The sequence below is a fragment of the Rhamphochromis sp. 'chilingali' genome (assembly GCF_963969265.1).
Source record: "Rhamphochromis sp. 'chilingali' genome assembly, chromosome: 7".
Classification (NCBI taxonomy): domain Eukaryota; kingdom Metazoa; phylum Chordata; class Actinopteri; order Cichliformes; family Cichlidae; genus Rhamphochromis; species Rhamphochromis sp. 'chilingali'.
Genome location: NC_137934.1, coordinates 11,144,033 through 11,213,702, shown reverse-complemented (window position 1 = coordinate 11,213,702; position 69,670 = coordinate 11,144,033). Strand labels below are relative to the sequence as shown.

The following is a 69,670-nucleotide window of genomic DNA, read 5'->3' as shown; positions in this document are numbered from 1 at the left end:
AAAGGTACCCTGGATAACCCCTTAATTATTTTAGAACATGTTACTGAATAAGGTCTCAGCAGCAATATTCAAAATGTCTGTGGAATGAGAAAAAAACAAAACAAAAAAACTGAAAGAAGAAAATCTTACTTCCTTGTGGTCCAAAAAACTTCACTACAAATTCATTGAGTCCACTGAGGATGGTGACTTCATGCTTGCTCTCGATGCTGTAGGACAGTTAAGGAGGATTGCTTCACGAAAAGCATACACATAAACAAACAAAGAACTGCAGGACTGATTCTATCGTTTGGCTTCTGTAGAAACAGTCAGTGAGCTGTGGTTGCTTCCTGTATCATCACATATTTTCCTGCATGGTAGACAAATGCACAAGAATAACCTGCCCGGTTTCCTCTCTCCTACCTGACATGATTGTCTGTATCACTGTGAATTATGAAGACTAAACAGAGGAATGACAGCTTTTGACAAATAATAATAACTTAATTGTTTTAATCCATAATCCTGGAGAGGCGTTATCTATTGCAACTAATAGCTCAATGCCATGCCCCTCGGGACACTGAATTAACATCAGGATGCTGACTGAAGTGTTCACCCATCCTTCATCTGCTAACTATTCCAAGTCTCTTTTCCATGTGTCACTCTCCATGAGCACCTTGGCTTTCTAGAACTTGATATTACCACACATACTTCTGACAAAACAGTACTCACTGTACGCATGTCTACAAACTGAAATGCTAATTTTAGTCACTTCTCATAGTTGTAACTAATGGAGCCGACAGCCTAAGAGTCCAAAATATACAGTTAATACTGTACTGGTAATATCAGAAAAGGAGGTTTCTATAGTATCATATATAGCTGAAAAAACTATATATATTGTTGAGCATTATTGGTGCCTTCATAGATGTGAAAGCTACCCATGTGAGCTGCACTAATGCTCCCAGGGAGTCTTTCATACAGTGGTGAAAACCTCCATGGGATGCTTTTTATACCAAGTCATGTCACTAATGAGCCCAATTAGCTATGAGATGTTTGAGATAAGATGTATTTTTAGCATCCCAGCTCAATGTTTTCAGCCTAAACTTGTTTCTGGGATCAAACTAAAACAATATGTATACATTTGATGTGTTGTCTGAAGTTTCATTTACAAATATTTGCAAAAACAATGATTTCCTGTTTTTACCATGAGCCAGGTTTGTTTGTTTTTGTTTTTTAAAAGAAAGGTGTTAGTAAAGAAAAACAGCCTGTGTTTTCATTTGCTACTCCAGTCATAGCTATAATTATAACATAAATAAAGTTTAAAAAAAAAAGAAAAAAAAAGAAGTCATTATCACACTAAGCATTCTGAATCACCGCTGTTTTTACAAAACCAAAAAGAAATCACTTTGCCTAAATGTGACCAAAGGAGATCATAATAAAAACATGAATCACCGTTTTCCACAGCGAACAGAAGCAGCTGTCTTGTTGATCCTGATTTAGTGTGGATCTAATTAGCAGCATCACTGACCCCAAAGGGTTAAATCAAACTGAAGGTTATTTTAAGTTCTGGTAGAGACTGCTAGGAGCAGATTGAATCCCTGGCTTCAACAAGGAAATGTGTCTATTTCAGACAGAAGAGGAACCTCTCTGTTCTGACTCGCACTGGAGTCAAGTAAGCATTATGAGGGTCTCCGATGCAAAATCCAAGGCGAACTAAATACTCATCTAAAGGTCACTAGGAAAACATAAACAAGCCCAGTGCCTAAAGAAACAACTCCTGCATCATATTTCAGTGCTCACACTCGCATAATTCCTCATTTTATTCTAGTTCTGCTCTTTATCTAAAAAGGGCATTTACACATCTAAAAGCTATATAAGACAAGGCAGCAGTGACAAGGAACAGGACGATACAGACTGTGTGTGTTGTGGTATGAAACAGAAACCGTGAGGTGTGGTGGGTGATAAGCGAATTATGGGGCTAAAACAACAGTAACTACACTGCACACTGACTGAAACTGGCCAGTCTAACTAGGAAGGCAGCGAAAAATCGACCCTGCTATATGATGTCACACTTACCTAAATTACAAAATAGAAATGCAAATGTAAGGGTCCTGATGGCCTATAAATATTAAACTGTTGAGTACGTTTAATATCTCATAGAGTAAGATAATGCTAACAGACACCACTGACATGTAACTTGCTTTCATCCAACTAAAATCTATCAGTTTTCATCTAATAAGGAAACAGCAGTCACATGTAGCCACAGATTCACCCAGTTTCAGCATCTGTCAGCAGCAGCTTCACCCAGACCAAGCTCGATTTGAATTTCAATCACTGCGGTTATACTTTCTATTCGAAAATTAAAAGAAAAAAAAAATATGGTTCACATGAATGCAATATGAATTCCAGCTTTTTAATTTAGGCTAAAAAGGCTAACGTGTAGAGTACACTTGACCCACTGATTGATTCAGTTAACCTAAAGATGAAGGAAAGAAGAATTTCAAAGAAGAATCTCTCTCAGACACAAGCTCAAAACTAATATCACTTCGATGTGATTCTTTCCATCTGTCTGGTCTAACCCAATAGCCTTTTCTACCCAATAAATAACTATAGGTCTCTGTTGACAATGTTCTCACACTACAGAAAAGGAGTTTGGCATGTCTGTAAGAACAGAGGGAAGTTGTAAATTCCCCAACTGTTTGATGGATTGAGATGGAATGTGAAAAACACAGCCAACCAACTTACTAGCTTAACTGAGCTCAACTCTAGATTTGTTTTTGGTTTGTTGAAGTCGACTGTGTTCAGATTTGGCAAATAAGTCGAATAAACAATGTCAACAAGCACAGAAACACTGAGAAAATAGAACCTCTGCAACATTTACATGTGTATCCCTTTAAGAACATGTGACTGATTTGGGTGCATTTAGTTGTAACATGAGATACTTTGTATCTTTAACATCTTGAAAACATGGTAAAACACACTTGGATCACAAAAGGCTCTAAAGGTATAAGCATGCAGTGTAAAAGTGCAACACACTTAAATGTTGCACCTCATCTTAAAAGGTTATAATATGAAGTGCTAAAATAAATAAGCTGATAAAAGGGGAACTAAAATATAACTAAATAATTTGTCACCCAGCATGGGTAATCCCAAATACCCAAACAGAATTAATGGAAAAAGGACAATTAACTACAGAGTTATATCATTACTTATCTCACCCCCACGCAAAGATCGCCTGTCCAACCCTTGACCTTGGATTTATATAGTTAAAATCACATAAAAAGGTAAGTCAATAAATATAATCCAACACACGGAGCCCAATCAAGCTAGGAGAACATACATAAATCCACACAGATAACAGAAAGCCTTGAACTGTAACCTAAATTCCTTCACTACCAGACTTTATTATAAGGATATACTGACTTCAACATGCCAGCTCACTCTTTAATAACACAGTGTTAGACATGAAAAAAGTAATAAAATAAATAAATTAAAAAAAAGGTACAAAAGAGCTCCTCTCAGACTAACAATTACCTTGTTACTCCAGGACTAAGGTCAATGTTGTCCTGATATTTCTTCTGTAGCCTATAAAACACATTTTAAATACCTAGATGTAAAAATATGCAGTAAATAGCATTTACAGTTGTGGTCTAGACATGTCTTGTTTTCTTTCTGGTCCATTCAGGCCTCTATCCCTGCCTGACCCAGGATCAAAATATCCCCTCGCAACCAGCCTCGTTCCAAGTACAGAAAACAAACACGACGGAGAATCATAAACAGCATACTGTCAAACAATGTGGCGTCAAATATGCTCAAACATTTCGCTCTTGGAGACAGCAGTTGTTGATCTAGTGATGGGAGGCACTGGCTATTTTCAAAGCATGTTCCTGTCTCTTGCCGTTTTTGAACAGCAGGGGTCGAGGAAAAGCCAATTCCATTCATCTGATCCAATTCATGTATTGCATCAAAGGACAATGACGTGCAATCAAATCAAACGATCAAACTGACTGCACAGGTCAGTTATTTACAGTTTTGCCTGAAACTACCAAGATTTCAGCCTTAATTACATAAACTGTGACTTGAGCTTCATCCAAGTCAGAATTATAAATCACATGCAATCTGACTAAGCTAATAACATGCACACTGTTTTACCTTCCACGTCATCAACATGCCAGGCTAGAAAAAGTATGCGATCCTCTGCAACAACAACTCGACCACAAGCACAAACGAGAGTCGGAGAGTTTGGAAGTTTAGATGTGCCCTTACCTGTAAACGAATGGCATATAAAACCTGCTATTGGAGATCGAAAGACTAAAGCAGCAGCAAGTCTAAAGACTTGGGTGTTAATCAATCTATAATAACATTTTCTAGAACAATCCCCCTCCCCCATAAGACTGAAAAATATTTTGTACCTGGGATGTTGCTTTAAGTCCTAATTTTCCACCATGCAATCACACTAATGATTTCCATCCACCATTTGTTCTGCCTGTCATATGGACAGCTAGCCATTGTAGCTGCTAGCAATGCTCTGTTGAGTCATTTTATTATTGCGCCACAGATGAACAGGTGCACGTATCTCTACCTTTGTAGCCTGGTGTGTGTTTTTGTCTCAAGAGCAGAAACATGTAGCAGACGCAGTTTTCTTGCATATTTGGTAAAGCGCTGTGCTTTGTTGGAGGATGTTGAAGGTGGTCTCTTTTAGATGTTAAATCTTTGATGGAGGCTAACACATACAGTGGTGTGAAAAAGTGTTTGCCTCCTTCCTTATTTCTTAGTGTTTTGCATATTTGTCACACTTACATGTTTCAGATCATCAAACTAATTTTAACATTAGACAAAGCTAAACAGTAAATACAAAATGCAGTTTTTAAATTATGGTTTCATTGATAAAGGTGAAAAGCAACACATCATGCAATGATCTAAAGAAGCACCTGAGAAACAAGGTCACTGACACCTATCAGTCTGGAAAGGGTTACAAAGCCATATCTAAGGCTTTGGGACTCCAGTGAACCACGGTGAGAGCCATTATACCAGGGGTGGGCAACTCTAGGCCTCGAGGGTCAGTATTAGATGCGTCCTTGATCCAACATAGCTGATTCAAATGATTAAATTACCTCCTCAACATGTCTTGACGTTTTCCAGAGGCCTGGTAATGAACTAACCATTTGATTCAAATGTGTTGACCCAGGGTGAGATCTAAAACCTGCCTCGAGACCTGGAGTTGCCCACCACTGCATTATACACAAATGCAGAAGACTTGGAACAGTGGTGAAGCTTCCCTGGAGTCAACATCTCATTCAGGAGGTCACAAAAGACCCCAGAACAACATCCAAAGAACCGCGGGCTTCTCTTGCTTCAGTTAAGATCAGTGTTCAGGACTCCACCATAAGAAAGAGACTGGGCAAAAATGGCTGCATGGCAGAGGTCCAAGACAAAAAGCACTGACCAAAAAGAACATAAAGGCTCATCTCAGTTTTGCCAGACAACGTCTTGATGATCCTCAAGACTTTTGAGAAAATAGTCTCTCGACTGACAAGAAAAAAGTTGAACTTTTTGGAAGGTGCATGTCCCCTTACATCTGGCATAAAAGTAACACAGCATTTCAGAAAATCATCATCATCATCATACCAACAGCAAAATACAGTGGTGGTAGTGTGATGGTCTGGTGTGATGTTTTGCCGCCTCAGGACCCGGAAGACCTGCTGTGGTAAATGGAACCTGAATTCTGCTGTATACCAAAACATCTTGAAGGAAAATGTCCGACTATCTGTTTCTGACCTCAAGCTGAAGTGGACTTTGGGTTCTGCAGCAGGAAAATGATCCAAAACACACCAGCAATTCCACCTCTGAATAGCTTAAGAAAAACAAAAAACAAATTTTGGAGTGGCCCAGACAACGTTTTGACTTGAAGCCGATTGAGATGCCGTGGCATGACCTTAAAAAGGCAGTTCGGGCTCGAAAACCCTACAATGTGGCTGAATTACAACAATTCTGCACAGACAAGTAGGATAAAATTCCTTCATAGCGCTGAAAAAGATAGCAGCTATAGTGGCCCAACCAGTCATTAGATTTAGGGGTCATTTTTTCCCCACACAGGGCCATGTAGGGCTTTCACCCCCCCCTTAATACTAAGAAATTGCATTTTGTGCCATCTTGTGTTATCTTTGTCTATTATTTGAATGTGTTTGATGCTCTGAAACGTTTAAATGTGACAAACAGTTAAAACAGAAAATCAGGAAGGGGCAAACACCTTTTCACACCACTGTAGCCCTTGCTCTCAGACATGTCCAGGCTCATCCAGCTGTTGTGCATACAAGGAAACCTAACATGGCAATGCTATAGCGATATTACACCTTTATATAACTTCAAAATTTAGACTGGTATTACCACGAAGGATATGACACAGCACTAGAAGAAATGAATGATTGTCCTAAAATTCCTCCTTATCATTAGGTAAGAATCTGACTTCGGAATGTGGTAAAAAATTATAGAAAATTGTTGAAGCGAAAGGTTCAGAGGCAAGATATAAAGTAGTAAAGTGAAAGATATCAAGCTACAAATTCCCTTTTCAATGAAAAACTTACAACTTAGAAAGAGAGTACCATATTTATATTTCTGTGTTTGGAGATGAGGAACTCTAAGAAAGTCATCTCTATTTTACTTTCACTCCCTCACACACAGACTGTAGCAAAAAATATACAATCAAAGGCCTTGGAGATGAAAGGCAGGAAATATAGCAGCTGCCCTCAGGGTGTATGCAATAGGTAGGCTTCCTACACCGAGAGACAAATATAAACGACCAAAAGAAACACACATTCACACCCATTAACCATTGATGTAGAAAACTATTATTTCTATGAATACAAGCTGCAATTTGCAGAAAAACAGACAAAAACAGACAACAAAGTCAATGTGACCAACAAGACTGTTCCTCCTGTTTAAAAATGGATTGAGAGACATGAATTATGCATGTGAGCACGTGAGACCATGAGTGTTTACTTCTTTGAAAATCTCTGCCAGCATACAACTTTATCTGTACATGTGGATTGTTCCTGCTAAAGTCCAATCCTGTGTTTAAATCTGGATGTGTTTGTGCATTCAACATTGTATGTATTACTGCACCGCGCCGAGCCGAGCAAGATTACTGTGTGACCTCCACTACACTCTGCCTGAAAACAGAGGCAGCTACTGTAGCACAGCAACCATCCTGCCACTGCAGGCAGAGCGAGTGATAGGCAGGGTGTTTCTGAGAGAGAGTGATTTAATCAACTCCACACCAAACAAACACTGTTCTCCCCTTGCAGTCATCATCACAAAACCTCACTGACCTACAGTCTCCCTCTTACCCTGAAGTAAACACTTTCCCCAAGTAGGGCATTTTCCGATATTGCTAATTAAGAAAAGACAAATTAAAAAAACAAAAAAAACACAAAAACAAAAAAAACAAATGTAGCTTGGTGTTAATGGGGATTTGCAGCCTGAAAAAACAAAACTAAAATACAAACAACAACAAAAAAAAACAAAAAAAAACAAAAAAAAACTAAACCCCAGCTCATCGACTCTGTAGACAGATAATCCTGTGAATACATGGTCAGCTAAAGAGGAATGAAAATGAGAACAGAATCAAGCCTGCAGCTGCAATTCAACTAGTCTACAGATGGCTCAAACCCACCCTTGTATTTACAAGAGTGATACGACAGTGGTTCTGTTTATATCTAACAAGATGTAAATAATTAATCTATATAATATGTAAACTTGCCAGTTGCTTTACTGGCTCATAAAATGACATGAACTCTCCATTAAATCTAATCCAATGCAGAGGACTTTAAGTAAGAGTTCTTCAGAGTGTCTGCAAAGTAAAACAAGCCAAACAAAAAAAGTCAAATCAAATCAAATTATTATTATTATCATCATCATCATCATCATCATCCACTACTTAAACAATCCTGTAGTGATATACACCAGAAATGCCAGCAAATATGCTTCCACGCTTGTGCACTGAGGCAGACTCTGCTCACCACGTTACAAAGATTGCAAGGTACACAACGGGGAACTGAAGTACACAGTGAATCAGAACAACAGCAACATAAATTAAAGAGTAAACAAAGGATTTTACTAATATGAGAATTTGATTTACACCAAATTCATTTTGATTCAAATTGTTCCTGAAACTGTGAATGCTGTAGGTAAAAACCTCTGGTGCTACAATGTTACTGATAATTTGTTTCAAACTACATCAGTAATGTGGAAGCAGATAGGTTAGCCTTCTGCTTATTTCATGTCTTTCCAACATCTCACTAAGAATAGAAGGAATCTCTGTGTCCCTCACCTTCTCTCAGTGCCATTTTTATTTTTTTTTTGCATAGTTTCTCCACTTTATTATTGGGCATTTTTAACCCCCTTTCTAGACAAATGCAGAAAGCCAGAATATACCACAACAGCATTATGGCTCACTCCACCAGAGCACTTGGAAAAAAAAAAAAAAAAAAAGCTATGTTAGCTTACCTATCTCTCTGCTTAAATAACAATCAAAATAAGCTGGCTCTTTGGGAGCAAAGACGATGATTGATAATTATGGTAAATGAAGATGGTTGTTACTAATACCAGATGTCAAAACGTTTAGTGAACTGCATTCCTGCTATGGATAAAATATGTCACTATTTCTTAAGCTGCACACTATACTTTACTACTCTATAGTTATTTTCACATGCTAATATGTGCTTCTTGCAAGTACAGCACCTTTGGGTGGCAGCAAACATCTACATGCTTCTGAATTTAATATTTTATATTCAAAAGTTAATTTTTTACATGATATAATCAGACTAAATATTCCGTCTGTGTTACTAACTGAAAAAAGACAACCATTTAACTCATGAAAAAAGACAACCATTTAACTCATGAAAAAAGACAACCATTTAACTCATGGCCATATGGTGATCTATTTTACACTGTAAAATTTTATAGATAACACAGCTACAAAAAAAATAATTAAAAGACAGGGGGAAATGGTTAATTCACATTTAAAAGGCTAAACAATGCAAAAGGTACATCTGCTCAATGGTAACAGGTTGTACCTTGGACAGGCGCAGGTCTAGTTGTGCTTTAGAAAAACAAAGAAGCATTCTTTTACACCCACCACAAAATGAGCATGTTGGAAATGCTGAATGGAAATGGCTATCCTTTGCTTTTTTTTTTGTTGTTTAAATCTCAAGTGTGGTGTTATTCAGCAAAGCTGGGCTTAAGCTGTCTGTTTTAGAATCAGCTCCGGCTCCTTCTGAGACATAAAGAGTCTGAATGCTGATGGAGGACCGGTGTGTGGGGCCTGTGCAAAAGAAAATCTTGCAGCAGGCTTTACATATCAATGGACATATGCCCCCAAAGGCCTGACTCAACTGAAATCCGATTGTAAATGTCTGGTACTGTTAAGCGGCGCACTCACTGGAAGGTGGATGGGAAATAAATTAAAAATAAATATGTCTGTTTTATTTCTGCTTCAAAGATCCACAGTCTATAATTTTACACATTTAATAGGACTGCTTTCTCAAATATGCACAATCATTGCTCCTGAGAATAATAAACCTTGGGCAAACCTTTTAAACATAATACAGATTTCAAATTTCACCAGATGTAAAAGCCATCTGCACAAGACAACAACTTGCACTTGCAGCAAAATTGAAAAGCTCTTTTTTTTTTTTACCCTTACTCATTTAGTAATAAACCGTAAATAGCCAGCTCAACATGCAAGAGTTAGCCAAATGTATTATTCACTTTGCAATGCAGATTTAGTTTTCATCAGATGCAAGTCTCAATATACCAATGGCTACCTCCCAGTGTGAGAGCCGGAGGAGCTCAGAATTGAGCAGACTAAGTTCTTTGTCTTCACTGGTGAGAGATGAGAGCCCACCCACTGCAATCAAATGTGAATCCTTCAGCTGCTCCTCCTCTCAGCCCTTCACTAAATCAACAGTCAATTTACAGCAGTAGTGACAGAGTCTGTGTGTGCGCACGTGCATTTGAGCTACGTGCATGCACATACAAATGAGTTGATCATTAACACAAAACTGAGCCAGTGCAAGAAAAACAATGGCCTGGATCTGAAGCAGCAGTCTAATGAGAAAATCTAATAAACAAGATGTGCTGCTTATTGTACAGAGAAAAACACAAAAAAACTCAAGAGACATTTTCAGGAAATGGCTATGGTGAAATTCGCTTTAATTAGAGAAACACGCGGGGTTAATTTTATCAACTTGACACAGATGAGAAATGAACAGCAGCAGATTAGCACAGTGAGGCAAGTATAGGGTGTGTAAGTATAGGTTGCATTTTTTTGATAAGGGCCTTTTACTTTATATGCAGGTTAATTTCAAGCAAATAAAAGCTGCAGTGGTTTTACTGCAACATTTAAATAGGCAGATCCAGCGGCTCTGGCCTACATGACCAAACTTAGTTACCCCATTGTCACTCCTTTGATTTTCCACACTAAAGCACCTCTGCATGTGAGTGACAGAGCCAGGCTGAACTCCCAAATGCTAGGGGAGGGAAAAAAAAAAAAAAAAAAAATCATGCGAAACAAAGAGAGGAACTTCAGTCCATCTGTTTTTCCAAGGGAACGCAGCCATGCGTGCAGGAAGCTTCGCTGTATGCACTATGGGATTAACAGTGAGGGCCTCAAACACCCTACTGTCAGCGATGCCTTGCTCCTGGACCCCCAAAACAGGACTGTCAATCAGTGTGGCACCTCCTGAATAGTAGGGGCCTCATACACAATTGACTTTGTTACCTTGCATTCATTCACAAAGTCCTAAAAACGATAAAAAGCAGGAGCTCGGTTGGATGATATGTTTTAAACACGCCTGCAGTGACACAAGCAAAGTTATGCACCAAATGTAAATAAAGATAATAAAAACTGTGTCAACTGACAGCATCATGCATGCGGTTCAACACCCACAAAATCTTGACAAGACTTATATTTAACCGAATTTTAAATTCAATTCGATTTTTTTGTATGCTTTCAGATATTTTGCCTGTGGGAGTAATAGTATGGTGAGTAACTGAGGCAAAGGACAACTGTGCTTTACACTTTTTATACCTACAGCACGTCACATTATCTTGCAACCACAATGAAAATAAAATTGAAGTTAGCAAGTTTTCTATGAACTTCTTTGTGTCAACTACTGTGTAGTTATTCCAGCCCAGTAACAAAGCATGCTGGTAGCTTATGCAACTTCCTCATCAGACCAGGGCATTCCACATTTTGCTCATGGGTTCATTGTGCCTTCCATTTAATCAGTCAGGAAAGAGCATACAACTGCTGGCTCCTTCCCTACAATAAACTGCATCTAGTTAGTTCAGTCCAGCAATAATAGCACTGAGTGCAGTTTAGCTGCCCGTGACTGTGCGACATGGCCTGACGCAGCAGCAGGAGGTAGAGAGGGAGGGGTGGGTCACAGGGGCTTCTCTAAATGGGAAACACAAAAGAACCTACCGCTGATGCTGTCCGGATGTCATTCTACATGGGCACAATGGGCCAAAAAAAACTAAGCAGAGAGGAGATAAAGCTCAGGATTGGTATTACACTTAGCAAGGGAGGAGGGATGCTTTGGAGAGGACAATCAAAAATGTCCCATGAATCTGGACAAGTGAATAAATCAGATTGCGAAAGGTTGACTGCTGCGTAAAATGTTACTTTTAAAAAATAATTTAAAAAAGTCTAAAAATGTGAACTCTCCTTGAAAACTGCAAGTTGAGAGGTGTGATGTGCAACACCTTTATCAATATAAAAGGAGGTATATGCTAATGTTGACATGAGGTATTATGATGAATACTGGAGCAGATTAAAGCCTCTGACACCCCTCTGCGCAACTCTTAGCAGACTTGAATAAAAATTGCTGGTGGCCATGCTCCAGAGAGCCCTTTCAGCAGGAACTCAAAGGTTGAAAAGTACAGCTGGGATGTCATTTTGAGGACATCAGATGTCCAAACATCCCCTCTGATAGAGCGAAATTTTATTTACAGCAGAATATACACCTCAAGTCTTTACATCTCATATTAATTACATTTTTAGCACCTAGAGAAGAGACATTTTAAAACTCTTCTCTGTTGGTTTTCCCATTTTTAATTAAATAAACAATTTTGCAGTGTGTTAACTGAAAGACCAATTTTGTAACAATTACATTAGATAAATTAGAATTGTCACACATAAAGATGTCCAAGTCTTATTGTTGGTCAATTATATGCCAAGCAAAAGCGAGAGAAGTCAATAATAAGAGCCTTGTTAAAATGACCTGTTTTAGCACGCACAATAGGCTTAGTGCTATGTAATTCACCTGTTCTCAAATTCCAGGAGCTTTCCACCTGAAAGTCTTTGTAAAACAACAAGACCAATAAAAAATTATATGCAAATAACAGCACAACTTCCTACACAATATGTGCAGTCAATCCCACACAACAGGCTGAATGTAAAGCTCTTAGAAGTGACACACTGTGCTAAGCTCCTTCAAGAACATTGTGTTCGACATCAAAATCAGCCCAACCGAGACCAAGACAGAATACCAAATGTCAAGAGGTTATGCAGATGATAGGAAATTAATGTTAATTTAATGTTTAAGAAATCCAGTCTGTCAAGAAGCGGTCAATAAATATTGTCTCATATTGTATAGGAGGGAACGAACTAGCAGGAAGACGTATTACAGTGGAAAGTCACTGTACACTAACGCTTAATGTCTTCTCTATCAATATTTCACAGAATTGTACAAAGAGTAGTGAGTACTAGCATATAAAAGCAGGCTGCAGAGTATTGGCTGGCTTGGGACAAAGCTTAACTGAGTGGTGCTACATGTTAAGGTCATTCTGACATTCATTTTCACGAATTCCCGCACGGCCTCCGTTCTAGATTCACAGCTCTCCGGTGGCCAAAGCAAATTAATGCACAAGGCCTCTCAGAACCTGCGTCTGTCTAAAAGCCAGTGTGAGTTTCAGGTTTTGGTTACACTAGGGGGAGATGCATTGATAGCAAGCACAGAAACAGGTTCTTATTGATAGTTTAGAAGAAGGGCCTACTAGAATCTGGAGACCTGCCCGCTCAAGATCAAATCCAACTCTTTAAGATCTACATTTAAAACACACATAGCTGTCATTCTTAACACTTGCTGACCACTAGTCTTGGATGGTATGTTTAAACACTCAGGCCACTGTACAAAACTGAGCAGGCGGTATTTAGCAAACCTGCTCTTGCCTGTCAGTGAAGTAGCTCAAGAAGGAGAGGGGTTTTACTACACTCCAATGCTTTGTGTGTGGGTGTCCACACTACAACCTTTACAACTCTTGTTCTGTCCGTTTCAGCACCCTGTCACAGTTGCTACACCTTACACATAAATGGTGTCGAGCGGGGGAAGAATAAACTTTACATACTCATCACCAATCTCTTACTGCAGTAAAAAAGAAAAAAAGAAAAATATAATGCTATATTCAAAGAGTCATATATTATTGGTCAGAAATAATTAAATTAAGCCCAAGCTTGAAAACAAAAACAAAACAAACAACACACTGTCAATATTTTAATTTTAAAACTATTAGTTTGAAGCTGTTGGGGTAACTTCTACTTGTTTTTGGTTTAATTCTGACCAGCCCACTTCTAACCCCATATTTGCAAAGCTTTTACTGCGATCCCATCAGCTGTTCTAAGTCCCTCCCTCATGTGGTTTCCGGCTAGTAACAGGCTACCCAATCATTAAGCTGGCTTCCACTGTTCTGGGACAAAAACAAAACTACTTGTTCATACTGTTCCTTCTGGAACATTGCATGGACTGGAAATCTGACGTTATGATTCACTTTTATAACTGCTTCTGTCATCCCTGAGTGAAGCTAAACAAATAAAGCAGCGGTGCAAGAGTAAACATGGTGACGACGACTTGAAAAGCAGAACACACTAGATGCTGCCAAAAAGTTCAAACATTCCACAGTGAAAATGACTGTAGGGGACTTGACACCTGCTGTACCACGTAACAGCTGCCACACTCAGTTCCAGATCCAGTATGTCCAAAACTACACGTTAACACCCATCGAAAATGAGACAAGTTAGTACTGCATGCATTTGCCTGTTGACACTGAAGTACAGTGAGAGACACTGATCAGGTGGCCATTTTGATGCTGAAATTAACCAACTGACTAGCACGCCAGTTCAACAACGCTCGTTGCAGGTCTTCTTGTCAAGTGGTAGATCCAATAACACACATACCAAACCCTTAGTGGGGTTACAAAGCAAAGCTAGGTAAACCCAGATCGCTATACACGCAGCAATAACGCCAACGTCTTGCGACTAGAACAAAAGCAGCAGCGTTTTCAGTTGGGCTTACGTTATGTAAACAAGGTTCTGTGTAAGCGTGTGAAAGGGGCAGTTTGAGTTTGATTCCCGTCATAAAACAGAGGAGTGAACAAAGAAACCAAATTGCCACAAGGTGTTTTAGGTAGTCTACCTCTGCTACATCTGTTGGTGGTGTAGCAAAACATTTCTGTATAAGGAGAAAAACGTCGGCGTCTGTGCGGACATTGCAGTAATTTTCAGAGCTGGAGAGCAAGCTCTAGACAGCTAATGTTAGTTACAAAGAAATAATATTGCGATGGAAAAAAAATGCCGGAAGGACCTGTGACCGATCTGATTAGCTAATACAGCTGTCCCGATAAGCGACTGAAGGTTCGCAGGACAGAATTAGCTAACACTTGGCTTTGCTAGCAAAATGTTGTTTACACAAAACACCAGTCATTCACTGTGAAAGCATTTTCTGCTTGAGGGGGGTTTCAAGAAAAACAAGCAGCACCAATAGAGTTCACTCATATAACGTTGACAAACTGTTCAGCACATAGCTGACCAGATAGCGATTGAGAGACTGTTGTTTATGTTCAGAAAGGATACAGTTTCACCACATCGGTATCCATTCGCCTTTTACCCGGACTTGGAGACGACATTTTTGCTTCTTCCACCGCAGAACACCCGTGAGAAAGCTGAAAGCTAGCCACCCGGAACGCTAGATAGTCTAGCAAACGGTACTATCCGAAAGTTAACATTTGCCTCCAGAAATGCTCGCAGCGAGACGTCTTCCCACTTCAACGTATCTCTGCCCTAATGAGTAGCTGAGCTGTCTCTAGACCTCTGCCGTTCACTGCCTCTCAACGATATGACCATGGTTCCGACACAGGGATCCCTCCGCGAATGACGTCATATTATGTGCGACCCAAACGTCACCATAAATGGCCATGTTTGTAGTTTTATCCAAAATATCATTGTTTTTAATATTTAAGTTTCATTTGGAAACACGTACATGCCTGTTTTTACAGTTAAAAACTGATATATTGGAAAAAATATTTCAAGATGTTCAGGATATCATAATTGCGAGCAGTGGCTCAGCTCCTCCAGATTGTCACCCCTACATGTTGGCTGTCAGGACTTGCACCCCAAAATGTCTGGCAAGACCGACAGTCCATTTCAAGAACAGTGAATGTTTTTGGGGGGGAGGGGGGCATCAGTCTTGTGATTTATCTCTGTTAACTGACTAAGTTCCCCCAGAGTTATGCGAAGCTGAAATATACCTCATATCTTATTTATAGAATACAAACAAGACTTAATCTAGGGAAAGAATAAATAAAATGGTCATGGCTAAAAATACCACTTCTACAAGACCACAATACCTATCCATCTATCTATACATAAATACACTCATGCACATAAACACACTTCAGCAAATAAAATTAAAATAAACTTAAAAAAACACATTCCAAAAAAAATCTTTGTGAAGCAGAGCCATCTGACACATTTGTACTGTGTGCATTTTTCTTGGATTTACAATATAATTTCATAAATTTTTTGACTGGCCTTATCTTACAAATCTCAGAAGAACGACATGCAAAGTAAAACAAACATTCAGAAGAGCAATTTATTAAACCCTTTTAGGAGCGTCTACAAAGACAAAGGTACATGCAAGATAGTGAGAACTGCATCGGTAACGAAATATCACAGAAAATCAAGAATTTCAAACCGGGTAGCACGGATGAGAAAAAACAAAACATCACTACTCCAAAAAGATTCTGCTCTCTTCGAGGACAGCTATTGTATCCATCTGGTGTTTAAGCAAAACAATACACACATAAGTACTTCCTCACAGTCTTTTTTTTTTTTTGCTAATCTGAGGTTAATGTTTACTGCTCTTGCAAAGAACTCAAAATACGATAAAGGTAAACATCATCTTTCCAGTGTAGAGCCATGTGGCCCTTTCTCATGATCTTCTATATTCCACAAAAATCCAGACCATCACGTTGTCATCAAGGACTACCAAAGCAGACTTTGTGGTCATGTGGATGGCGGTACACATCCCAAATCTTTTGTAGCCGAACTGAAATGTTTTTTAAAAAGCCACAGCATTCATTCATTCACATTTTTTACTGTTTACTGGGAACACATTCATTTGTCTAATGACACAATGAACCTTATTTGTCCTTGACAAACACTGAACAGAAACAAGACCTCAATTGATGGCTTACATTTAATAACACTTGACACTCCTGTCATTCATAATATGGATTCTGTACCACAAACAAGAGTGGAGGTCAGTTCATCACTTCAGTGTTGCAATGCTGTTTTTGTTTGCAAAGAGTCTACTGAGATGGCGAAGAGGAAACCTGCCACTGTCGGAATATAGCAAACACCCTTTTAGATTTGTCACGGGGGCCCTGGAAGAAAAAACAAACAAACAAAGCAAAAATCTGTAAATCTATCATATTCATGTCTGATGACTCTTTTTTATGAAATATAAATATTTGAACTTTTTGTCTTGCCTGTGCTGGACTGCCTTCGTCTATACTGGAGTTCTTCTTCATGGGCATGAGGAGGTCCAGAGCAGCTTTCCAGCCCTGCTGATAAAGTCCTGAACCTTTTTCTGAAAAAGGGATAGCCCCAGGATCCACATTCTCCTTTCCTACGGAGATCCAGGGACACCATTCCCTGTGCTGAGCTAAGGGGTCAAATACATTCTTGGGCAAGGGCCCATCCTGAAATAAGAGATAGTAAGTCAACATTTGTATTATACACCTCTGCCTTAAAAAAGGGAATGTTTGTCTTTCATGTTTTAATTTAACAAAATTTCTAACTGAAATGTAAACCAAACAAAATACTCAAATTACTCTTGAAACACTGGCTGAATAACCAGGCAGGACTGTACGGATTCCCTCAGATAAAGTCTGATGCCATCATTTAAAAAAAAAAACCACAACAAAAACAAACAAAAAACCTCAGTAATGTTAGTTCTTACTAGACCACCAGCTGATGAGAGGCACAGGCGCTTTGGAGGCAGGCTAGTAGTGCCGTCAGTCCCTGAGCCATCTCCCTGTCCTCTACTGCGAGTTGCGGGCCTCTTGCCCCTCGTCAAAGGGCTTGGCAGTTCTTCGCTGGGGCTAGGTGAGTCTCTGCTCCGGGCACGCAAGGCCACTGGGGAGGAGGTACCCTCTCCCTGTAACATACACCAAGACAGCATAGAAGCAGCTTAGTATATTCTGAAGTTTACATTCACTTGTTCTAATTGAACGGATTAATAAGCGTGCATCATAGCTTGTGCACAGCGTGGTTCAGTGTTTTTCCAGCTAATGGCACAGCTCGGGAAATACGCCTGGTCCTCCTCCTTACCTGGTCAGAGCGGGTGGAGTCCTGGCTCCGCAGCTTCATGCGACAAGGAGTTGTAGCAGGGCTCGGTGAGGTGGAAGTCGAATGCTCTCCCTGACCATCATTTGGGGTTGCTGAAGCAGGACTGGTTGCCTGAACAGGGGTGCCCAGTGTATTTGTTGAATTGTCTGCTTCACCTCCCATTCCCTCCATCTGATGGAAATTCCACAAGCCCACCTTGCGCATACAGTAGGAGCAGGTGAGGATCGGCAGGCTCATGGCGTGCAGAGCAGGACTAAGATGGAGAAAAACACTTTTTTGTCCCATGTTTCTAAATTTTTCACGCAACTTTTAATGTCAGCATATGACAACACTGATTTCTATGAAAGGAGTTTCGAGTTACATCTCACCTTGCTGCCCAACCGCAGAGAGAAACAATACATGCTGCCATCTGGATAGCTAAAGGCTCAGAGCAAGGAGTCTCTCCCATTCTTTTTTGTTCTTCCTCAATCACCTGCAGCATACTGCTGATAACGTCCTCTGTCAAAGACTGCAAGGAAAGAGTGGCCAATAAGTATAGGTGAAGGAGTGACTCAGACAACTGTTTCTATAATCTCGATAATGCATTCTTTTAAGTGTATTCTCTAATGTAAATAATATGTATAATGCTTTAAACAGCACTGAAGTCAGTATCCTAAAAAGGCTGAAGCCCTTCTGCAGCTTCACCATAGACTTCAGCTGCTCCGGTTTCATTGCTGGCAGCTGCTGTGCAAGGAGACAGGCGCTCTGGAAGCGCTCCAAAAAGGCAGCAAGAAGTGTCGATGGTTCACAGGCTGGAACAAGCCAGAAACGCTCTGAAATAAAAGCAACATTTACCATGATCATTACATGGACAAAAAAGAAAATCAAAGTTTATTCAAGGCAAATTACTTTTGCTGATATATACGTTTTATGCAAAATGCTTGCTCCCACCTGGACATGGGAAGTCAGGCCAAGGACAAAACTTTTCATGCTGTGTCTGAAGCTGCCTTGATATCTCTGCAATGCGGCTTTCATCTGTTTAAAAGAGGAGATGTGCTTCAATTTTAAAAAAAAAAATTTTGGCAGCCCAACAATATCAACCTAACCTTGCCAAAAAAACCCAAAACAACCTGTTTGTCCTCTAGTGTTATTGTGCAGTTGCTTTAAGTTTCACTCACATTTTTCAAAGTCTAAAGTTGGCTGCAAGGATGCACATAGGAAAGCCTGGCAGCTGCAGCACTTGAGCATATCACAGCCAACACTGATCCAGCCATATCTGGCACACATCAAAGGGGAAAGTATGCGTGGTTTGCCTGCCCATTTCAAACAGTGCGGCGCTAAGGGAAACTTCAACTTACATACAGCAAGGACATGTAATAATAACAACATAACATAAAAACAAGAACTAAGATGGCTCATACTGATTCAAAATGAGGGAAAAAAGGATATTGAATAGGATTCCACTCTTGAGAAAAAGGCTTCTTTGTTCGTTGCTTCGCAAGGTGCTTGAGAGTTGCTTTTCACTTCCAGCACATTCAAATCCCCTTGTACACTGAAATCATCAAAAAGGGGAAAACACATCTTCAGTATGCAGTTTTATTTACATGATTGATAAAACAAATATAACTGGTTAAAGCTATGCGTACTTCACGTTATATGTTTCCTATTTTCATTTTTTAATCGCACACTACTGAATAGAATCGATTCGTTTAACCTAATGATGGAAGCAAAACCGCAAACTTGCAAAGTAAGGAGTTACTACCAAACTTAAGGTCCCCACCCCCTCTTATCTCTAACTGTACACAGTGGCGACAATTCAGATGCTACCATAACAAACTTGCCCGATGAATACAACAATGAAAGCACAAAGGCGTGCCAGTTCCTAGCTTAGATGCATCCAAACCTGCGGAATCTCATCCGTCTTCTCGTTATGCTGACTGAATGAAGCTAAAAGTACAGCTAGCTAAGTGGCTAGGCAAACTAGCTAGCGCCAACTTGTTCTCCGTCTTTTTAAATTGAACCATGAGCGCTCTCTGATTAAAAAAAAAGAATCGCACCTGTTGGAACCCACGCCTGTTGACGACACCCCCTCATTGAGAATTTCACGAACTTTTTCCGGGGAAACAATAGCAGACTTGTTGTGATTAGAATTGCCGAGACGATCCCCACGACTGCCGCCGAGAGTCGCCATGATCGGCTCTGCGGTCCCACGGAAAATACACCCTGAAACCGACAGTTCCGCTTCGTGATGCTGCAAGACCACAGCGCTGCAACAACATCACTTCTTCACCGTGAACATAGCTTAAATTTCAGAAGCGTAATTCCGTAAGGCTAAATTCATAGATTGACTGTTATTAATGTTTAAATGTAAAGAATTATTTATTTGGTATTTAATATAAAAAAAAATTTGGGATTTAAAATGTACTTTTTTGTGTGTTTTTAACATTATTATTTTTACTTTTTAAATTTAATTTAAATTTAATTTTACTTTTTAAATTTAATTTAATTTCTTAAATTTTTTAAAATTTGTTTAGGGTTAGGGTTAAAATTTTACTTTTTAAATTTGTATTTTATTATGGATCTTTTGTTAAATGTTGTTATACAGATGCAATAAACTGCAATAAATATGCATACAAAATTCCCCCTTCTGAATTTATTTTTTTGGGCAATATTACACTGTAAGATTAGTAATCCATTAATATCTTCTGCTGTAGTTTGAAGTGGAGGCTTCTTAAGACACCATATGATGCTGTGTAGTTTGTTGTAGAATAAAGAGCTACATAAATTAAATTTCAAATAAGTAATAGCTCTAACACAAATGTAATGAAAACATGAATATTTTCAACTATAAGGTATGCTATATAGACAAAAACAAAGTCGCTTTGAAGAAATTCTTATTTGGTGGAGATTTGTTTTGCAACACATCCCACTAGATACTGTTATTAGCTCAATTTTTAGAATATTGCATCACCAGATAGTAGGAAAATGTGTCTCTGTTCAAGCCAGCACAGTTCTACTTTATGATCTGGAGGCATTTGAGTAAGAATGATGCGTTCTGAGGGCCCAGCATTGTCCCAATATATTTTCATCGAGGACTTTTGGATAAAAGCAGAAACATTTTTGTCCCATCTTGCTTATCTGACCATATTTTTAACATTAGGGAAGAAAATACTAAAGATATTAGTGATTGAAATTATTGACTAAAAGTATTAAATTAAATTTTACATACATGCCATCGCCTACATCACCTGCTCACTGATTTTCAACTCTCCTCCTAATCTAGTTTCCACATCTCTCACTCTGTCTTTATGGTCTGGGTCATCAACTTTCTAAACTCTGTTTTTACTACAGCTCTGCACATCACCTTTGTTCTTGAAAATCATTACCACTCGACTTATTCTCCATTCCTTAGGCATGTTCTCCAAGACTGTGTTAAACAATCTGGTCAAAAGCCCTCTGTCTTAAACATCTCCAGGTATGTCTTTAATAGCTGCCCCCAATTCTTACTACTCATCCTCTGCACTTCCTGATTCACTAACTGTATTTTCTCCAACTGAAAGCACATGAATAGAAAACAAAGTAAGACCTAAAACTGAACCTTATGGTGCACCACAGGTGATGTGATCTCTAGATAATGAATAGCTGCCCATGGTGACAGTTTTTTTTAATGGTTTGTTTGTTTCTCCCCCCAAACATAAGAATGCCACTTCATGTTCTAAATGATAATCTGTCTCCACTCTCAGTTGTTAAAAGAAGGTAATTGGTAACCTTGACTAGGTCTGTACAGTGCAAGCAATAACAACATTTTTTTTTCATTATTTGTATTTTTAATATGTGCATATATATATATATATATATATATATATATATATATATATATATATATATATATATATATATATATATATATATATATATATATATATATATGGGAACGCATTTTGGGCCATCCACACTCCAAGTAAAACTGTTGTGTTGTGGATACATACCGGCAAGCGCCGCCCCGCCCACATCTAATGACGCAACGTCCTAATAACGAGTCCAGTGATTGGCCAAGTCCAATCCACAGCGGGGGGAGGTAACGTTTGTGGATGTCTTCCAAACTGACTGAAACGTAAAATGATTCTACGGCTCTTATGAGATGTTGTTTTTATTTGACGTGCCATTCTCCGTGACTGGATTGTAAAGGGGGAGACGATGTCGGACGCCGAATGTGCTCACAGTCCAGACCAGCTGAATAAATTCCAGAAATTGACAGGCCGGCCGCCGCACGGTGTGACGTTAGCAGGTCGGTCAAAAACATTAGCAAGATATGCTAACGACGTTACGCTTTACCTGGACGTTATCATGTTTGTACAGTCAAATTGAGTCTGTGTCATTTACATCAGCTGCTTGTTACTTTGAGTCAGGAATTTTAAACTTTGACTTTACTCGTGATATTTTAAAGCATTACATTCAGGCTAGCAACATCCCGCAATTCTGTTTGATTATCTTTTGATGTGTTGGGTGCGATCCTATCTAAGCTAACAGGAGAAAATAGCACATAATACTTTTGCATAGAGCTTTATCGGCTGCAGTGTGCTACAGTAAATGTTCTAATATCGGCTGGAGTGGATTTCATGGATTTAAGGTTTTATTTATAACAATTTGAAGGTTTAAGCTTTGTGTGTATCTGTGGTTTATGCTGAGGGTTGATAAAATATTTGATGGTTTAAGCGGATCACAGAGCCATGTCCACTAACATGTTTAAAGCTCTTATTAGGTATGTTCTCAGTCATGGAGAGATGTGTTACATCTATATTTTCCAGCAACGTATAGCGAGGATAACTTCAGTATAACCTCTACTGGTCAAAAAACTAAAAACTAAAACCCAAACATATCTGAGCTGATCTATTGTGTGTATAAAATTTTCAAAGAATAGACTGCTCTTTGGTTGCTAGTTATTTCCTCTTATGCCTGTGGTAGATCCTAAGTTGAGATCCTGTATACTTTTGTGTTTTACAGATACAAGCTGGTCAGGAAAGGGAAATTCTGCAGTGCAAAGACCAAAACTGGTCACTCTAACGGATGCTGACATAGATCTACAGAGAAATATTATCTTGATGACTGATAAAATACTTATATTGTAGTTTTATTGCTCATATGAAGTTTTACAAGACAGTAGGAGCAAATAGGTGCCATAGTGTGCCTGAGTATTGATGAAACTACAATGAGTAGAAGATGGACTACAAAACGCACATCCTCCTTCACCACAACATGTTCTGACCCTTTTGTTTTATGGAGGTCTTATAAAAGAGAACAGTCTGTGGAAAAACTCACTGTAGGCTTAAAAAGAAGAAAAATCTAGGGCCAGGTGTACTAACGTCTACAGCAGCACAAAGCCTTCTTTTGACATTAAAAAGCTGCTGGATTTACGAAAGAGACTAAGTGTCAGTATGTGAACAGGAGGGGTTTTTTGAGGCTGGTATTATGCCAAATGTATTTGTATTTTCACTTTCAGGAGGAGAATATTTAAATGAGTCACACCAGTGTAAATTACAAAGTCTTTGGAACACAATTTACTGCAAATTGCACAAACTTTAGTGCTGGAAAAAAAAAAAGTTGTGTTTGGAAAAAAAATTGCGTGCGTGTTTAGAGGCAAACCCCATTTGTTGAATCTGTAACTAATAAAAGGTTTGGGGAGTTAAATTAATGCTTAAATGTTGCAATGTGCTATTAAAACTAAAAGGCGAAGTGCGCATTCACGCACATGAGATAGTAACATAGCAACTGAGATGGCTCATCATCTGACTGTAAATGATGTTTTGTGGTCTTTTGCGCATGGTACAGGTCAGCTGTTCCACACAGATTTCAGGTTTATAGGGCGGGACAGTTTTTAATAATGCAGTTCTCCTCTGGATCAATCTTGCGCTGCACCTGAGTCCTAATCATTAGACCCCTTTGCACAGTGCTGAGAAATAACTCTTCTGATAGAAGAGTTATTTCTTATATAAAAAGCATATTCACTTTTATTCAGCCTCGTCTCATTTATCATGATTGCCTTGCTGTTTTCAGAGGAAAAAAAATTATATGAAACCTGAGCTTAAACTGGATTATTTTAGTTAGCAGGCATGCAGCGCTTTGCCTTCCTCTGGATTTTTAAGCCACTAATTTGCATTCTTTCTACAAAAAGTTGTTTTTTCTTTTTACTGAGGTGAACTGGCTGCATCTTTATATATAAATTACAGCACATTGTTAGTAAATTACCCTGTAACTGCGGCTTCACAGTAATTTGCCTCAATTAGTATATCTATCCAATAGCATTTAAAAAATTAAATATAAGAAAATAGGATTTTTTTTAATCTTCTGTGTAACTCCTTTCCTCCTCTCTGTTAAGGATTTATGCAACTGCATTAAAATTCGCTCCATCCATCATGTATCCCAGCTGACCTGTTGTAAAAATTATTTATGGTAATCCTAAAGACTGCAATACAGCCAAGGAAATTAGTAATGAATGCTGATTATACTGAACCTTAAGCACATTCTTATCAGTTAACATAGATCATAATCTTGAGCTTATATAGCGTTCTTGGTCTAACGCCTTTACGTTTCTTCCCAAGTTCCAGTAAATGTCATACAACGACTCTTGTAATGCAGAATTTCTCATAGTTATGAATATGAAAGTTGACATGTTATGTATATAACCGGTGGAGCATTAGTCAGGTTGGAGCTATAACTAGTCTTAAGTTCTAAAAAACGTTTGACTTTTTAGATGCATATGCAGATTATACTCTAACGCTTTAATTGATTTGATTGCTGGGTGATATGACCACGGCATATCACTGTTATTACAAGTACTTGTATTACTTTTGGATAATGTTTTTTATATACCTTTTTTTTTCCTGTCAGTTTTAAAAAAAAAGTTTGTTTTATCTGGTAAAGCAGTGTCAAAGTCCAAATCATGCATAAAATTAAGAGCAGCATTTAGCTCAAGTAGTAGCTTTTTGCTATGATGGATGGTACTCCTCATTGTCATTTTTAGGCTTTGATTGTTTATTTTTTTTCTGTTTCCAGGGCATCGCACACCACCTGCCCGCAGTGGGCACCGCTGCGTCGCTGACAACACTAACCTGTATGTGTTTGGTGGGTACAACCCTGACTACGATGAGTCAGGAGGCTCAGAAAATGAAGACTATCCACTTTTCAGGGAGCTATGGAGGTATCATTTTGCAACAGGCTGCTGGCAGCAGATCCGAACAGAGGGCTACATGCCCACAGAGCTGGCATCAATGTCAGGTGAAGCATTGTGTATTTAGTACTTCTGAACATTTTACTAGTGTTTACACATTGTTGGTATTTCATACCCCCACCCCCCCCAAAAAAAACCCAACCAAACAAACAAAAAAAACCCCCCATGTATGAAAATCAAATTTGGTGTTGCTGTTTTTCTGCAGCTGTTTTGCACGGTAACAACCTCCTGGTGTTTGGGGGCACCGGAATCCCCTTTGGTGAAAATAATGGCAACGACGTTCACGTTTGTAACGTGAAGTACAAACGATGGTCGCTGCTCAACTGTCGAGGGAAGAAGCCCAACAGAATCTATGGACAGGTAGCCACAGAAATCAGTCGTCCTCCTTTCTGACGACCACATTCAAATTAGAAAAATTTGTACGTAAAATTTTTGTTTCAGTGTTTTATCTGCCATTTCATACTTTCTGCCTCCAGGCAATGGTTATTATAAACGGCTTCCTGTACGTGTTTGGAGGGACAACAGGTTATATCTACAGCACAGACCTACACAGGCTGGACCTGACCACAAGAGAGTGGATCCACCTTAAGCCCAACAACCCTCCCGATGACCTGCCCGAGGAGCGGTATGATGATAGAGGAGTTTAGCATTAGGGGTGGGGGGGATATTTTGTTTGGCAATATTGTATCAATACAGGGAAACCAAATATCAATATTTTATAGAATACAATAAATTTATCTGCAGTTCACTGCTGTATTATCAGAAACAGATTGGATATAATTGCCACTTTGACCCCATTCAATTGCCGACTGATTCCGTCTTATGTTAACATTTATGGCAGGTTATAGTGACATTGTTGGTATGCTTGAAAATCATTTTGCAAGCAAAAAAGAATTATTAATAATAATTGGGCGACCGTGGCTCAGGGGGTTGGGAAGTGCATCTGTAACTGGAAGGTCGCCGGAATTATTATTGCAGAATCTTAAAAATTACAATAATATTGTATCGCGAGTGAAGTTTTCTGATAACATATCTCTTTCCATCTCTACTAGTATTAAAATGTTAAAATTCCTTGTCATGGTGTGTTTCACAGATATAGGCATGAAATAGCACATGATGGACAGAGGATATATATTCTGGGAGGAGGAACTTCCTGGACATCATATCCTTTAGATAAGGTACTGTACCACTGAAAGATTTTATATACCCTCAAGTAACTTGTCACCAGCTAAGGTTCCAGCTAAGGAAAATCCATGTCCCTGGTGTATTCATAGTCTTAGTCTAAAGTCTAGTCTTTTTTTGAACTCCCTAGGATTTGTTTAGTGTGCCAATGGTAAAAAGAGAAGAAACAAAACTCTGGTTTTACAAAAAAAAATAAAAAATCTGTACACTACTACTAAAAAAGCATATAAAAATGCTAGCATTAGTCATTGTTTATATATCTGTACTTCTACGCAAAAGCTGATCAGATGATTTGGAAATATTTTGAATTTATCAGTAGAAGTGTCTTCCATCTTGATAATTGTCCAAGTCTGTCATTTTTCACACATGTCACTTTTTAAAATGTTTTTTTTAATTTTTTTTATTTATTTAAGATACATGCTTATAATCTGGAAACCAATTCCTGGGAGGAGATTACAACTAAACCTCATGAAAAGATAGGTTTGTATACTTCACATCATGATTAACTGTAAGCCTGTGCTATCCTTAACAGTAGTGCACTTTGCTAAAATATCTGTGCTTTTGACAGGCTATCCTGCTCCTCGAAGGTGCCATAGCTGCGTGCAGATACGCAACGGTGAGGCCTGCTATACCAAAGAACATATTTCTGTATAGCCAGTATCACTTATTAAGCACTGTAATTTCATACTACATCCTCTCATTCTAATGTTTTTATCTGCTTTTTCTATTGTAGATGTATTTATCTGTGGAGGCTACAATGGGGAATTGATATTAGCTGATCTGTGGAAAATCAACCTTCAGACTTTCCAGTGGAGCAAACTACCAGCAGTGATGCCCGAGCCAGCCTACTTTCACTGTGCTGCTGTTACCCCAGTTAGTACAATACCATTTCTTTGGATCAGTCTAAATTTCAAAGTAGCAAAATTACCTTAGTACTCACCAAACTCAGAATATAAATGTATACACAGAAGGTGAAATTACATGTTAGATAAGCTGTCGTGGGTTCCTAGCATATACTATATAAAAAGATGGACAAAGCCATGGTGACGTCACCTTCTGGTTTGCAGATTCTCTCTGTAAAGCCTCTAGCTGATGCATCTGTTTGTAAATCCAAATATGACAAACTGTGAGGACAGTGCTTACAGCAATCTGTCCATCACAGAGGAGTGATGCCCTAAAGCGCAGCATGGTTTATCAAACCGTTTTACAAAATATATATAATTTACAAAGTGAATATCATTCTGGTATAAATAAATAATGAAACTGGTTATTTCATTATGTAAATATTTATACTATGAGGAAAATATTTACAGAAATGTTGAAAATGTTGTAAATCCAATAAAAAGCAGGGTCATTTTCTTCTTTAAAAAAAAGAGGGGAAAATATGAGTCTTATACAATCATCCCTATCCTGACTGTTAGTAAATATGAGGTTTTAGGCTTCACATTTCAGAACTTGAGGCTCCTTGACAATTTTGACATTGATGCACATTATTGATCAATTGTGGAGCTGTAGTAACTACAGAGGGAAGGAGTTTACGAGTGATGCCGTGAAGCTATGAGAACGAGTTGTGGAGGCTAGGTTAAGAAGATAGGTAACGATCAGTGAGCTGCAGAATGGCTTCACACCAATAAAGAGCTCTACAGATGCAATGTTTGCTTTGAGAGTGTTGATGCAGAAGTATTAAGGAGAAGGACTTGCACTTTATGGATCTAGATAAAACATTAAGTTATGGTGCCAAGAGAGGATCAGTATTACTGCATGAACCCAGGAGTGGCAGAAATATGAGAGGGTGCTGCAAGACATGTGGTGAGGTGTGATAGATAGTTTCAATGTGTGGATGAGACCAGTGATTGGCTCTAAGCCCCTGATGATGGCTGTTTTTTGTCTATATTTGTGGACATCTAATTTTGTTTTTGATGTTATAGTTATTATATGGAACCGTCCTCTTAAAATAAAAATAAAAAACTGTTGGTGATCCAGAAGGTGCAAGGAGAACCTAATGAAAAGATTTTGTTTGTTACCAGTTGGATAATCAATGATGACATTGAAGAAGTTTAGAAGCCTGAACCTTGTTAAGCTGTATACACTGTAAAATGTACCTTTTCCCCATCTCTTTTGTTTTGTACCCAGGCTGGCTGCATGTACATCCATGGTGGTGTGGTGAACATCCATGAGAACAAGAGAACTGGCTCTCTGTTCAAGATCTGGCTGACTGTGCCCAGCCTGTTGGAGCTATGCTGGGAGAAGCTCCTCAAGGCCTTTCCCCACCTTTCTTCACTCCCCACCATGCAGCTGCTCAACCTGGGCCTCACACAGGAACTCACTGAACGTTTGAAATAGACTTAGCGGAGCAAGAACACGTAAAATGGAAGGGACAGCGAGGAGAGCGGCTCAGTACAAAATTGAATTCACAGGAAGTCTTAGGGTGACCCAAGCCCCGCCCTGCCCTCCCGCCTGACGTAGCCTCGCCTTAAAACCAAAAACAATGGGATGCCTTTTTCTTTTGTTTTTCTTCCTTTTTTTTTATAGTTAAAGTGATGAAGAACAGAGTATATGTGGAATGTTTTATGGATTTTACTCAAGACCCTGTCCCCCCCCACTGGTCCCTGCACTTGTGTCAAACTAATACAGTCATGGTTTTCATCAAACAGCTGGAAATGGTTTATTTTGCCCCGGCATGAAGTCAAACACTGTTTTCTCCCATTGTTTGTTTGTTTGTTTGTTTGTTTTTTGTCCAAATCGGCATTATCTGGTAATTTTAAAAGTTCAGTGTGAATGACGAATGCATGTATATTAAAATGAAATCACTTTTTATGGGGGAGGGTGGGGTAGCTTCGTGAACTGATGTTGCAGTTTGCACATTTTTGTCTTACACATTTGTGGACATTTGGTTTTTTGTTTTTGTCATCTTTAAAAAAAAAAAAATTCTTCATGCAGAGGCGACGATAGTATTGACATCAGTCTGAAACAGTGGCAGATGGTGGTTTGAACCATGGCGGTGTTTTTTGCACATTTTAGCCAATTTAATACAATTCCCTATCTAATATATAATTTTCATTTCTACTGACCTGTTGTAGAGTTTTAGATTATTGTGAATGTTTTTGTGACTTCCTCACTGGCCTTTTTATTTCACTTTACTCTCTAAGGTTCATTGATCAGCCAATTACAATAACCTTTCTCTGAGCTTTTAATGTCAAAGTGGATCATTGCATAACTTTGACTGTAAGTAATCTTAAATTTCCAGTTTCTCCAAATTATTTTTATATCTTAAAAAACAAAAAGACATGCCATCTGCCTGGGATATAAAAGCATTCAAATCCTAAAAAATGAAATTAGTGCATGCCGTGAAAAGAGTCTTATGTTATTTGTGGTGAATTGCCTAAAACATGCAGAAACACTGTGCTGTTCATTGGCATGTAAGGAAGTTTTAAATGCTGGTTTTGCCTGTGTCTGGACCTCTGTAGTTCCTGTATTGTTCATTATACATCATATTGCAGCCTAGTCTGGAGATGAAATTGAAGCGAGGTGGGTATGTTCAAGATAATTTATTATTTTCTTTCCCTTTTCATTGTGTTTGCTTGCAGGTTTCATTTGTAAACCAAACCATGCTACACATCACTGTGAATTTGGTGCTTAAAAAAAAATATATATATATATATCTATATATAGATATATTTAAGATGATTATATTTGAATAAAGACTTGATTCTGTTTAAAATTTTACTCCCTCTTTGTTTAAGACACATGATGCACAGGGAGTTGCTTCAGTAGCAGGCTTACACGAACATCTGTTTATACTGCAGTGCCTTTCTCCCAAACTGATATTGAGGTTTGACAAATAGAGGCAGATATTTGCATGTTTAGACAAAATTCTTAGACTTACAAGTAAATTAAAAGTCCCATAATTGCATATTGTGACATGTTGCTGGCCAAGATTGTAATTTTATATCCTGTAATCTTAAAAACCAAGTGTTTAAATAAAATATGTTCATGTTTACAGATGCCAAATAATATTCACCTTCAAAATGTGATTATGACAAGATCCCATATGTATTTTTTAATATACATATGATGGGATGTTGCCAGATGGTTTGGTCACATATGCATGAGTCTGCCTGCATTATTTTTACCTTGTTCCTTTTTCTTCTGCTTTTCCCCCCTTTGCTGTTCCAAATTACTGATGCATGATGTCATTACCTGCTCCCCCCCCCTTTTTTTTTTTTTTTAATAACATCAAATCGTTACTTTGGGACACAGTTTTACAGGTGACCCCGAAAATGTTGTACACTGGGCTTGTATGAGTGTCGTGTTAAGAGGTCTCTAAATAAAGGCGTTCTGTAAAGAGCTCTCTGTCCCCCCCAGTTTTCTTTCCTGTACTAATGCTTAGCATGACGCACACTAGAATTGTCCAGTGTAAGACTCTTGCATGGATCGTTGCTGCCACTTTTATTCTTTTATTCAAAGTGCTTTTATTCAAAGTCCACAATAGATCAAAGTCATACATCCCTGTATTTGTTGTGTTTGTGAAGCTGAATTTGCCCAAATGCTAGTGAATAACATAACCTCAAAGGCAAAATATCAAAATGAAAAAGCTGAGAGATTAATAGTCAAAATGCAAAAATACAGAAAGTTTTTTTTCTTTAATGAACATGTTTATTATATCAAATATCAACAAGATATTACAACGATTAACAAGAAAAATACCACAAATTGACATTTCTATTCAACAGCAAAAACGTTTTTAAATTACAGACAGAATTGGAAGACACTATTTTATGTGTATACATATATATAAATATAAAAAAAATCCAAATATTCACTTTAATCTTCAACATGACATTTCTGATCCCACATTTTGTGCGTCTGACCCCAAACCACCAAAGATTAAGAAATCTTTTAATGTGTTTAATTTTCAAAATTACTATTTGGCACATTAACACGAGTGTGGAGAAGGAGCAAAGAAGTAAAGGGCCAAAAGGATGAGGTAGACCACCACTAGAGCCGTGCCTGCAGACAAGACAACGAGTGGATATAAGCAAGATATTTGACATAGGAAAAACTTTGACAAATGCACATATGAGAAAGTCCTTGATAACATCTGATTCGTGCAAAATTAATACTTACATTTCTGGTATTATATCCTGATATTGCTTACCTTGAAAGTAGTCACATTTCCCATCCATGAAGATGTAATTGACCACAATTACACTAAAGATGCTAGCCCAAAGATGAATATCGCTGAACACAAGCATAAAGCCAACATCCTGGGAGGAAAGAGGAAAAAAATAATATATATAGCTTGAAATGTCATAACTGGAATTATCACAAACAAAATAATAATCAATTTAACTTACATAGAATGCATTGAAGAGGATGAGCAGTGGAATCTGGATCATGCAGACCTGCACAGCAATGCAACTTCCCACTTCAAGGCTGCAAAGAGGGGACAAGGAAGGTTTAATATTTTGTGCATTTCCAGTACTCCAGATTAAAATTGAGCCCATCCAGGTGGGTTATAACACACGTGATAATATAACGGGACGATGTTATCAAACCTGAGACTGATATTGTTTTGCAGTGCAAAAAGAATCCCATTGACAATCTCAGGAAGCTCTGGCACCATGGCCAACACCGTGACCCCAATGAAGTACTGCAGCATAAGCAGATAAGCAGTTAACTTCAGTATTATAATATTTGGTCAGCTTTAATACAAGGTTTCCACTTCATTCTACATGCTACAGGTGTCTTGTTCAATAAAGTTTAGAGTTTTTCCTTTACATTTTCCTTATTAAAAAAAAAAAAAGCATAATAATGTATTGAAATACCTGGGAGATGGAGGAATGGGTCAGAAAGGGCTTAATGTTTTCAGTGCAGAGGTCAGCACAGCAAGCCATCAGCACTGTGGCAACAATCAGCACTCCAAGAGCCCTCCACCGGGACCAGTGGACAACATGGTGACCTGCTTGTAACATCCATACCATGAGCTCATTGACAGGTTTAACAATAAGTACTTATGACCTTAAACCGTTAGTGCCCTTTATTTCATTAACTTTAAAAAAAAAACAAAAACCCCAAAAACAAAACAAAACAAAGAAAACCCAAAATCATTATCATTGCAAATATTAGATTGTAATCTGCTCTCTAGAGGAAAGGCTCTTTCAACCAAATAACATTTCCAGATCTACCCACAGATCATTCCACACAGTCAGTCCATAAGGACATCCAAATATGCATTTTATGAGGTATGATCTGCAATCTTGTTCCCCTCTAAAAGCCAGCTTGCTTATCACCTTTAGCTTGTGCTACATTTTAAATTAGCATCCAGACTTTGCTAAAACAAACAAAAATACAAACTTCTAATTTGCTAATTCTGATTACTGGTCTGCCATGAGAGTCAAATAAAGAATAATGAGTTAATGTTTAATGGCTTGAGGTGCCAAGATCTTGTTGGGCACACACACAATGACAGTTATATTTCATGATTTTTTATTTTAATGCATAAACGTTCAAAGAAAGGCTTTTTTTAAACTGCAGCTGTCATGACAGATTTCTTTTCTGATGTATTAATTATATATTTGAATCATACCACATTAGTAATAGTAATATCACTTTCTCACTGTCACTTAGTAGTATGCATGTGCACTACAAATGGGCCTTATGCTCGACACACACACTTGACACAGTGAGGCCATTGTTAGTTCATGGGAGATGTTAAACAGATAGTGAGACGACGACTCCTTATCAGGGATGTAAATCCTTAGGTGACGGCCAAGCAGAAAACAAGATCATAATTCTCTCTGTGAGGGAGAAGATTTTAAGGATGGGGCTGAAGGTATAGTGAGATGGGCCAACATGTAAGAGTTCTTTGTCTGCAATGTGTTTATTAACTCCTTCTCCAAAATGCTCACCAGTCTTGCTGGTTGCAGAACTGGTTGCAGTTTTATTTAAGATTTTCCATAACACAGCTGGTTTGCATTTCTTTTTCCCCTAGAAAACAATTTAATGCAATTCCCTTAATCTTCACAGGTTTTTACATGCAAAACTGCCTTATTGCAACACTGCACATGCTTGGTAATAAGGAATGCAATGAGCAATAAGCATTTTGCAATCATTTCACTTTCCTATTCCCCAAAAGATTAAACTGCATGCACAACACACCTGTTGCAACGTGGCCCATGGGCAATAATACTGGCATTAATACATGGTTTGGTGACAAGTAGATGGCCGGTGGTGATTTCACCAGTGGGGTTGGAGGTGCTGGTACCCTCTTGTGTGTACTGACCGTGTGCATGGCCCCCGTGACCATCGCTGATATGGATATCATAGATGTGGGAATGGGTCTTCAGTGTGAAGATGAGGCCAATTAGGTATGCAGCAGGCAGAAGGACAGAAATTGTGTACATAAGAGGCCTGCAAAAAAAGAAAAAAAATTATCACTCAAAACAATATCAAGCTGATCGTGTTGGAGAAGTGCTGTGCAATCAAGCATCAAGACTTACTCAATATCGGACAGAATTAAATGGGGCTCACTTTGACTCTGTTGTGAACACAAACAAGATAAGAATGAAAAATCAACAATAAAATAAGATGCAACATGTCGCCCTGGAAAAACCTAAAAGTTGAGTCTTTCCTTTGGACATTTTTAAGTGTACTTACTGAGCTGATCTATAACAAAATACCCTATAACTCTATACAAAAAGAAGAAGCAGCCACCCACCGTGTCATAGTGACAGTTTTTACAGACGAAGGACACAGTGGCATTGCCGGGAACATCGCTGCAACTTTCACACATCAGATTACCAAAGGTCTTTGAAAACAGGGTAGGTGCAAACACACCTAGGGACAATATTGCAGCATGGAAGGGGTTTGGACTCAGGTTTTGGAAGAATTTTGTTTCTCAGTTTGTTTTATGCACATCTGCCATCCTTACCTCCAATGGATATGAAGAGCAAAGCTGAGCTCACTCCAGCTGAACGGCTGTTAAATCGTTGCTCCTGGTGTTTAATACCCCCAATGATCATACATATACCCTGTGCAGTTAGAATTTTTATGCAATGAGTACAGCCATCTGCTTAAGACATCTAATTGCGAATATAACCAATGGGCACAATTCATCTGCTCTTACTGGTATGAACAGTATACATCCAAGAAGGGTGCCAGTTAACGCAGCTTTGACAACCTCTTCATAACATTTGGTGGCAGCATGATGTCCCTGAAGCAATGCCGTGATGTAGAATGTCAACTCTGTGATGGAGCCAAAAGTTGCGTTCACCACCGCTCCCACTGCGAAGTTACACTGTGCAGAAATGCTGCAGGAAGTATACACAGATACAAAGCAAAATAAACAAAAAGAACTGAAATGTTATATGTAGTTTAAGAGTTTCTGAAAACGTTCAGTGGGATTAACTTGCTACATACTAACACATTAATTCATAAATTCAGAGGCCGCTAACCAGCGAGCCCCAGCTAGTGCCATCTGGTGTTTTACCCATGCAAGCAGGCAAATTTGCTATTGTTGTAGTTGTCAGTGTCACTCAGTTGTCAATCAGAGTGTTTCTTGTCCTGTGGACAGACCTCAATTGCGATAATCTTGGACTGCTGTGCAGCCTCTGAGTTTAAAAATCCTCCACCTGTTGCAGGTTCTGGTTGCGAGCAGGACTATCATGAACAGCTGCAGTCCAAGACTTGCTTCGCTGCCTACTTGTTGGTAGGGAAAACAGATGAAAGGAGCTGGGGCTAGATAGTTACCAAAGGCTAAAAACAATTAAATAAAAAAGGAGTGAAGTTTGAATTTCACCCACTATAATTTTTCATCACTTCAAAAATAAAATGAAAGAATTTTACCTGGCTATTCCCATGCCAATATAATAAGACAGGGGAATAATGGAAATCATGGCTGTAGCAAACTTTGTCTCGGCTCTGAAGTAATTGTTTTCTTTGTCAGCGTAACCAATGATCAAAGTGATAAATACCAATGGAAGCAGGTCTGCAGTGGGCATAGGTTTAAGGACAACAGACAGACAGTGGACAGACCAGCAGTAAAAATACTAGTGGCTATAGTAGAACATCTTTTCTGCACGTCTGCCCTGGCCTGAAAATTTATACAGTTACAGAAATCAGACAGCAGAAGGGTTATTATCATTATAGCTAAGCTATGAAGACGAAAGGCCTATATCATATCTTTCTGAGTAAATACAATTACAACATAGTTTAAAAAATTATTTTTCCTTCACAAGACTTTTAGTAAAGTTGACCTCTGGCCTTGACCTTGTGGTCACGGTCACCAAAACGTTTCCTACATTTTTAGCCGATACATCTGTGGTATCAATTCTACAATCCTTGGGTTATCGTGTTCACAAAGTTGAGTGTCACCAGACCGCTCAGCGATCATCCCCCAGGCCTTTCAGGCTGAGGATTAAAAACTGTAACTGAGCCCCTTACTTTATGTCTAACAACTTAAAAAGGATACTGAGGGCGAAAATGTTGATACCGTGGACTGTGTATTTGTAGTAATGCATATTGAAAGCTTGATAACAGCATAAGAGGACTCTGGTTCCACATGCCTGTGTCTGCAAGGGAGATCGTAGAATTTAAAAAAAAGATTCAGTAAACATGCATTAAAATTGATTAGCTCCAACATTAACAAGTTATACACAGTTCAGTTTTGCTGAACTGTTTTGATCATACTTTCACTTTGAGGCCATGTGAAAACTGAAAACTTTTTTTTTGTGATATGGTTCAATTGCTCTTTTAAAAAAGGAACAAAGTGTCACAGACAGCATTAAACACACGCTACCACATTTAAAGCTTGTGGGAAGTACAAAGGATCATGGCTAATAAGGCGGCTGTAAAAAGTAACAACACTGCGGTTGGTATTTTGAAAAGCATAACCATTGCGGTAATGGAGGGGGAAATCCTTCACGCATCCTCTGCCTTGATATCTACAACATCAATCTGTTTCAGTAAATAACCTTGTCCTTTTCCAGTGTGTGGATGTGAAGGTCCTCTGGTGCCATGAGAAGGACGCCGGTTAGTATACGAGCGTTGATTTTTGCTACTGGGATGGTGAAGACCAGCAACCAGGACAGCACACAGGCGAGGCAGTGCATGACAGCCAGGACAGGGTAACCAAGTAACAACCAAATGCAAGTGCTGACACGACACTGTGGAGGCAGATTAGGACTCATGGTCAGAAGCTTACATACACTCGTCATGCACGTGAAAGCCGTGGCAACTTTTTAAAATTCTAATCATTTCTTTGTTCTTTTTCCCTGAGGTTGAATTAAATGTAAACTTCTATATAAATATTTCAGAACTGTGCACAGCACCACATAACTGAGGTCAGTATGATTTTCTTACCCAGTGCTTTGAAGTATTCTTTGGTGGCAGTTCTGGGACAGGGATCTGGATAGGTGGGGGTGAAGACACTAAGGATGCAGAGTCTTTGTTCACGACAAGGTCCTCACTGTCCATCTCATGAGGAATAACCTCACAGTTTGGAGGGTTCACAGAGAATCTATCAAGTACATTATCAACCTGAAAAAAAAATTAATAAATTCTTATTAGAGGATTTTAACTGAATGCTGTCATTAAAACCTATTTATCCTATTAAAAATCCTGATTTTTAAACTTAAAATAGCAACTCTAGCGTCTACACAGTATCAAATTTAGTACACAAATTACATTAAAAGGCTTCATTACCTTCTCAATACACTTCCCAAATGGCCAAATAAAGTACCATGCCAATGTGACACAAACTTTTCCTAAAAGAAGAAACTCATTAGCATTATTTTCCAGATTTACAGAAAACAAGAGTGCTGCAGTTTTTTAAAGACTACATACCATAAGCAGAAGCTGCCACTGTCAGAAACATGACAGCAGAAATGAGGATGTAGATTAACGCTATCCACCAACCAAATAAAAATACATAGCACACATTCCCAAAGGTTACCACTGAACCTGAGAGACAGAAATCACAAACGCAGGTTAGTTCTTTAGCGTAAGAAACACGAATTTGCATGTATGAGCGTGCTGGAGTTAAACAGAGTTCTAATATGAAAAAAAGGCAAAAGGAACCCAGGCGTTCTTGAGCCTTAACAATGCTAAGGTCAGAGTGCAGCTCTTTCATGATCTCCGATTGGTCTTCAATGGGCTTCTCCGTTACACTGGCCTTCCATTTTCTGAAACCAAACTGAAGAAATAAAGGGGTATTATTGTTAAAAAGAAAAACACCTGCAGCTTTGAGTGCGTGTATTACACTCACAGGTTCATAATCAGGGGTGTGGACTCAAAAAGAAAAAGCTTTAGTGTCATTCTGGAGATATTCCGAGTTTTTGTTTTACATGTAGCCATTTTTAAACACAGCTTTACCACAGTTTAGAAATAATGTGAGGGACCAGTTTCGACGGGACTAGAAATGAGCATATCAGAGGGACAGCTCAGGTTGATTGGTTTGGTGACAACGTTAGAGGCAATCTGCACATGTGCCGGGAAGTGGACAAAGTATATTAAATATGGAGCTGCCATGCAGGGGGGAGAAAAAAAAAAGGAGGATGACCACATACAAAGCTCATGAATTTGGTGAAAGACATGTAGAGGGTTGGTGTGACAGAGGTGGCTACAAGAAGCAAGAAGCAGAAGAAGAAAGAAAAGACAAAGAAGTGAAACTGAAAAAAGTACATAAATGTTTACAGCTTTATCGTAATAAGCAACCACTAATGTCAGGCACATCATGCTAACACTGAACATATATTTGCTATTCTTGTGGGAACATTCCTACCAGCGTAAAAATTAGCCCATTAATCCTCAATCATAAAGTAAAAGCATCTTCTGTAAGGAAAAACTAGCAGACCGTAAATTGCTGTTAACATCTGTATTAAGTGGAGTACGTTTTTTTGTGCAACACAGTAACAGAAGAAATGCCAGGACAACAGAAGAGCTGTTTCAGGCGGTTTAGCAGCGTTTTCCATCCGAGTGAGTAAAACCCCCTTAAGCCTGCATGGATAACAGACTACAGGAGAAGAAAAAGCCCCAAAACACAACCCCATGTTTTTCTGCGTCACTTCTGATACCTCAAACGGCTATCACAGAACCACTAAAGTTTATGGTTACTAGAAATGAAAGATTCTGTGTGATTACATTTCTAAATTCTTGCCCTAGACTCATATTAAATTTACTGCGAAAGCTGTGCATCCTTTTCACATGTGTATTTTAAAATGCTTCAAGTCCCTTTTCTTTCCTTTATGAATAAAAAGTGAGAAATTAGATGCCGTAGTATGTAGTAATTGTTTAGCACGTAACCACTGCCCTGATTGAGTGGTTTCCTACCTTGTAGTTGTTGGCCTCCCTGTGTGCCTCCACTTCATTGTCAACTCTGATTGTAGTCCTTGTGGTGCATTCATGCCATCCATCTTCTCCATTGCGTGGTGGAGAAGACCGGGCTGAGGTGACATGCCCCCCTGTGCAGATTAAAAAAACAAAACCAAAACAACTTTTCTACCCTGTTCTAATTTAAACCTCTCTATATTTTAACATTTCACATGTCCATATACACAGAATCTTATAATGCTTTAGCCATGTTGGGAAAGGTAGTCTTGATCATCCAGAACCAGCCAACTAGAGTTATTAAATCCAGTCAGGTATCTGCTACTTTATTCTAGTTTCAGCTAATGTCATATTCACCTCTATGGACACCAAAAAAACATTTTGGGGTGTAGTGGCAGAAGTGGTGTCCAGAAGCATCTGGGGAGGGTGTATCTGCAGGGCCTGTCTCGAGATGATGGGCCCCAACACAGAGCCTATCAGTTAGGGAGAGTTTCCGTGGATATCGATGCTGTTCTTGATGGACACAGGTCTCTAAATATGGAAACATTATAAAGAGCGTGAAGTATGGTTTTCAGAAGAGAACAGCGTATCAGTTCCATTCATAGTGTGTTAGCTGACCGACATGCTTCCATGAAAATGTGTGTGACAAACACAAACCTCCTGAGAGTCATACAGAGTCCATACAAAACCCATGCTCTCAACAGCAATCAGTCAAGACTGATTATCAGTGCATTGCAATGCAGCGCTAAGAATCCTGCTGGGCTTTCAAATTAAAAAAGGAATGCATACTGGTTATGGTTCATGAAAAGCAGTTGATTTAATGGTTGGCAGCCAGTGGAAGGCAAAGATTAAAATGAAAAGAAATTACTGCAAGAAGAAAACAGCAGCAAGTATGTGATTTTTTCATTAAATCAAAACAGAAAAAAATAGGTTAAACGGAGTTAAAGTGAGCAGTTGTTGCCTCTAGGAACGTTACTAAACACCATCCCAAGGAAGCACCATATGACCTACATACATACATACAATACAACTGTGACCATCAGGCTATCCTCCACAACGCTATCTGTTTAAACATTAAGGTTTAACAACAGCAACAACGTCGTTTTCAATAGAATTATGACCACAAAAATACAAATTGAAATTAGTTTTAACTTTTGTTTTTAACCGAAAGCGACTTTAAAGAGCACGTGGAACGCAAACTTGACAAAATACTCAAAACGTCATTTTTTAAAAGTCTACATGAAAGGATCTGCGCAGGTGTGGAGGAGCACACGCTGAATAGTTTGGTCTCACCTGACGATGAATCAGCCTCGGATATTCTTGGTAAGTTTTCCACATCACCCGGTAAAAGTAAACAGTTTTTGTGGGACATTTTGGGTTGTTGTTGTTTTTTTGGTTTTTTTTGGTATGACACTTTATTCTCCGAGCGTTGCTCCTATCCTGTAATCCTCTGGACTTGACTTCCCTCCCTCTTTATTCTGTGCAGTCCGAGCTGCTATTGGCATTAGCAGTCAACCATTAGGACGAGGTGAAGTGGGCGGTGGGGGAAGCGGACGGGAAACAGCAAGAGTATTATATTTTCTGATATATAAATACAGACAGAGCGCCTAACTTTATTTTATTTTTTCAACTTCACTTTTCTTAATATTATTTTTATACGGATATTATTATGGGTTTTTTTCTTCTCCAAATCTCATAAAACCAAAACTGTACTTATGTTAGTGCCCCCATTGGATCTATATAATATATCATATATGGTCATATAATAATAATAATATATAATATAAGTTATATATTTAATTACTTTTTTATCACTTACCTCGCTTTTTAATTTTATGTATAAAATTTAAGTTATTTCTTATGGCATTTTTGTAAGTTACTTTGATTCCTACTAGTGTTTACGTTGATTGTTATGTCCATTTTATTCATAGCCTGCGGTAAATTTCAAGAACAGAAGCTGACCCAAAAGGCACATTTCCATTCCAGCTCTTCAAAAAAAACACAGTTTCAAAATATATTTAAACCTGAAAGGTGTGTTTTGGTTTTGTTGTCTTAGCTAATTATTGTGGAAAGAAAATATCACAGTGATTTAAGAGTCATTCAGGTGTGTTCATCATTTCCAAATAAATTATGATTCATCTCATAAATCATGAAAGACTGTCCTACCCTCCAGCTGCCTTTAGGGGTTAAAAGTATCAGGATCGGTATTGGTATAGGGAATGCAGGCCCTGTATTTATTTGGTTTCAGACTGATACCAAAATTTGCAGTATTGCACATCATTAGTGCAAGCTGCATGCTGCAAGTACACGCTGCGGTCAAAAGTACTGGGCCACACTGTGGCGCAGTTTTTCCAGGGGTTGGCCTGGCGACTTTAATATGACTAAAGTTAAATCCTAATTCTTTTCTTAACAGGACATTTTAGACAGTTCTGTACTTCATACATTGTGGGGACATTTGGGTCCTCTTCTGTCCCAGCATGACTGTTCCTCAGTCCATAAAGGCATGGTTGGATGAGTTTGTTGTAGAAGAACTTGACCTCCTTCCTTGCAACCACTTTGGAATGAAGTAGAACAGAGAATGGGCTAAAATTTTACACCTACACACTGCCCAAAAATTTGTAGAAAACCTGGAAGAGTAAAAATTATTGTAGCTGCAAACGTGGAACGATTTGGAATGGGATGTCATAAAAGTTCCTGTCCTCGAGTCGTAGCGGAGATTACAACTGTTACAAAAGGCAAAACACGAAGAAAAAAAATGCACATATCTGTTTCACTTTTCACTAAAATTTTATTTACATATAAAAACAAAACAAAAGAAAATACAGCTGCACAGTAAAAGTGACAGTATTCTTATACTCAGTTTGGAGACTAAACACACAAAGCGCCACAGTTAATCTTCAGACAGCTTACAAAAAAACAGAAATTATTACTTTTCAAAAGTAATCCTCATTTCTATTTTTTTTTTAACACAAACTTTTTAGGTGGACATCAGCTTTTTTTTTGTTATTGAATTCATAGTGTGGCAGTGTGGCAACTACTAATAACATAAATAATTCTCATACACTTCTATGTAACAAAATTTATCTGTGTTGACTAAGTAGCGATTTAACACAGTTTACTTCAGCATCATTTATCCACAGTAAGTGTAAACACACGTGACGATAGTAGGTGATCATTTGGTTACAGCACGAGTACAGCGGCAGATTTTTTTTTCTTTTATAGAGCAGTTGACTCTTCCCTTTTGTTCAACATCATGTAAGCAGAAGAATCGAGTGATTTGTACATTGGAAATATAACAGATTGAGAAATCTATGAGCAGCTAATACAGTACACACAGAAAGAGAGAGAGAGATGGAAAATTCTGCACTTTTTATTTTCAGATCTGAATAAGCTCCTTGTGGAGCATTATCAAATTTTTTTAACTGAACTGAGGAGGATGCAGTTTTGACTTAATATTTACAACAGAATAAGAAAAAGTAGAAATACAGCTGCAAAAAAATGTAGAAGAAAAGTTGAAATGTACAAGTAAAAGAGAGCCATTCATTTCAGTCCAATGCAGCAAAACTGTAAAGTAAGTTTTCCTCCAATCAAAGCAGAAAGTGTAGAATTATTGCACCAGGCAACAGAGTGTGTACATATAACTACACAGTTACAGTAGCTTATTTAATAAAAGAAAAAAAAGGCTTTACTATTTAAGGCATCAAAAATGAAGTGTAAAAGAAGCTATGAGTTATCGTATGTGGATCTAATTTCATTTTAGTCCCAGTGTGTATTAGAAATTCTTCAGGAAGTGCGAACATTTAGCATTTAGCAATTATTAGTATTTATAGGGTGAGGGGGCGTGTGGGTAATGGTTAGTACCCCAACTGTACATAAGAACAAACAATTAATAGATATATAGTAGCTTGAAGATAGAGCAAAACATTAAAATATAATACAAGAGAAGACTTGCGATAAACAGCATTATGCAGCTTCTGCTGCCCTAGGAGTGATGAAATACTCGTGACATAAGACGTCAATAAAAAATATTAAATATAGCAACAACAATAAAAAGGCATTTTAAAATAGTCTTCTAGAATTGGTGAAATCTTTTTAAAGAAGTCATTCATTGATAATCCCAGGAAAAGTAAACCTGGTTAATTCATCCTTGACTGGCACCGATCGGAGCGTCGGGTCCCACCGTAACACACAGAGCTTGAAGTTGTAACCAGCAGGTTGGAGCTAATGCAGGCGGACGAATGAGTCGGTGCTTCAGGATAAAGACATCTGGGTTTCTGTATTGTTTCAAGCCATGTACGGTTTTAGCTGCCTTATTTGACTTATCATCCTGGAGTTGCTTTTAAAATGTTACTGGACACAAATAAAATATAAAAATAATTTCTTATACACAACACTTTTTATTCTATTTTATCCCTTTGCGTTTTTTTAAGAAAAAAAAAAATGACCAGCTTTGTTCCATCTTAACGTCCAGGCATTGGGATTTTGCTGCACTTTAGTAAGAATTTGCGAAAGTATCCAGCACTTTTTTTTTTACCTTGCTATGTACGTACACCTTAAAACAGTCTATTTCAGCTATGATTTTAGAAGTCAGAGTCAGCGTCCATAAGCTCCGCCTCCATTAAATTGGTCCTGGAGTGGATGGGTCCGTAACCAGCCCTCCGGCCTGCTGGTACCCGAGCCACGTGGGCCATTCTTTCTGATATTCCATCAGTGATATCCATATTTCCAGGGTAGCGTGAAGACGCACTAGGCTGCCAATTGGAGGGAGGGTAACGCGGACCAAGACCCAGATCCTCTGGACGATCTCTGAAGGTCAGGGGGTCAGACAGCATGCTGTGGCCATAGCCATTCTGGCTGGTCTGGTACTGCAGGTAGGGACACTTCTCCTCGCATGACAGACGGCGCGAAGGTTGGAAGTCTGGGTAAGACCCAGGCAGAACTTCCTCCTCAATCTTCTGTTGTTGTCTCTGCTGTTCCTGCAGATTGGCAACCAGGCTTGGATGAGGAGGCAGTTTGGGCAGACGGGGCACTGAGCTGCGACCAAACTCACGCTGGCGATAAACCTGGTGGTCCACCATCTCCTCAACCGGACGCACCTCCTTCTTCCTCTTCTTCTTCTTCTTTTTCCTCTTTATCATTTCTGGTGAAATTTCGGCCTCCACCATCCACAGGCGGTTCCTCTCCTCTGGAGGGGGCACTGTGACAAAATAATAGAAAGTAAAGATTACGATTTTTTTTTTTTAAACCCAAGGTCTAGAACATCTGATCTGAAATTTATATTCAAGGGAGTTGGTGTAAAGCCAGAATCATGGTCTCCGGAGCTCACCTGGTGTACCAGTGGGAGTAACAGAAATGTCCTGTGGGAGGATGGCACCTCGCCTGGCCACCATCTTTGTCACATGCTGTGCCCAAGCTGATGACATGTCATTTGATGGCTCGTTTAGGTCAAAATTGATTCCGGCTATGAAAAAGAAGAAAAAAATTAACCCTAACTAACCCTAACCCCATTTACTGGTCAATACAATGACATCTCTGCACTCAGATGTATTTATCTGAATTAGCTCAATGATATACTCACCCACTGGTCCTTCGTGGGACACGGTGTGCATGCTGAAGGACAGCTCTTTCTCTGGATCTTTGTGGAGCTCCTTCCTCATCGCGAATGCCTTGGCGATCATCTTGCTTTTCTTTATCCTCTTCGGTTCATTATCGCTACGGCCGATGATCCTGGCAAAGTAGAATGACGGATGGCTACATTAATTTTTCTGACAACAAAAATTCAGTCCTGATCCACTGATAGCAAGAGATTGAGACCTAATGTTTTGCAATCCAACAGCTGCCATTTGACCTTAGATAAAATGCTAAAATCATCAATCAAGCTCTGTCATGGAAAAATACAGAGTAAGAAAGCCTTGGCCTCGACTGAAAATGCAAACCCCCCAAAAAGTCAACAGTGCAAACTGAAATGCATGCACTGGGGGTACACAACAGGACTAAATGCATGTGCGTGTCTTCATACTTTGAAGTGATGGGGATACAATCCAAACTTTTCAGTTATTTTGGACAAAGAGCAGGCATTTAACACACCGCTATCACTGTACATATTAATATGGACAGGCGTGTAACAATGATTTTAAAAACAGACTGTTGCTAATTTTTTTTAAAAGAACATTAAAAAAGGGCAAATAATCATCCTAACCTACAGTATCTCTTCACTGCTATAGCCATAACACCAGATACGTGTTTGCAGAAGTTTGTGTTAACTTGCTCACTTGCACCAGGTGCGTTTCCAGATGAGGATGGTGGCTTTGGTCCAGACCCAGGTGCTCATGGCGATACCCGTCCCAAACATGGAAAACAGGTTAATTTTCTCCACCATCAGACTGGGGCGGTTCTTAATGGTGCATTCTGGGATGGGCTTGTTTGTCTGAGAGGCGATTGTCACGTTGGCCTCACACCTGTTGAAAATACGACAGAGACGATTAGTCTGTGTCTCCAACAGTGCCCACAGTGTGTGCCTCCCACACCTTCTAGCTAGTCATATGACTGAGGTGCATTCAAATGCTGGATCTGGTTAATAAGAAGGTCTTTTACATGTTAGGGTGGGGAGAGAGTGGTTTACATTTTTGAGGCAAAATTCATTCCAGTCCAGCCAGTGTCAACACGGTGGGGAAAGAGGGCTGCATTCACTGCTTCATGCTGAGTGGTTAGATGGTGGTTTGGAGTGTGCATCAGGTTGTGGATATCTGTGTGTGACTGGATGCGGAGGGTGAAACTGAGAAGTGCTGAGGTATAAAGCAGCTTTTGAAGCAAGCAGGTGTAAACTTTAACACCTTAGGACTTGAACTGCTGCAAAACTGTAAGGTAAAACTTCCTTCAGTCCAGACAAGGATTCGAATGACTCCATACTGATCGCTACCACTGACCATTTTAGTTCCACCTAATCAAAACTTTGGTGCATAATGAGTGTATAAATAAAAGATTAATAGCATAAAAACTAATGTTATTTTACCTTTTCTAAAATTTTTAAACAACAACTAAATGTCAATGCAACAGAAATGAACTAATGCATGATATTAACATGCTTTGGTTAATTAGTTCTCACAGGTAGCTGCACATTGGCCTAATCAGCAAGAGATCAGCTGGTTAAATCCTAAAAGGAGAGCCAAAATCTCAGGCCTCAGACTGCTCAGTGTATGATGTCACTGAGAAGGGGTATCCTTAATATGGTCACCCCGATCACCTTCCATTCAACCATCTGTTTACAAGGGGTAGCCAATGAAAAGAAAGTTGCCTTAAAGGGAGAGGAGCAGGTCTCCATGAGGGTCTGCAAACATTAAATACTGTGAGTGGAGCCAATATTAGTGGACCAATATTAGCTATTTGCCAATATATTGGGACTGGGATTTTTAATGGCCGATACATTTTTTGTGGTATAAAACATATGGAAGAAACCGCCTTTAAGCATGTAACAAGTGTTGCTTAGTTTGTCCACCAGAGGGAACTCTGCAACCTCCCTATTGACAACACATTTTCGGGAAGAACACAGCACAATAACCAGCTGATCCAAGTAGACTCAGGCAGGGTGTAAACAAGTAATCAACGACTGGTAACGATAAAGGAAGAGTACTTTTAAACTGCATTATCATATTATGTTAGGACTCATAAATAACAACAAATAACAAATATTGGGGGAAACTATTTATGTGTTTTGTGTTTGAAAGAAAAAAAAAATCAGCCAATATATGGAATGTTTAAATCACCAAATATTGGTCTTAAAAATCGGTCAGGCTATAGTGACAATTTATCCAAAGGTACTCTAATAGATTCCAATTATAAATATATGGAGATAGAAATTAGCATAATAGGTTTACTTTAAATTAATGTGACATATTTGGAAAAATTCAGGTATTTATTTATTTATTTTTTAGGAGATATGCATCCTGGGCCTGGCATTGTGGTCCCTTTAAGGTGGAAAGGGTAATATGCTGTGCAATAGCAGTGGTGACTTTGTTAGTGTGAGGAGTAAAAACACATAAAATTATATGTTTTCCGTCTAAAAGAAAACACAACTTACAGCACATAATCCCTGAAGCTTCTTTCCCACTCAGCTTGGTTGAAGAAGTCATAAAAGTGGCAGCCAAAGGTTATAAAGACAAAACCAAAGGCAAGGAATCCAAATATTCCTGTATCGTAAAGAAACACAAGGACAACAAATTATATGTAAGGTATTAGTCGCTTTGCTCCTTGTATACATCATACAGAATAAGAAACCTTAATGCATTATTACATCGGCGTAACTTTGTGCTGAACATGAGGAGGGGGGGTCAAATGGCAGATGATTAAACATGCAACTATTTTTCTGGTAATAACTGAAATAGTACAGAAAAGTAAAGAAGTAAAGAAAATCAACAGCCTATTTGTGCAAGATAATTCATAATTTTATTGGGGGGGGGGTATATTGGTTGGGTCTGATTACTTGGTCATAACCCCCCAGGAAATTACGCCCCTGCATTATTAAAATGCCTGATTTCTATGATGAACAAGCAGTTAAGCCCAGGTTTCAACTCTCAGGATGGTTTCTCTCTGATATTGATCAGGCGAGAGTAGAGAACTTACCAAGTCGCAGCATAGTCTCATTGATTTTGCTCGCTGCTTTCTCACTCAAGAGACCGGGGTGATTACTTTTGATGGAAAATAATGTCATAACACCTAGAAACAGAGAAATGTTTTAATTAAGTCTTTGCAAAGATTAAAGAGTAACTTTTATGACAGTTTGTGTCTCTTTTTAGCTCTTTGAGCTCAAAACATGACAAACCAGTTCTTCGGAACTTACCGCGAATGAGGAAGTAGCCACCAACAACAAGCACCACTCCAATGGGTGCAAGCACAAAGCCAGCGCGATACCTGTAGTTCTTGTAGCCCACAAAACAGATCCCGCTCACAGAGTCTCCGTCAACCTTTAGACAACCAGGCATAGACAAAAGGAATCATAAAACTGACCAACCTCAGTTGTAAAACATTTTAAAATCTCAAAGAATGAGGAATTTTAGTGAAAAGCCTCATACACACCTCAGCGATTGCTAGGATGGCCACAGTGAGGACAAAGGGGATGGACCAGGTGACCATGTGGAAGTAAGAGGTTCTACCAGACAGTGGCTGGTGAGTAGTGCCCAGAGCTTTGAAGGATGTGTGCCAGGCATATGTCAGCATGACAAACCAAATCACACCTGACATCAGGGAGTAGTAGACGATGATGAAGATGGTGACACATGACAGCGTTTCCGAAGACCTGAAAAGAGCAAGATTAGAGAATTTCTGTGATTTTTTTTTTCTTTTTCTTTTCTTTTTTTTGGGGGGGGGGGGGCATGCGGAGGGGGAAAAAAATCACATGAAATCGTATCATATTTAACGCTGAGATCGAGGTTTTGCACTCACGAGGGCTCCCCGAGTCGCATCGTGTTGTCGCTCTTGCATACAATCTCTTCACGTGCGCCATCCAGAAATTGGGCCAGCCAGCCGATGCTGCCCACAAAGAAACAGGCGTTGATGTAGAAGAGAATGACAGCTGGGTAGCGGTTGGAGTTTTTCCAGTCTGCAAGAAATGTGGCCTGAAAAATAAAGAGAAATAATTAACAAAGCGAGAATGTGGCTTAAGTTAAATGTGACCCAATCCCCCCCAAAAATGAATACCGTTATAGTTTGTCTCACCAGGGTAAAGAAAGTGCAGAGGAGGGTGATGGTTCCAAAGTAAGCGATGTAGGCGTGCATGTCATTGTGCTCCTCTTCAGTGAACAGAGGATTGTCACACTGGATACCACAGCCCTCCACGTCCTTGTACCAGCTCGACTGAATGTCCGTCTTCACCAGAGGAGCTTCACACTGGCCCGATGTGTTGAACTTCAGCTTTTGCACCTCATTCTGCAAACAGAGGATATAATGGGTAGTCTTACAGCTGCCTAACAGTTTGAAATCATTGCTGTTTACTGGACCCTGACCTCTGAGCCCGGACTTTTAAAAAAAGTCTCACATGACATTACATGACAATTGAACATACCGAACAGCCCACAGGGAATTTGTCACATTTGAGAAAGCTGGGCCAGCCTCGCTCCCGATCCACGATGCTACATGGACTACGTGTAGTCAGACAGAGGCTCTGGCTGGGCAGTTCAACTCGGCCGTTTTCGCATTTGGGCATGTAGACGGCGCAGAGCAGAGGCTGGATGACCGACCAACAGCGAGGGGCATTCCGCAAACCTAGGACACAAAAACAAAACTGAAACTTCCTGTGGCATTTAACTTAGAGATGATAGATTCACCACAAGAATGACAATGATCCCATGAGTAGTTAGATTTATGAGACCAGTGATGATGACAGTGATGATCGTTATACACTTCCTATCAATTTCCAAGAGCCGGAGGTGGAGATGTACATATTAAGAGAAGTTATGCAAAAAGGGAAAAAGAAATTATTCACTTTGAATATGACTGACTGAATCTGATTCTTTTAATTTGCATGTTCTATTTGTACAATAGCAATTAATCGAGTAATCCACAACTCAGTCAGTGGAAAACAGAGAAGGTGGGCCTGTACAATATGAGAAAAATCTACAATGTTCAATGTTTTGTTCAATATTGCAATGACAACATATGATGAATAAACAAATATTGAGGCGTCCATATTACATTTATTCTCCAGATATGTGAAGGGATAAGGTGCTAAGGAAGCAGCATTAAGTTGGTGGTGTTTTCTCATTTTGTAGTAAGATTGTTGCTACTGTTGAGCTCTTTTCATTTTTCATTGAACAGAACATTAAACATAAGATTTTTTTTGTATTTATTGCGTTTCAGACAGTCTTTTACTGTGTGTTTATGGCCAATTCACAAGTTCCTTAAGTTGCACAAATGATGCAGTGCCAGTTTCGCTGGCAGGCAACTGCAAGTGACAAATAACGGCTCAATTCAATTCAATTCAAATTCCAGCAGGTAGTTAACTGCATACTTTTCTTGACTGTTGCTCAGACATAAATAAATGAATATATAAAATAAATAAAACACATATGGACAAAAAAATGACATAAAAATCATTTTGTGTGACTGAAAATGAAAACTACCACATTCCCTCCCATATAAAATGTATATGTTTTAAATGTGTTTTATAAGAGATATATGCTTCATATCAAAATAGCCCCTTTCACAGTTTTCAAAATAGAATTATTAATGGAACATATTAACAGTAACTGAACACCCTGTGTATACTGTATACAGTATACATAATTGTTATAATTATGTTGCATCAAGTCATAGAGGTCTTACAGGTCTTATGGCTAAAATTGTTTCTGATTGTTGTAGATTTGAGGTTTGGCAGTCTGACAAAGTGAGATTTCGTGACGTCAATTATAGGTCAGTTTATAGTCTAGATGATAAAAACTTGGGATTAAAAATTTACAAATTAAAAAAGTTTATTTTTCCATCCGTGTAACACTTATGTACGGGCATGGTTACAGACTTCACCTTATAATACTTGCAATTTTTTTTATTATTGTTTACAAGAATGATTTTCTAAATTAGTAAAAATCGAGACAAATGATACTCTTTAAGATCTGTGAGGCTGGCCTGGTACTGACAGGTCATTAGTGAAAGTTTATGAAGGTCAAAGTCTTCTTGCGGAATATCTAAAAACCCTTTTATCAGCCGGTCTTCATTTGTTTCCGCTCTTAACACCTTTGAATGATTGTCCTTTGTTACCTTTAATGGATTTTAACCCCTCTTTTCCTCTCGAGGATCTTTTCCATTACTTAAACCTCCTGAGTACTTGTGAATTGTCACAGCAGGCCATTATCATGCATTTAACATCTTATCTCAATAGAACAATACAAAGTAAATACTGATAAATACGGTATATTGACTGAAAAACAGCCAATTTTCAGAGTTTCGGCTTATTAAAAAGCTAAGAGTTAATTGTTACTACAAAAAAAAGAAAAAGAAAAAAGCATTTTCTTAATTATTTACATGCGGTATCAAGAAACTGACTTCTCTGACATAAAAGACAAACGTACTAAAGTAGCAAATATGAATTATGATTTTCAAATCATACCGGACCACATGGTCAACTTCTCAAAAGCCTCTTCTTGGGTGCTGGAGTCCTCCGCCAGGATCAGAGAAGTGTGACTGTATGGTAAAGGCGATCCCAAACACGTGTTATATTTAAGCACCTCGCAAGTTGTGGTTTTCTTGCAGGTATCCTCAAATATCGTCCCGTTTGGAGAGAGCACTGCCCCGCAGCCAGAAAGCCAGGCAGCCCAGATGCAAAGCATCCCGTAAAATCCAACAATGGAGCTCCAACTCTTGGAAGACATCTTGGAAGGGGGGGGAGATTCAACTGCGCAAAAAAGGGAGAAAAAAATCACTTTGTTTTCTTGTGCTTCAGCAAACTAATGTACAGAAAGACCAAGATGGGTTGCTCTGTTCTTTAGATTTAGGATAGGTTTCCAAAAGCGGCATGGTAAATTAAAAAAAACTAACTTTAAAGTTTTCCCGAAGTCCTTCCAAACTGTTTCATTCTGCACTTCTCATCCGATCCCTTTTGGCTTTTCCCGAATTCCTTCATTATCCAAAATCTAACCGCCGCGCAAAATGTCCTCATGTGTTGAAAACGCGGATGGTGATCTTAGAGCGGTAATAAAGTATCCATTTGTGTCGTTTAAGCTGGATAGGAAAGTTGCAGATTCTTCTTCCCTCCCCCAACTTCCAAAAAAACTTGCCATGAAAAAGTCTGGATCTCTGTAATAGGATCTCCAGCTCACATGCGCCACCCCTTCTCCAAAACCCCCCTCTTTTTTTTATAGTGGCAGAAAAATAAGGTGATAAATTATCCTATATCTCTGTATGAGTTTGAAGAAGTGTTTCTCTCCGGGTGAAGTGTCTGATGAGAGGTTTTTGTTAAGTCCCTGTGAGCTGCACTCACTGTCTGCTGGTTGTTGGGGTTTTTTTTTTTTGTATCTCTGGTATGCACATGGTGGGGGAAAGCCAGGGCAACAAAACCTCCCTTCCCATCCCCCTCTGCAAGTAGAAGAATGTGCCTTATGGCAGACCTTCTCAGAGTTTCTCATCTCGAGGACCACCACCCCAAAACAGCACCGACTCTCCGGTCTGACAGGTTAACTCTCATGTGAGAAGGGTTTTGTAATTTATTCTTATTGACAATGTGAAGGGAGTAAAGATGAAATATTTGCATTCTTTCATCCCCATGTAGGATCCCAGGTGACCCTCAGACATTTTCAGAGCAATTTTAATTACATTGCATATACAACAGCCCCTGCATAATTCTGTTATGAGCTTTTTCATTATCTTTGAATAGGTACGAAATCACAAGCTAATAGGATACACAAATAGAAATAATAAGAAATATGTATGGGTATGGTATTTCTATGCATTTTGCAACAACAGTGTTAACAGTGGAATAGAAATCAGGGTTTCTCAAAGTTCTGATCACAGAGTGTAAGTGTAGAACATCAGCATGTCCAGCATTTGTAATGCATCTCTTCAAAGTATGTATATTGGTAATACAACCGTTTGTTTTTATATTATAACATGAACTGTGGATGAAATGAAGAACAGTGGGTGCTTAAAATGCTTTCTAGAGCAGCCACTTACCTGCAGGTCACACATGGAGAACGTTGGATGTACAGAAAGTGTACGTGCAGGCTGATCTGTGCTGATGACATTTGTTTTTTGGTCACAGTTATGCAGAGTAAACACTCCTTGCACTGGAATGTACATGTGCAGGCATTACATAAGACTTTCAAGTGAAAATAAAATGTCTTACGGTGCTCACCAGCCACAACCTTTATTATTAATCGTGTGGGATTATTATTTGTTTACATGAAGGCTTAGCGATTATGACATCGGAATATCTGTGTGTGGGAGAGAGAGGGAGGGGCACAACTCAAAATTAGTTTCCTTTGGGACACTCATAATGGTCTGAACTTCCTCTTTTCTGGTTAAGGTGGCTATACTGTTAATAAAAACACAAACACACGGACAGAACTCACACAGTCAAATTATTTTAGGCTCATCCACTTATCGTTCTTTTCTTTTGACTATGGCGGGATACCAGAAAAAGCACATACCTAAAAGGTCAAAACTCCACCATGTTGTTGATATTGCTCTAATTGGAGAGTGCACTTGTGGTATTTGGATGACTGCTGATGCTTTGTGTTCGCAGTGAATCTGGGTTAGCTCTGCTCTGTCCTGAATGTGTGTGTGTGTGTGTGTGTGTGTGTGTGTGTGTGTGTGTGTGTGTGTGTGTGTGTGTGTGTGTGTGTGTGTGTGTGTGTGTGTGTGTAATGCACGTCTGGGCCTCTTTAAAACCTACAGTAACACGGCTGCCTCAGTGAGTCAGAGGAGCGGGGACCACACACAGAGCACTGGAGCCCAGGCCAACACACACTCACTCCAACTCTCATGTACACACTGATTCACTGACTAGAATAAGGGACACCTACGGAGCGATATACTGCGGTTTGAACTGTCACTTTGTCATCAGTTTATTCTGCATAATTACATAATTTCAGGTCTCTGAAAAGTGCTAATGAAGTGAGAATCTAAGAGGGGAGTTAAACTCACAAAGACATGTCATGTTTAAATTGGGAGAAAAAAAAAAGGCTGCTACAAACATAGGACTGTGTGCGCTCCTAAACATCACAGGCATCAGGTTTGAAGTTGAGATCTCCTCAGAGGTTTTCATTTGCCAGGGAGAGAAATGGGGTGGAGATAAGAGGTCATGTTGGTGTTTGCTTCTTCACAGTTACATTAGACTTCTGGCCACGCAAAGCTCCCTGGGTAAGAAGTAAAAATTGTGCCAGTTAACTCTTCCAGTTAGGGAACAGGATTTGTGTCATTTCTTTTTAATGAATATGTACAGTACTGTGTAAAAGTCTCGAGCCACTCCCCATTTTCATTTTCTTTGCTTCCAAGGAGTTCGCTCCTTGTACCTTACCATTTTCAGAGGACTTGTTGTTTGTTAAACCACTTACCACTGATTTAACCCCCTAAACTCCCCTAACTCAAAATGTGTTTACATTTAACAGACAACTTGGTAAAGACCAAAATTCAAATAGGATCTTTAGACACTTTATTCATAGTAGCCTGTCAGAATCTATATCTATAAAAATGGCAACAATAACACAGTTTACAGGGATAAAATAGTATTTCTGCCCCAACAAGGTGATTCCCAAAGAGCAATTAGCTGAAAACTGAAACATTTTGAGAAAACTGAACAGGTGGGCTAAAAAATATCTAGAACAGATGAACAGTACCTGAAAGCCATGTCCTTAAGGAACAGAGGAAATAGAAAAAAAGAAGTAAAGAAAGGCTGAGGTCTGCCAAATTAAACATCAGACTGAAAAATCAGAGGAAACAGGTCCTTGGGAGGGTTAAATCAAAATTTGAAATTTTTGGTTCAAATCATTATCAATATGTATGGAGGTCAGGAGAGAGGTCCAGTAGTCTACTGGGATCTGTAAAACACAGTGGAGGCTGTGTCATGGTTTGGACTGCATTTCAGCCAGTGGTGTTGGAGATTGTGTCAACATTGATGGAATTATGTACCTGGAAATGTAACCTCAGATTCCAGTTGTGCATGCATATCAACTAGAACACTTTGACTCATGGACTAGACCAGGGGTAGGCAACTCCAGGCCTCGAGTGCCGGTGTCCTGCAGGTTTTAGATGTCCTTGATCCAACACAGCTGATTTAAATGGCTAAATTACCTCCTCAACATGTCTTGAAGTTCTCCAGAGGCCTGGTAATGAACTTATCATTTGATTCAGGTGTGTTGACCCAGGGTGAGATCTAAAACCTGCAGGATACCGGCACTCGAGGCCTGGAGTTGCCTACCCCCAGAATCTGCACCTCAAAATTCCATCCATCCATGAGTCTTCCGCTTATCCTTTTTCAGGTTCACAGGAGCCTATCCCAGCTGTCATAGGGTGAGAGGCGGGGTACACCCTGGACATGTCGCCAGTCTGTCGCAAGGCCAACACACAGGGACAGACAACCATTGCCTTGACTTGAATGCCCTTCAAGAAGCCTGGAGAATTATTCCTGAAGAATACTTAGGAGAAATTATAGGAAAGCTTGTTTAATAGAGGTTGTGTTGAAGAATGAAGTCAGTGATACCAAATACTGACTCGCAAGCTCATTAGAATTGCCTTATATACTGTATTTCCATGTGTGTCGATAAGTCACTGCTACACCTTTCCAATTTTCCAAGCAATATACCAAAAAGAAAAAAAAAAGGGTAGCTCAAGATTTTTGCACAGTACTGTAAATTTACAGCTTCATGAAGCAGTAAACATTTATGACTAGGCTGAAGCTAATCCTGACAAAACATTTCAATAGAACCAGACTTTGCTTTGCTTTCAGAGTGAATAAATATTTTCCCCCCTCAGTCAGGGGAGGTCAGTCTGCACAGTGACGGGTCACAAAGTACAAACTGGCTTGTACGAATAACTACTTCAAGAGGGTGATTCAACAGCACTCCAGACATTTGTTTTCCTCTTTTTAAAAGAATTCTTCTATATTTTAGTTTTAAAATAAAGTGAGAGCAAGAAGGATTCAAAATTTAAACTAGTTCAGTCCAAACACAAGAATATGAACTGTGTGGTTTGGCAAACATTTATTTGCAATGGCAACGTATTTCAATATACACCCTACAAGAAAATCCCGCGTCTCCACAGCCATGCAGGCAGTCAGCTGGCCAAAATGAAAGGAGGCGATGACATCATGTGCAGTGTGAGGTCTTGGCAGAACAATTGAGCAGGCCAACATGGCAGCATGATTGTGAAAGGTCAGAGCAGCAGTGTAAACATTTGCTTGCGGTTGTTGTCGAACGAAACCTGTTTATCATACTGTATGTTATTGCTTTAACTTTGTAACATGTTCATGGGGTGGGGGAGGTTCTGGAGCATTGAGGTAATACAAGCTTGCGAAAGAGGAAGAAACTATTCACAAAATGGTCTGTATGCATTGGCTTGGCCTTGTCTCAAGACATATTTTAAGTATGCTGAACTTGAGTGACAGACACAGTTCTAAAGGATGACATTAAACAATATGTGATTTACAGTAATTTTCAGCACATTGAAAAAAATCAGAGCCACCTCACTGATGGTAAAATTATGCTTTTTGCTTTTTAAAAAAGTTTTTTTTAAAAAACTTCTGTAATAAAATAACACAAAATAAATTTTTTTTAATTCTTGTAGATATTTTCGACTGCATCTCCTCACTAAAACGTAACATCCTGAGCACCAAATATACCTTCTGCCCTTGCTTGGGTATAAAGTTTGCTTTTAAAGTAACCCTTTCAAAAGTCAGCATTTGGTCTGTCCGTGTGTCCTTTGTCCAAGAATCATAACAGGCTCAAAGGACTCTATTGGTTTAGTTCTACCAATCAACCCCGATTATGCTGGTGTCTACATGCTTCCTGTTCTCCTCATCAGACTTTGGTGTCTCCTGGATCAGCTCCACGGGTCAGAGCTGTGTTTCTGGTTGTAGTTCTGTAGCTCGATCTGGTCTTTGATCTGGTTCATCAGAATCTGAGACAAAAGCATTCCAGCCAGCTGCAAACCAGAAAACATGACAGAAGGTTGAACATGTGTCTCTTCTATTAGAAGCTGTGTGAGTGTTGGTATGTAATCCTCTACCTGTGGTATAGCCAGTCCCAGCGCAATGCCTCCTAGTAAGAACAGGTTGCTGTGGATCCAATCAACTATTTTGTCTATGCAGCCATTGGTGTGAATGCGGTTTCCAGCCTCGATGTAATCCAATTCCTGAATGTTGTGACCGCACATGGTGTTGATTACCTGCCCGCAAACGAGCACACAGTTAAAACACATGAAAAACAACAAAAATGAACCACAAAAATCAGTATCAGCATATTCTTAAAAGCAAGTTCACCGTGTCATTTCTTAATATACAGCAGGAAAAGGGGACAGAGCAGCGTTCTCGGCTGGGGTTGTCCTTGCTGCAGTTGAAATACATGTTCTGTGACCAGTCCAAGTACCTCAAAGCACCACAGCAGTCAAACTGATGAGACAGAAGAGATCAGAAGATGGAGTAGCCACCTAAAAGGCTGCCATCACCCCAACAATTCCACCTTCAGGCTAAATCCTTACCTCTTCCTGACCAAAATCAATAAGGTTTTGCAGATCAATATCATCTCTGTAGTGGACAATGGCATTGTTGATCACCTCGGTCACTTTACCTCTTGCCTTGAAAGAAAAATGAAAAAGTATTTTATGGATAAAAAAAGTAAATAAAACAATGAAATAAATCTAGATTAATATGGACAATGTGCAGCAGAGGGCGCTCTCATTTTATAATACACAACCTCTCTCCCTGTGTGTGTTGTTTGCTTCGTTGGCTGCCAACTCTGACAAGATCAGGAGTTTGGAGCAACCAAACGTGGCACACATGTACATGTTAGGGCCTTGAAGAGTTTCATCTCCGTCAGATTTTGTAACGTCATCATGTTGCCTAGCAACCTAAACCTTTTTAAAATCATCCTATATTTAAATCTTTTTTTTTTTTTTTTGCCTGTCCCGTTTGGCTCTTTTGCCATCAGAATTATTGTCTAAAGGCGAAGAAAGATGCCCAATGGATTTACTTTACCAAATGGACTGTCCCAGCCTTGCCGTAATGGTCTATTTGATTCACCTTTTATTGTTTATTTTATTTTTTATTTTCACTTTCTAGATACGGGACAGACTTGAATGAGGAAAAGAAAAGGGAGAAAGAAAGAGGGGAAAAAAACAGCGGAGAAGAGGGACGGGGATAAAGGGCAAAAAACAAAACCCAACAAAATAAGCAGACAAAAATACATAAATCAATCACCTGGATCACTCGTTGAGAAAGAAAAAAGAAAACAAGCATTTAACAAGGGATAAACAACATCATGATGATATATGGGAATATAACAGTAAATACTAAATATTAAACATTATTGTGCAGCACGTAAGATCGACAGCGCACAGTGTGCTTTAAGGTAGGAGCCAAAAAGAGTGTAGTTTGTGTGTGTGAGCACCCGTGTGTACACCTGTGAGCATGAACGCGTTTGTTTTTAAAAGGTTCCTACATGTAATGATCTCTTAGAGGGTGTGGGGAGCCACAGCCCCGTCCTCCAGGGCATGAAGCAGGTATGGAGGAGATCAAAACTCCAGACATCCAGAGGCCCCCAGAACACAAGAGACCAAGGAAGACCAACAGAGGGGCAGCCGCGCCACTGTCCCAGAAAGAGCTGAGGAGAGTCCCAGATGAGGGGTCACTCAGCAGCCGTAGAGCATAAGCCAGGGGGGGTTGCAGTGACGTGCCCGGGAGCTCCGCCGGCAGCCAGCCGTGCCTGAGTGACCGAGCCCCAGGCCGAGAGGCCGAGGGCACCCCACCCCCGAAGTGGCCCGAGCGAGCCCCAGGCTCCAGGGCCCGATAAGCAGCCACCAAGGAGTGAGCCGGTGTGTACCTGGACTCCCATCCCCGGACACAAAGACCCACCAACGCACCGATGTCTGAGGGTGTCTGCCACTGGCAGGGGAAGTGGTGGTGGGGGGAGATAGGCCTCCATACCTTGGAGGACCTGGGATGTCCCCAGAGAGGTGGCGTCTGATACCCAACCTGACATATGGACACAGACAAACAGGCACACACAGATACAAACATCCATTCCCACCCTCATGCTCTCATATGCAATTACTCAACACTCACCCAACGTGGAGACAAACACAAAGAGACACTGTACACACAATCACACTCCCCAAGCGTACTCTAAGCCCCAGGTCTAGGTACCCCTTGAGCTGGAAACTGCACCCAGACCCAGGTGGTGTTACCCTTTTCCCTGCGGTGGGGAGATGCAGACCGCCCCGACTCCGCAGCAGCAGGGAGGCCCCACATTCCAGACCCCAGTCGGACGGCCAACTCCTCCTCCCAGCCCCCCCGCTCCAGCAGGCCACAGAGAACGGGGGTGTGAGAAGACTCCAAACCTCCCTCTGCCCGCTCATATGTAGTGTTGATGCATGTGTGTTCTAAGGTGCATTTAAAACCCAGGAGGACATGGAGCTACCTGCCAGAGAGCAGCAGGTAAGCGCACAGCCCCTCCTGATAGCCCTCAATGTCTACGTGTATTTAAAATTGAGAGGTGAGCAACGACGCCAGGGGTGAGGTGTACACCCTGATGGCAATTTGGAGTCCGTGTAGCGTGCCCACCCCCAAGATCCTATATGTACGTGTTATGAGAGTGTGAGTAATGTGAATGTCTAAGTTGTGAGATAAAATTGAAAACAACATTTAAATCTTACAACAATAACATCTCCTTTCTATCCAAAAACTTCATTTAGGTAACTAAGCATCTTCCTAGCAATGGGAAATAATGGCCTGTTTTTAAAGCAATCTATTTTTATTTCACGACAATCACGTCAAATTTATATCCACAAAAGCTTAGTTATACACGATACAATATATTATATAATCATGTTGCACAGCAACCAACTAGTGATGAGCTAAAATGACTTTTATTTGTTGTCGTTGTTTGTTTGTTGGGTTTTTTTTTTAATTAAAAGAAAATTAATATCATGTGCAACATCATTAATAGGCAAAAGAAGTAGTCTTAAGCACCAGTTTGGAGCGTGCTTTTCAAGGTTTTATATTAATGTGAAGCTACTGTATAACCTCTCATATGACTAGTGCTGATATTCTGTATAAACATAAAACAAAACTGTATAAAAATCATCAAATGATAAAGAGCCCCCCAAAAGACTATTACACCCAAAGTTATTTATTATAGAATGAGCAACAAAAGAAACCTATTTAAGTTTTGAAAGAGTTGAGAATACAGAGAACTGAAATACATTTGTGTTTACATTATTCTGATTGATAGAACAGTCCATATTGTTCGATTACCTTATCTGAAAAGATGAAGCCCAGGACACCAGCAGTCAGCTGCAGGATGAAGATCACGATCAGACAGATACAGAACTGGGAGGAGGGAAAAAGAGCAGTCGTTACCACATTGTAATTTAAACCTCCTCCTGTGTCTCCATGAAGCTGTTGCTTATGAGCGCCTCACTTGTAAAATAAAAAATGTGCAGATTAAGCAAGAAAGCAGAGAACAACTAGTGAACTCTAGAAGCAAAATATTTTAATGGTTTCCTAGTGTAACCTGTTTGCTTGGCATAGATAGCACAAATATAACCAATGATCTTAAAAGATTGTGCATTTGGACCCTTAAAGATATAATAAAAACTTTAAAATCCATTAAATTCTTCTTCCTCACAGTTTGCAAGAGGCAGAGGTTTTCTCGGAGGGACCCCACACAACCGCAGAAGGTGATGATGAACATGAGGACCCCCACAATCAACAGCATTACAGCGGGGTCCACAGCGAGACATGCGAGCGCTGTTTCTAAAGCAGAAGGGGAGAGAGAAGACACTCAAAGGATAACACAGACAGAGAGGGCAGGCTGGGAAACATTTCTGGAAATATAATTCAAAAACTGCATTTTCAAGTATGTTTTTAGTGAAAAAGTGGACTAACAAAGCCTTACAGAAACAAAAGCACTCTACCTATATGTGATGGGACTCCCACTGTGTTATTAAAAAAGACTGTATGCTTCATAAATAGAGAATTGTTTTACCTGCGTGTTTCACAATGCGGGCATACACTCCGATTAACACCAACACCAGAGAAATTATCTGAGAACAAACACATAGAAAAAAAGATTACCCAAGATTTCTTTATCCTTGGGGCAATTAAAAAAAAATTAGAAGTGAAGTGTAATATGCACTCGAGGGGAATATGAAGAAATATTTCTCTTATGTTTCTGCTTGTACAGGGTGCATCATCATCTTTCCAGAACACTCAATTACAATAATAAGAAAAATGTGCAGTGGCTACACATGAGTCACCGATAAGGCTGCACTGATGATTTTCCAGAAACATTCACTCTGAATCAGTGTTAAACTGCATCACCAACAATTGGTTGTTAAAACTAGGAGATTCTTCCAGTCTCTCTGCTTTAATCTGACTATATTAACCTACAGCAACCTGCAGACTTCATTAAAAAAAAATAAAGGCTCTTTCACTCTGCACTGCTTTCTCAGTCTCAATAGAATAATAGTAAATACTCTTCCCAGCCTGAATGACATAGATCGAGTTACTGCAGACACTGCGCCTTAATGTGGTGGGAGAGAGAGGTCAGGTTTGTCTTTTTGGAAGGGTTTAGTTTCACAGTCAAAGGGAAAAAAAGGGAAAAAAAACCACAGGGGTGATATTAGGAAGGTAATTCATGTCTGCATATGAGTCAGTAATTGCCATGAAAAGAAGCGGCGCGCACTACGAGACTCACTGTAGCTGGAGGGAGCAGAAATGACAACACATTCCATACAAGTTTTTACAGACTTATCCTGTTTGTACACGAGCACTGCCTCAATACTGCTGACACACTTATGCACAAAAAAAAAAAAAAAAAACCATGCAAAAAATGAAACAATTACAAATATAATAGAATGTGCAAAGGAAACACTACAAACACTGAGCAAGGACATAAGAAAAACACTAAAACTTCATGTCAGATCTTGGTTTAAGCATTCTAATTTTCCTGAAAAAGGGTTAGTCTCCTCACATGGATCTAAACCTCAGCTGGTTAAATCTGCAACAAGAGATCAACTCTAAAAATGCTGTAAGAAATCTCCTTAAGTTCTGGCCCACGGTCACCTGACACCGCAACCCACTGATGGGAACGTTTTGTTTACAACCAACCTTCTGAGCTTCGCAGTTTTACATAATTTGCGGAATTTTAATTTGAATGATGTTATTCAGTCATTTGTTGAAATAGAGATGTATCACCACCTGCACAACCTGGCACAGGGGACAACCTCTGTCAGGAAACAGATGTGAGGTGGGGACATTAAACAAATGTGTGGCCCCATGAGCACATTGACCCTGAAAGTTTGCTTGGCATTGAGTATGTAACAAAAAAGGAAATCAGTGAAACTGGGAAAACTCCTTTGTGTTCACATTTTCTGGTGGCTGAAACAAACCACAGCACTGACTGAGGTGACCAAATCCAATCCTGATTTTCAAAGTGAGAATAAAACTTAGTCAATGTTTAAACACTGAGCTGAGAACACCTGGTGTATTTGTTTGTGTGTATGCCTTTGTGAGTGAGACCCATACTTCCTTCTCCCTTCTACTCTTTCCCTCAGTTTCACTCTGAACACCAAAGTTAAAGAACAACTAAGTGAAACAAAGCAGCAAAGTGTTCCGCTGACAAGGAAGTGATGCCTTACATGGTTGGCATAACTGAAATCACAGCATAAACGTCTTTGAACTATTTGTTAGTCAAACGTCCCCTGGAAGCTCCAAAGACAAATGATTAACCAGCACACAGAGTTCCTAAAATGAAGGTCACCACACGCAGAGATCAGTCAGTCAATGCTTTTATAATAGCGCGCGATTACTTACCCAAAATATAAAATTAAATATGAACAGCAGGTACTTCACAGCTGGGCTGACAAACGTAAACTCCTCGTCAGATCTAGGTGCGCCTTTGCTTGTTCGTGCCATGGCGACAGGTGAGCGTCTTTATTCAAGTTTGCGCGCAAAAAGAGCCAAAAGCTGGGAAAAGGTGTTTCCTAAAGTTAAACCGAACACCTCTCAGCATGATGACGACGACTGATTTGCTGACATGCTGACACATAACAGTAAGGTAACGAGTTCCCAGCTGCCCGCCGACCCTGGTTGATAGTAGCAGGGTGTGTAAAAACGGGGTGTTCCCATTTTTTCTCCACTGTGTTTTTTTTTTGTTGTGTGTGTTTTTGTTTTGTTTTGTTTTTGCACTAAATGTTCCCTGATATTAACAGGGTCCAAGCACTGATTTAAAAGACTGAGTTGGGATTTTATTAATTGGAAACAACGGTTACATTATCAATAAGTACAAAAATAAAAGCCCAATTGTAAGTAAACATGTATGAATGCAACACTAGAGACAAAAAAGGGCAAAAAATAGCATATGGAAAAAAATATGATTTTTCTTTTCTTTTCTAGTCTATTAGAAAAAAGTAAACGTGAACCACATTTGAGCTCAAACTGTCCTCTCGCTGTCTGCTTTTATTTTGAAGGCACGATATCGTCATAACATCCGCTTTACCAAGAGGTTATTTCCGTGTTTATTAGGATGTCTGCAGAAGTAATAATCAGTCAATTTTATAGAAATATATAAAATACGAAAATGGCGTGGAAAAGCGAAGGTTTGTGCGATGTTGCGCGTTTGTTTGCTAGTAGGTTTATTTATTTTCTTTAGCTCAGAGAAGCCTTCTTAAAACAATTAGGCTGTTAAGCTAACGTTGCTAATTCTCTCTATTCGTATAGCTGTAACCTGTTAATTGCAGTTTCTAGTTAAATTATGTGGTGCTTTCACTCCAAAACCTTTGTTTCCAGTGTCTTCGGCAGACCGTGTTCTTCCTCCAGCCTCTCTGCGTCTCCTTGTCCCTCCAGTGAGACTCATGTCTGCCTTCGTGTGGCAGGTAGCGCAGCAGCTCAAAGTGATGCAGTATGACAAGCTGGCGGACTTCATCAGTTTGGCAACAGAGATGGTCCCAGAGCTGCTCAGTCCCACCCAGAAGGCTCAGCTCATCCTGGGCCTGAGAGCAAGGGTAAGGGATTAGTCCCAACTGTAAATACATTTTAATGTCAGTGAAGCTGAGATGAGGAATTAATAACCTATACTAATGTAGTACTTATCTATGTGGCCCCTCAGAGGGTCTTTTTCCTGCCTTCACCTTAATGTGCTAGTGCATGTCTAAGTAATAATATATATGGTAGGTTTTGAATATTGTTGTTAACCACAATTTACATTTTCACCACATTTAAAAGGCTTTGGTAGTTAATTGAACTACTTGGAACATTAGTGAACGTTCCCAGGTGTGGCCAACCTACCAAAAGTGCTCCAAGAGTACATCGACAACTCATCCAGGTGGTTGCAAAACAGTCTTGTTACATCTGGGATAAAAGTAACACAGCATTTCTTTAAAAAAACATCATACCAACAGTAAAACATGGAAGTGGTAGTGTGACAGTCTGAAGCTACTTTGTTGTTTCAGGACAGGATGACTTGCTATAATTGGTGGAACCATGAATTCTGCTCTATTCTAGAAAATCCTAAAGGAGAATGTCCAGCTATCGGGTCATGCCCTGAAAGTTTTTTTTTTTTTAGGTTATTTATTCAGCTTATTTTCGTCTAATATTGCAACTTGTTTGATGTAAGTGTGAGAACCAGACAAAAATCTGATCTCAGGAGGGTGGCAAATACTTTTTCATAGCACTTAATGTAAGGCACGAGTTCTGTTATTCATCATTTCATTCATTACATTTTTGTTGCTTTCGAAGTTGAAGTGTTTTGTGTTGCTTGTTATTACATGCCTAAATATTGTGCTTCTGCTCATAGTGGCAGTCGTTTTTTTTCCACAGTATGTCGTGATCTTTTTTTTTTGCAGCTGGTTCTTGAGCTGTGTCGAGGTGATGGTGTATCCAACCTGCAGATGATCCAGAGTCAACTAGATAAAGTCCACACCTGCAGTGTTGAGCTGAGCTCTAATCAGGAGATGGTGGGTGTTTTTAAAGACAATTCAGAGCTGTTTCATCACCAAATTTAAAAAGACAAACAAGCAAGCAAACAAAAAATTAGACAAACAATGAGCTTTAGGAAAAAATAGATTAAAAATACAGAAAAAAACCTTTTTCCTGTATTGTGTGTCTTCTTTTTGACAGGCCAGTTCTGATATATTGAAGACATCATACAGCAACTTTGCTAGCCTGGTTCAGAACATTTTGAATGTTCCTTTTGAGAAGGAGTTCTTTTTTCAGGTAAGTTGGTTTCTGAAAAATTCACAAGTCATAAGTTTTGAAGCCTCTGATTTAGCTACAATCAGTGGCTCATATGGTTCTAACTTATCAGTCACAAGGTAGCCACAATCTGTTTTTTTCGTTTTCTGCACACAGTACCATAATTTACATGTTGTATTAAATGTATAACCTATAATCTATGCTTCTCATCAAGTAGATGAACCTATAGTTCAGATATGATTTCTTTAGGAGGTTTTTCCTGCCAACTACGGCTCCATCTATAACCAAAGGATCCAGCAGCTTGTGTCCATCTTTCTGTCCAGACTTGAAGAGCTGCTGCCAGTACCAGACCTGCAGCAGGTACTCCAGCAGTACTACAAAAGTAATTTGCAGCACGAGATCAAAATTTGTAACCTCTAAGATTTTTTGTTCTCTTACAACCTGCATTTCTGTGGTCTTTTCTTTCCATCTCAGACAGCAGCTTGGCTCAATGAAACACCTGTATCAGAAGAAATTGGACTCCATCTGTCTGAACCCTTCAGTTTGAAGACCCTGCTGCATCATCACAGACAGACGGGGACTCTAAGTTCAGGTGGGAACCTTTTTTCTTTTTTTTTAATGAAGTATTATAAATGAGTGAGTAATGTGTAATATTATCGGGCTTTCTTCTCTGACAGCACGGTCAAGCAGTGAGGACGATGTCATTTTGTCCACACTAGCCCTCCCTTCTCAAACTGTCGCAGAGGGGTTCACTGAGGCTTATAGTCAGGAAGATCATGACAGTGAAGAACAAACACCATCACTGGAGGGCTTAGAAGAAGAATCAAGTCAAAGCTTTGATGTCACGGCAAATGATTGGCTGCCAAAAAAGAAACCAGGTCAGAAAAAAAAGTAGGAGACCAATATTACTCTTGAATCAGTTAGTCTTATCTCTCTGACTTGCTGTGCTTTGTACTGTTTTCAGGTCCTTTCTCTTGTTTATTCATCTGCCCTCAGTGCTCATTCACACATCGCATAAAGAGAAAAGTCCAGGAGCACATCCAGAGTGAGCACCAGATAACCGCTTCTATTCACACAAACTTTTCTGGGAAAAAAGTCAGGAAGAAGATACGTCAGAATGCTGTGAAAAATCAAGTAAAAGGTGACTCAGACAAACGGAGGAAAACCGAACCAAAAAGTGTGGCTAAAAACTGGGAATGCAAGCAGAAAAATGACAATGTAGAAAATAAGGAAAAGCGTAGATGGAAAGAGCCCAAGCAGGAAGACAGAAGGTTTCTGAGCACGCGACCTGTGAACAAAAACTTCACAGAGAAAGAAACCAAATGTCCGATGTGTGAAAAGTTCTTTGAACATCCAAATCAATTGAAGGCTCACATGAAGCTCCACAGCTTCCCCTACCGCTGCAGCCAGTGCGAGAAAGGATTCACCAGCCCATCAGGCTTTTATCAGCACCAGAGGCTTCATAAGAGAGGACGAATATTCATCTGTAACCAGTGCAACAAGGGATTCCTGTGCAGGTATTCACTCAAGCAGCATGAACGCCTGCACAACGGTCCCACCAACTTGTGCAACATCTGCGGGAAATGGTTCAGCAAAGCTGGCATCACGAGACACATGCAGATGCACAGAGGGGAGAAAAACTACCTCTGCACCACTTGCGGGAAATCCTTCTTGTCTTCGGGCGAGCTGCTGCTGCACACTCGGTCTCACACGGGGGAGACGCCCTACACCTGCGTCCAGTGCGGGAAGGGTTTCTCCAGCAAAAGTCACCTAAATGTCCACATGCGCTCTCATACAGGGGAGCGCCCATACCTGTGCTCTGAATGCCCCAAGCGTTTCCTTACGTTAAACTGCCTAAAGAGACACACACTCAGCCACAATGGGGTGAAACCATTCAAGTGTCCAAACTGCGAGAGAGAATTCTCGCAGCAGGGGAATCTGAAAAGACACCTTGCCACTCATAAACCTCACATGTAGTTTGCAGTTCTTATTTTATTGTCAGTCAAACAAGTATATTTCAAACTGGAATTCCAGAATGAACTACCTTCTGTACGAAGAAATAAGTGTGGGAAGCATTAACCATGCAATCGCTGGAAGTATAAGCTTTGTTTTCTTCAGTGTATTCGGCAGGCATTAAAGTGCACTTGAGCATATACTTACCATCAGCGATGTCAATTTCATTTTAGTTTCACACACCATTACACTCGCTCACATTGTAGTGTAGAAAATCTGATGATGAAGCTTTCTGGGTGGAGTGCTGGTTAAATATGCAACACTTTCACTTTTCAGCTCTCTGTAAAACTATTCTAACTTCATCCCTGTTTAAGAAACCTGCAGCCTTCCCTTTGAGCTGAATCCTATGAATGTTCTTGTGCCACTGAATTTTTTTTGGCATTCTTGTCAAAAATGTAATTATCTTAAAATTTGGGGGTTTTCTCAAAATTTAGATGTATTCACTTGAACAAAGTTTCAACAACTTTAAATTCTGACTTGTGGAAGGTGTTTTTTTTCAGCAGGGGAACAAAAACTCTGTAGGACACAACCCGAAACGTCAGAGAAAACCGGTGCAATCTACACATCCGTTAGCGCCTGAGTGTCATTTCAAGTTTCAGTTGTTTCTTTGGCATTGTCTTACTGTGCGGGATCACCTCACTGCTGCCAGGTGAAGTGATTAACATTTATTTGTTACAATGAAGAAGCCAGGAAATGTCCTCCCAGCATTCACCTTAAAGTTTCTGCAAATCAGGCACACCACCTCTCCCTCAATGACACCTTCTGCATTCAAACTTTGGAAGGAGCCAGGACTGATCCACAGAGTCCTTTACAAACGTAGGCATCTGGAAACTTAGAGTGAACACATTTTCTTCCAAAGTTGGACATGTTTAGAGAGCAAAAGCCCACACAGTTCTTAGAAGGAACTCAGTAGTGTTTTGTTTTGTATGAGACCCTCTTGTTCTTTGTGAAATAGCTGGTCCATACAATAGCTTTTCAGGACCTTTGATAGTTTTACCGTATTGCATTCACGGCACTTAGGTCATGCCAGAGTTAGTCTATTGAGGAACATGTGAGGATAGAGACCTGTGAAAAACACACACCACTGTAGGAAATGCAATTTATTTGCAATTTTTTAATAACATCATTCCTCAGATAAAAATGCAATGTTACAGGAATATACATCAGATATTAATTTAAAACTTGCTTTCAAGGGACCATACAGTCTAAATATACTTTTTCCTTTTTTATTTACTTGTAGCGTGCGTTATAAGCAAGACAGACTCTGTCACCAATGACAGACTGACAAGTTACAGATACAAACTGTACATTACTTATTTACAAATCAACTTTTTGTTTGGTTTTTTCTTTCACTTTTTATTGAAAATAGGAGTAGAAAAAGTGATTGAATTAATATTCTGATTTATTTCATTTGTATTCTTTCCCTTTCTAAAATCTAAAATGAAATGAAGGAGAAAAAAAATCAAGATCTCTCTTTTAGAAAAAAAAGCAGAACGAGAGGAAGAAAAAATAAAAAGGTTGTGTCAATCGTGAGATCATGTCACTTAGCAACCTCAGAACAAATGAAATTCCTCGCACAGTCGAGGGGGAGTGGCTTACGTTAAAGAATTCAGTTACAAAAAAAAGAAAAGAAAAGAAAAAAAATGGCCATCTGTCTCCAAAGCTACCAAGCACAATAACACACTCTAGTTCATTTTTCTGATCGTAAATAGTGCTGTTATTAAATACTACATTTAACAGTAGCGTCACTACTAATATTACAAGGAATTGGTCTTTGTGTGATCACCTCTCTCCAAAAAAATAAACTCAAGGATTGACAACAGACGTCTCTCTGACAGAGAAGAAGAAGAAAAACAGCTCAGTCCTGTTAATGGCCCTTTAACACTTTGCATGAGTAGTGACGTACACGTAAGATCATACAGAGCAGCATAGCCCTGATATATAAATGAGGAACAGAAAGAAGATAAAGACTGTGCTGTACGTAGAGCTGCGATTCTCTTGCCACTAAATCAAGCTGGCCAAAAGCAGGGAAGTGCCTTCTTTGCTTAAAGAGATGCTCCTGCATCATCAGTAATGGAAGAAAACACTCATGATGCTCTCAAATGGGCCCACTCATCTATTTAAAGCTGCATCTGCACACGCACAAACAGATACAAGACCTCTATGTTTCTAACTCAACTGAGGCCTTTTATGTCTGTGCTGGTCAGAACATCTCTCTTCCATTAATGGCTACGTAGAAGGAAAATCTACAAATATAAAGTGACTCCTCAGGTGTGAGTAAGAGCATATAACTGTATCCTACATTCACGGGGTGATTGGAGAAATAATTCTCATCTGCGATGCAATGTTAAATAGCTCTTGTTTGTAAAATGAAGAGTGGAGAAGCAGATACAGGCGGAGACATTCGTGGTTTTAATGAGGTGAAAGCTGTTCCAAAACCAGAACCGCTGACAGTCAAGTCTGCATTGTAAAGCTGCTGCCACACCTCTGAAGTAATATCCCAAAGAGAGTCGCGTTTGCTGCTACGGAAAGACTCAATCTTAGTGTCAAAACTGAGTGCCAGGCAGGGCTCTCTGTGATTTGGAATGAATGCGGGATAACACACAAGGTCTTTGAGGTCCTGACAAAACAGTCATACTAAATATTCACATAAAAGGTGCTGTTGTAGGTGCCGCTATACAATGAGTGAATTCTAGTCTATACATTATTCCTAAACCCACTGGGCAAGCAAATTTCATCTATCAGGTTCAGCTAAGAGCTTAGCAGCCCTGGAAAAACGTCGCCACCAATATCTGATGACTTAACGTCGTGCTATGAGGGGAAAAAATGATTAAAATCAGCTGTTTGGGTGCTGCTATGTGCGAGTGCTGCTTAACATGCAAAGAGCTGGCTATGAAATTCAGCAGTGATCACTTATTTAAAGCTAAATCAATCACTTCTACTTTGAAGATGTTTTGATTTCATTGATCCCAACAGATTAAATACGTGTAATGATCATGTAACCCAAATTTGTAGTTTTAAACAGGCTGCGTGTCCTTGATCGCATTTAGTCCATCAAGGACTGAATGAAATGCACCTGTGCCCCACTGCATTTCCTTACCGACCTGTGATGTTTCTTCATAAGATCGTGTCTTTGCACGAGCAACAAACAGATGAACGTAAATCTTCACACAAAATCAGTCTCTCTCTCTCTCTTTTTTAAATAAATAAACTCACAGCATTGCACCTGAAACTTGATAAGGATGTTTCTTTAAATAAAACCAGATTCTTTCATCCGTCCCACAAGCTGCAACAACCTGCCCCTAACAGTCATTTAATATCATATAATATAGCTATAATATTCCTATTATTTAATATCTAAAATAGAAGACATGCAGTACAAAGTTGC

At 39.4% G+C, this 69,670-nt stretch overlaps 7 protein-coding genes across 11 annotated transcripts in view; 2 read left to right on the top strand and 5 right to left on the bottom strand.

Annotated features, from left to right (window-relative positions):
- Nucleotides 1-15,155, bottom strand: part of ube2h (ubiquitin-conjugating enzyme E2H) — a 24,027-nt gene extending 8,872 nt beyond the window's left edge. The window contains exons 1-2 of the mRNA XM_080886395.1: nt 14,885-15,155; nt 130-206 (exon numbers count right to left, since the gene is read on the bottom strand). Of these exons, the coding sequence (XP_080742521.1) occupies nt 130-206; nt 14,885-14,937 (130 nt within the window). The 5' untranslated portion in view covers nt 14,938-15,155. The remainder of the gene's footprint in view (nt 1-129; nt 207-14,884) is intronic.
- A 733-nt stretch (nt 15,156-15,888) lies between these two features.
- On the bottom strand, nt 15,889-19,858 carry zc3hc1 (zinc finger, C3HC-type containing 1). Its single transcript, XM_080886539.1, has 10 exons — nt 19,699-19,858; nt 19,091-19,193; nt 18,820-18,970; nt 18,593-18,676; nt 18,347-18,474; nt 18,031-18,170; nt 17,645-17,915; nt 17,274-17,471; nt 16,801-17,013; nt 15,889-16,695 (listed from the first exon to the last, which is right to left on the bottom strand). Exons 1-10 carry the CDS (start codon nt 19,830-19,832, stop codon nt 16,621-16,623), a joined length of 1,497 nt encoding a protein of 498 aa, XP_080742665.1. The 5' UTR covers nt 19,833-19,858; the 3' UTR covers nt 15,889-16,620.
- A 1,845-nt stretch (nt 19,859-21,703) lies between these two features.
- Nucleotides 21,704-28,509, top strand: klhdc10 (kelch domain containing 10). Its single transcript, XM_080887573.1, has 9 exons — nt 21,704-21,929; nt 24,695-24,916; nt 25,075-25,229; nt 25,346-25,494; nt 25,963-26,047; nt 26,465-26,531; nt 26,620-26,667; nt 26,785-26,924; nt 28,185-28,509. The coding sequence occupies exons 1-9, from the start codon at nt 21,839-21,841 to the stop codon at nt 28,392-28,394; spliced, it is 1,167 nt and encodes a 388-aa protein (XP_080743699.1). The 5' UTR covers nt 21,704-21,838; the 3' UTR covers nt 28,395-28,509.
- Nucleotides 28,510-30,869: 2,360 nt separating this feature from the next.
- cax1 (cation/H+ exchanger protein 1) lies at nt 30,870-39,831 on the bottom strand. The gene is made up of 20 exons (XM_080886809.1): nt 39,672-39,831; nt 38,736-38,909; nt 38,382-38,512; nt 37,131-37,245; nt 36,897-37,013; nt 36,756-36,817; nt 36,414-36,590; nt 36,026-36,217; nt 35,524-35,623; nt 34,899-35,040; nt 34,180-34,363; nt 33,985-34,084; nt 33,772-33,890; nt 33,554-33,591; nt 33,295-33,464; nt 31,880-32,013; nt 31,610-31,704; nt 31,409-31,487; nt 31,210-31,318; nt 30,870-31,061 (listed from the first exon to the last, which is right to left on the bottom strand). The coding sequence occupies exons 1-20, from the start codon at nt 39,748-39,750 to the stop codon at nt 30,988-30,990; spliced, it is 2,391 nt and encodes a 796-aa protein (XP_080742935.1). The 5' UTR covers nt 39,751-39,831; the 3' UTR covers nt 30,870-30,987.
- A 1,315-nt stretch (nt 39,832-41,146) lies between these two features.
- smo (smoothened, frizzled class receptor) lies at nt 41,147-51,372 on the bottom strand. The gene is made up of 13 exons (XM_080886373.1): nt 50,904-51,372; nt 50,476-50,760; nt 48,436-48,635; nt 48,090-48,299; nt 47,817-47,989; nt 47,451-47,670; nt 47,215-47,338; nt 46,998-47,090; nt 46,456-46,564; nt 44,651-44,836; nt 43,957-44,105; nt 43,705-43,839; nt 41,147-43,575 (listed from the first exon to the last, which is right to left on the bottom strand). The coding sequence occupies exons 2-13, from the start codon at nt 50,735-50,737 to the stop codon at nt 42,959-42,961; spliced, it is 2,478 nt and encodes an 825-aa protein (XP_080742499.1). The 5' UTR covers nt 50,738-50,760; nt 50,904-51,372; the 3' UTR covers nt 41,147-42,958.
- Nucleotides 51,373-55,036: 3,664 nt separating this feature from the next.
- On the bottom strand, nt 55,037-62,965 carry tspan33a (tetraspanin 33a). Of its 2 annotated transcripts, none has more exons than XM_080886410.1 (8): nt 62,854-62,965; nt 60,062-60,119; nt 59,702-59,829; nt 59,329-59,403; nt 56,556-56,651; nt 56,338-56,466; nt 56,085-56,243; nt 55,037-56,000 (listed from the first exon to the last, which is right to left on the bottom strand). In XM_080886410.1, exons 3-8 carry the CDS (start codon nt 59,789-59,791, stop codon nt 55,899-55,901), a joined length of 651 nt encoding a protein of 216 aa, XP_080742536.1. In that variant the 5' UTR covers nt 59,792-59,829; nt 60,062-60,119; nt 62,854-62,965; the 3' UTR covers nt 55,037-55,898. The 2 variants fall into 2 exon arrangements, with proteins under 2 accessions (XP_080742536.1, XP_080742535.1); XM_080886409.1 differs by lacking the exon at nt 62,854-62,965 and adding an exon at nt 61,891-62,377.
- Nucleotides 62,539-66,424, top strand: LOC308399254 (uncharacterized protein). Of its 4 annotated transcripts, none has more exons than XM_080886407.1 (8): nt 62,539-62,675; nt 62,866-63,080; nt 63,921-64,031; nt 64,195-64,290; nt 64,519-64,629; nt 64,744-64,861; nt 64,947-65,147; nt 65,234-66,424. In XM_080886407.1, exons 1-8 carry the CDS (start codon nt 62,657-62,659, stop codon nt 66,244-66,246), a joined length of 1,884 nt encoding a protein of 627 aa, XP_080742533.1. In that variant the 5' UTR covers nt 62,539-62,656; the 3' UTR covers nt 66,247-66,424. The 4 variants fall into 4 exon arrangements, with proteins under 4 accessions (XP_080742533.1, XP_080742532.1, XP_080742531.1 ...); XM_080886406.1 differs by having other exon boundaries at nt 62,559-62,705; nt 64,522-64,629; XM_080886405.1 differs by having other exon boundaries at nt 62,559-62,705.
- Nucleotides 66,425-69,670: the final 3,246 nt, after the last annotated feature.

Bases quoted from the DNA above. Each gene is read 5' to 3' on its own strand.
- zc3hc1 (XM_080886539.1), bottom strand. From the start codon at position 19,832: ATGGCGACTCTCGGCGGCAGTCGTGGGGATCGTCTCGGCAATTCTAAT. The intron at 19,194-19,698 runs GTGCGATTCTTT...TGATGATTTCAG, and splicing joins ACAGGCGTGGGTTCCAACAG to TGTACAAGGGGATTTGAATG. The intron at 16,696-16,800 runs GCAAGACAAAAA...TTTTTCTTCCAG, and splicing joins ACGAAGGCAGTCCAGCACAG to GGCCCCCGTGACAAATCTAA.
- klhdc10 (XM_080887573.1), top strand. From the start codon at position 21,839: ATGTCGGACGCCGAATGTGCTCACAGTCCAGACCAGCTGAATAAATTC. The intron at 25,495-25,962 runs GTATGATGATAG...TGTGTTTCACAG, and splicing joins GATGACCTGCCCGAGGAGCG to ATATAGGCATGAAATAGCAC. The intron at 26,668-26,784 runs GTGAGGCCTGCT...TTTCTATTGTAG, and splicing joins CTGCGTGCAGATACGCAACG to ATGTATTTATCTGTGGAGGC.
- cax1 (XM_080886809.1), bottom strand. From the start codon at position 39,750: ATGTCCCACAAAAACTGTTTACTTTTACCGGGTGATGTGGAAAACTTA. The intron at 35,624-36,025 runs GTTATTTACTGA...TCTCCCTTGCAG, and splicing joins ACACACTGGAAAAGGACAAG to ACACAGGCATGTGGAACCAG. The intron at 33,891-33,984 runs GTAAGGATGGCA...TATTGTCCCTAG, and splicing joins GCTCTTCATATCCATTGGAG to GTGTGTTTGCACCTACCCTG.
- smo (XM_080886373.1), bottom strand. From the start codon at position 50,737: ATGTCTTCCAAGAGTTGGAGCTCCATTGTTGGATTTTACGGGATGCTT. The intron at 48,636-50,475 runs GTATGATTTGAA...TTTGTGTCCTAG, and splicing joins GAAGTTGACCATGTGGTCCG to GTTTGCGGAATGCCCCTCGC. The intron at 44,106-44,650 runs GTGAGCAAGTTA...CTACTTTGCCAG, and splicing joins TGGAAACGCACCTGGTGCAA to GATCATCGGCCGTAGCGATA.
- tspan33a (XM_080886409.1), bottom strand. From the start codon at position 61,992: ATGGCACGAACAAGCAAAGGCGCACCTAGATCTGACGAGGAGTTTACG. The intron at 59,404-59,701 runs GTGAGGAAGAAG...CCCTCCTCCCAG, and splicing joins ACCTCTGCCTCTTGCAAACT to TTCTGTATCTGTCTGATCGT. The intron at 56,001-56,084 runs GTAGAGGATTAC...TCTGGTTTGCAG, and splicing joins TGGGACTGGCTATACCACAG to CTGGCTGGAATGCTTTTGTC.
- LOC308399254 (XM_080886405.1), top strand. From the start codon at position 62,657: ATGGCGTGGAAAAGCGAAGGTTTGTGCGATGTTGCGCGTTTGTTTGCT. The intron at 64,032-64,194 runs GTGGGTGTTTTT...TCTTTTTGACAG, and splicing joins TGAGCTCTAATCAGGAGATG to GCCAGTTCTGATATATTGAA. The intron at 64,630-64,743 runs GTACTCCAGCAG...TTTCCATCTCAG, and splicing joins CAGTACCAGACCTGCAGCAG to ACAGCAGCTTGGCTCAATGA.